This window comes from Vipera ursinii, assembly GCF_947247035.1.
Source record: "Vipera ursinii genome assembly, chromosome: 2".
Classification (NCBI taxonomy): domain Eukaryota; kingdom Metazoa; phylum Chordata; class Lepidosauria; order Squamata; family Viperidae; genus Vipera; species Vipera ursinii.
In genome coordinates, this window is record NC_139513.1 from 269,436,748 (window position 1) to 269,490,431 (window position 53,684).

The window sequence follows — 53,684 nt, forward strand, 5'->3', positions numbered from 1 at the left end:
AATCTACCTCTTTTACACCCTAATTACTTTCTGTACCTCCTTAAGCTGCTAAGCATTTTCCCCCCTGCGGTGAGGGAAGAGGGATTTTCGCCCTCTCTCCAGAAAGAGCTGCGACTAAATACCCAGGGGTGTTTTAAACATTGAAAAAGTAACTGAATCCCAACTGAAACTTTATTTCTCAAAGCATGTGGATTGAAAGATTTTTTATTTCCTATTTTTCATTGTCTTCTTCTGTTGGAAATCTGGATTCTTTCCTATGAAAAAAAGAAAAAGAAAAACTGAAAAGATTAAAACAACTTTGGGACTCAAATGGAAACTTTAAAAGGAGCCTGGCTGACTGCCCATGGAAATAGATAAGATACATAACCTTGAGAACTTTGAAACAACAGCTGTGAAAGGCTTTGTGTTCCCTACCTAGGGAAAAAAAATCTCTCTTGGATTTTCTAAGTGTAAAGCGTTTAGCTTAAAATACCAATATGGAAGAAGCCCAGGAACAAAATTTATTTATAGATGAAGATCAACAAACTCTTGTTATGTTGAAAACACTAATCCAAATTTTTACCACAACCAATGAAATACTAAGAGGCTATGTGAAGGAACAAGAAGACAGCCCAGATATGAAAGGCCAAACTTTGACCACAACTAAAGAATCATCTATACAAAATACAATAGAAAAAATGAAAGATTTAAGTATGATGACAGAAGAATCTACTACTAAACAAATATTGATATTTGAAAATTCAGAAAAGACATTGACAACTTGGGAAAAGGAAAAGATTTCTTATACAACTCAGAAGGAACTAGAGGACCTAGAAAAAGAACAGTTGGATGAGAAGACAAACAGTTCAGAACAACTACGTCGATATGGCAGAATAAAGAGATGACCCACTAGACATACAAGTCCTCTCAAAAAAATGGTGATCGGATAGTTTTGCCAATATCAATTAATATACATGATATTACAAGGAGATTGGTTCGATGACCCAAAAACAAGGACATGGAAGATGATTTGGCAAAGTAAAAAGCCAGAATAAGACTCAAGAAAAATGGAGTTTTGACCATCTTATTGAAATCTGAAACAGAATATACTTAAACAGATAAGATGTGTATGTTGAACATGAGACATTGTTATGAACTGAGATAAAGAAAAAAATGGTCATTAAAATTTAGCAATATAAATATTAATAACTAATTTGAATATTGATTTGTGCATAAAGGTTATGTGAATAATGTATTGTTGAAAGTAATAAATAGGTCTATATGGCATGTTAAAAACAAAAATTATCAGTTTAAGTAAGAGATAGATACAAAGAAGTAGAGAGGAAGTATTAAATATTGAAATAAAAAGAAATTTTGATTACTACTTAAAAAAAACAACTGAAAATTAGCAAAAAGGAAGGATAGCATATTGTGTCCGGTTTATGCCAGTAATCTGAATACCTAAGGCATCAAACCAATCAAGTCCAATAATACTCCTTCTTTGGCCCCCTACTACTATTACATCCAGATGCCCCCAAAACCCTTTAAATTTTACCAATAACGTGGCTTCACCCTTAACTTTAACGTGAGCATTTTGAAAATCCATTAAAATGATATCTGAGGGTCTTAGTTTAGCCCAATTGTTACTGCACCTACACACGAAGTCAAATGTGTCTTGCGAAATGATTGAGACTGCAGAGCCGGAGTCCAATTCCATCTTACATGGAACTCCTTGTAGCTCTACCAAGACCTTAAGTTTGGGTTTGAGGGGGCATCGATCCCTGGTGTGGCATACACTTATATGGCTTCTGAAGAATCCCACACTAACTGGACCCTGGGCCCCACTACCTCTCCTAGTCAGTTCTTCCAACTGGTGTTTGGGTGGCCGGTCTCTCTGGTGGGCTCTGCAAACCACCGCGATGTGGCCTGTTCTTCTGCAAGCTCTACACGTGGCCGAACAAAATCTGCAATTGGCGCGAAGATGGTTGCCTCTGCACCCCTTACATCTTGGTAAGAGAACTGCCTTGTAACCGTCCTCTCGCTGGTGGTTGTTGCGGTGTTGTGTATTGGATTGCCTTTAAAGTCTGTTGATTTTGGGTTCTTCTTCCTCTGACAATTCTCTGGCGCATTTGGCGACCTCAAGATGGACCGATTCTTCGACTTTTGAAGGTTTGGTAGGCTGAACTGTCTGCACTGTGCCCCCGGCGGCTTCGTTGGCCATCACCTCATCCTGTGCCTTGGAAAACGTTAAGTTGGGTCTAGCAAACAGTCTCTGCTGAAGCGTTCTGTCCTGAAGGCCACAGATGAGCCGGTCTCTTAGTCGCTCTTCTAAGTTTGAGAACTTGCAAAGGCATGCGGCCTGTCTTAGGCCCACAATGAACTCCGAAGCTGTCTCCCCAGGTAGCTGCACTCTTTGGTCGAATTTGAATCTCCAACCCATCTCAGACATCTTGGGCTGGAAGTGCCTGGTTAGCTTCTTCTTAAGATCTGCATATGAGACTGCTTCGATGGTCATCGGTGTGAAAAGATTCTCTGCCAAGTCGAAGGTTGCTGGGCTGCACACGCAAAGCAATGTTGCAGCCTTCAGACCTTCCTCCGCGATCTGATTTGCTCTCAGATAGTTCTCTTCTTGCAAAAGGTAAGATGGCCATTCTTCCAGATGCTTCACGTCAAATTCTCTTAGTTTGCCGACCTTCGGCATTCTTCCTTCAAATTCCTGCGATCTTCGGATCCTGCTTCTAGGCTCAGGGAATGAGTCCGCTGAGCGTGAGGCCGCTAGTGTGGCTTGCTAGCCGGCCTAGAGGGGGGAGAAATGCCTCTTCCCTCCGGCATGTGCTGCTGACCCCTCATTGACTTCAGCTCTTAATCGGCGAAGCAGGATCCCATCCTCGTCACCACTGTTAAGTCATGGGCTCTTGGGTGCAGGAATGACAACACGAGGCTGAGTACAGTATAACACATACTTTATTCTTGCTGGAACTATACTGAAACTTGGCTGCAACCAGCCACAATATATAGTCTAGCCCCTAGGCAGCAGCCAATAGGTTTGAACCCAATCTCGCTGCCTGGGGCTAGCCAATTGCAGCACAGGAGACAGCTAGTCTGGGTTACTGGAGAGCCGTTAGCTGCTCCAGCAACGCACGTGGTGTATCACCACAAGCCCAGTACATAACAGTTAAGATGGACTTAATCTTGTATTATCTTCATTTTAGCCTTAACCTTAACCACTACAGGTAGTTCTTATTTATCAACCACAGTTGAGACTAGCAACTGTTACTATGACCTATCATAAATCACCTTTTTCTGCATGTGTGTAACTTTGAACTGTTGCAGAAAAGGCAGTTGGTAAGCAAGGACTACCTGTTAAATATGGCATTTTAAAAAACAAAAACAAAAGCACTTTCTTAAACAAAGTCTGTGAGCACATAGAACCAAAAGGTGGGGTATTTAGTTTCAGCTTTGCATGTTTGTAAATGCAAGAGCTGTGTAAATGCAGGAGTTGTATTTTAACATTGTTGGTCATAGTTATGCACTTACTTTTGCCATTATAGATCTTATCCATCTGCAACAAAAAGCAGGAAGTTCCACTATGTATATCCCTTTCCCCCCCCTCAAAAATAATCAAATCACTGAATGCCCTCTAACACCTGTGCATCAGCCTTCTCTGTAGTGATATTGGAACTCTGGAATCCTTTTAACCACACCCCTAAACTCAGGAAGCACCGATTATCATTTGGTGTAGACACCAACTGAAAACTCACCTATACAACAGGCTTTCCTTATAAGAATATTGGTCAAATGTTTTCTCCACCCCATTTTAATAAATGTTTTATTGACCACAACTGGGACCAGCAAGCAAGGCAATTAACTGAGTTGTGCCTTATGATCGCTTTCACCACTACTGTTAATTTGAATCATCGCAGATGTTAAGTGAATCCAGTTCCCTTGATTGACTTTGCTTGTTGGTGACTGAGAGGCCACAAATGGCAATCACATGACCACAGGATGCTGTAATTATCATAAATACATGCCAGTTACCAAGCACCTGAATTTTAATTACATGACCAGTGGGGGAAGAGGGAATGTTGCAATGGTTATAAATATGAGGACCGGATGTCAGTCATTTTTTTTAATCCTGCTGTAACTTCAAACACTTGTAAGCAAATGGTTGTAGATTAAGGACTACCTGTATTGTTTTATATATTTTCAACATATTGCTTATCATGCATTTTATTGCTTTCCCAAATAAGCCTTATGTATATAAATAACATTTCAGTGTAAGAAATGATATCTAAAAATATTTAATACAGTACTAACACTAAATATGCTATATGAGTACCTAACCAGTTGTGATTCATTCAATAAAACATAGCATGATGTATAAACATAGTATGTAAATTCAAACCGATGGGAATGGAGTTTGGAGAATACTTTTAAAAAGCCATAGGAAGACTAAACATTGCCAGGGAAAAATGAACCTGGATACTTTGTTGCAGTCTCAATCATCTCTCTTGAGATTTTAAAAAAGTTAGATTGCAGCAGAATCCTTATAACATTTTCTAAGAGAAGATAAAATAGATTGAGGAGGTGGGGAAAAAGAAACAACAGCATTAGTTAATGCTGTCTGTCCAAATAAAAGGTAAAGGTAAAGATTCCCCCGCACATGCGTGCTAGTCGTTTCCAACTCTAGGGGCCGGTGCTCATCTCCGTTGCAAAGCCAAAGAGCCAGCGCTTGTCCGAGGACATCTCCATGGTCATGTGGCCGGCATGACTAGACACCAAAGGTGCATGGAACGCTGTTACCTTCCCACCGCAGTGGTCCCTATTTTTCTACTTGCATTTTTACGTGCTTTCGAACTGCTAGGTTGGCAGAAGCTGGGATGAGTAACAGGCACTCACTCTGTTACGCGGCACTCGGGATTCGACCCGCCAAACTGCCGACCTTCTGATCGACAAGCTCAGCGTCCTAACCCACTGAGCCACCATGTCCCTTCATCTGTCCAAATACCCTGTATTTATTTTTTCCTACCCAAAAATTGGAACTCCTGTTGCGAGGGGGAATAGAAGAGTGGCATAAGCACAGGAAGAGCCGAGGAATGCTCCAGCAGTGCATAGAGCAGATCCCACGTAATCCCACAGATTTTAATCCCCATAAAGGATTTGCTTGTACAGACTGAAAAATATTACTGAGATAAATATAGATTATAAATCATTACATCACCCACTGTTAGCTGCCATGCAAGTTCCCTGCTAGTACTTGATCCCTGTCCACAGCAGCAGTGGATATGCCTTAGTGTGATGAGTCTGGTTGGAGTCTGTGAAGCCTTAAATTTAGTACAGCGCTTTATTCTCCTCCTCAAGGAATCCAAAGGTTATTTGAGTACTTTCTTAGTATATAAGCACTCAACTAAGAAAAGTGAACAAAAGATAAAGATAGAGAAGAGAGTAGTTGATAACCAGATAGGATAAAACCTGAGAGAAAGTATATGCAGAAATAATAAGACAATCTTTGGTAGCCTGGCGATAACCATTCTGTAATTAAATATTAAGAAGGACTTATGTTGATGGACCCCTAAAACAATTTCTATCCTATAGTGTTGTCTGTCTACATAATATTATCATTACATAAAATGTTATTTGTACTCAATCTATTGGTCTTCAAATAAACATGAACAGGATACAACTTCACACCACCATACATTTTGAATACTAGGCTGCCAGGCAAATAATTGATAAGAATATCTCAAGATAAGTGCATCATTCTCAGTAATATCTGAAAGACTGTAAAACATTTTTTGAGCTACTAATCAAATGAATTGCATTTTCCTATAACTAGTTATGATAAATTTTGATGTCCAGGATCAGAAGTAGCTTGGTCTTGAAAGAAAATTGATAGAGAGGTAATTGCTCTTTTGTCTTGACTGTCAGCCTCCCAGAGATATTTAGTTATTATTATGGAAACCAGATATACATATGCAAAACTACAGCCTAATTCACAATACTGGAGTAAATAAATTTGCTGTTTGGTCTAATCCAGCAGGACTTTTGTTACGTTCCTTTTGCAAATATGGTGTGAAAGATGTTGGGATTTTTCAGTTGTAATATATATTGTAGCAAAATGATCATCTTGTCTTTAATGATATAAAGGCACCATGTCTGGACCTTCCTGATGGAGATTCCAAAAGTCTCTGCCACATCAAGAGTGGGGAGGGGAGGGGGATTACCAGAAGCAGAATACTTTGACCTAGAATCAAGGGCCTAGAGGTTGAGTACAAAGTCACATGAACTATGAACCCTAATCATCAAAGGAGACCATTCTATTTACTAATAGTTCTAATCTCATCAAGGAAGACTTAAAATATCTATGGAAAAGTAGGGAGGTAACTGATGATGATTAAATAGCCTTCTTCCCTAGTCTGCTCCTATTTTCCTATAACCTTTTCCACTGTCTTGTCTGATGATGTATTCTTGAAAACTTGATCACTTCCAATTATTTTGTGAATCATCAGTTAACCAAAAACATTTCCTTAATGTAGGTTTGCATTTTCCCATCATGATTCTTCACACAGCTGGGTTTGCTTTTCATGTGACTAAGAAAAATAATTTCTGGTTCTTGGGGTTTCATACATTACACTCAGGGAAGCTGGCCTCATTTTGTACACCTGCTATCCAATCCCGGAGAGCATCGGCATGCAATAGAAAAATGTTTTATCAGTAGTTCAGAAAAAAGCAGCAACTTGATATTTTCCGTGTGTGCGCACTGAAATGTATTTAGCTAGCAAATAGTGATAAAATCTGGTGTTCAAAAAGTTTTTGCCCAATAGCAGGTAAATTCACACGAACGATAAAAAAGAGGCGAGGTTTTTGAGCAGATTAGCCCACAGATTTATTACTGTTGGGGTTTATTTCCTCCAACCTTTGAAAAGAGAATTTTATACGCAAACATCGGCTGCTCATGAAAAACTAAACGGGGCCGGAGTTGGTTGACGCTTGGGAACTGGGAACTTTCGACTGGGAAACAAAACCTCCACTCAGAAAGCAAACCGCTTATTGCAGGGGTCTTCAAACTTGGCCCTTTTATGACTTGTGGACTTCAACTCCCAGAATTCCTCAGCCAGCTTTGCTGGCTGAGGAATTCTGGGAGTTGAAGTCCACAAGTCATAAAAGGGCCAAGTTTGAAGACCCCTGGTTTATTGTATGCGTTTTTCCAAGAAAAAAACCTTTCTACCCACTGCCGACCACATTCTTTGTAGAAGAACGCGCAACTTCCTGTTAAAAGACCCCCCTCTCTCCCTCCACAGAAGTTACTCGGTTCTGCCAGACGTCCTACATTCCTCCTTGCAACCAGCTGCCAGGGCACTTTCACTTTCATTTCCCAGGATGCAAACCCGTGGCGCTGCAGAGAAGCAGAAGAGAAAGCCAGGAAAAGACCGTAAGTTTCTCCAAGTATGAAAGTGCAAGCAAAAAAACCTGGGAGGAGGAATTCAATGCTGTGTAGAAGGAGGCTCAAGGGTGGGTTTATACAGCCGACCGGTCGCTCCCCTCCCTCTTGGTTTCGGAACGGCTAGGGCGCCAGGGAAGAAAAGGGGACTTTAGAGATGCGCCGAGGAAGACTCTGTGCCCTGACGGACACATCACTGACGCAAGAAAGGGCGCGCCCATTTTTGATGGATCAGAAGGTGGCAAGGGAAACAAAAGAAGCGCCGTCCTAAACTTCAACCACTCAGAAGTGTTTCAAGCCATTGTTAACCGGTGCATCCCATTACCCTTTACGCGCTGCGCTGCATAAAAGATACAGGGTGCGTTTCTCTCCGATGAACGAAGGCGAGAGAGGCCTGTTCTAAACTTTACGGTTCGGAATGGCCAGGTCCAGGGCGCCGCTCATTTCTTTCCCCCCCGTCCCCGGAAGCAGGTCTCGAGCGTCCCCTTCGGTCCGGGTCCGATGGGGTCCGTCGCGGGCACGGACTGGGAAAGGAGGACGAGCAATTAGCGAGGGTTTAGAAAGCGAGATTAGTAACCTAGGCTTCCACACAGCAACTTTTAAAAGTGTATTGGGGGGGCGGGTTTAAAAGGGGGGCGCCTTTATTCTCTGTGTTTGGACTCGAGGATCTTGCACAGAATGAAACTTTTCCACTCACTTCCATATTGGCGACGAAACTGGGCTGGTAAATGGCGCCTGTAAAGAGGGTTGCAATCCAATGCGCGAAGCCCTTTATTACAGCTCACTTTTGTGGTGCCCTTGCCTATCTAAAGAGAGTCATCCTGTGGAAAGGAACATGGGATTTAACATCCAGCACTTAGATAGGTACTGTAGTCCGATGTTTCTCAACTTCTGCAACTCTTAAGATGCGTGGACTTTACTCACAGAATCCTCCAAGCAATATGCAATGAAATTATGGGAGATGAAATCCATGCATCTTAAAATTGCTGAGGATGAGAAACACTGGTATAATTCATCATTCTTGTGAGAGTAGAAATACCAGGAATTAAAACATTCAGCACTTTAAGTGAAAGTTTTAAGACTAGCTGTTCCCTGGATGTTGCATCTTTATTTCCCATAATCTAGAATATATCCTCTGCTTTTCTGTTTTATTTAAAGCGCTACTTTCTACTGGTTTCTGAATCTTTCTAATCCAAACATATCTTACGCATTGGAGTGTGAAAGAATTACTTTTATACATCAACCTACACTAATGTTGTAATATAGTACTTCAGTTAGCTGACAAATAACTTGATGTGGCAAGACGTAGGCAACTCAGGAATCATGTCACATCATTTTAAAATGTTTAACCTAGGTCAAACAAGTTATCACAAGCTCCCACTCCTTGTTGATATTCTGTATCCCATGTCAACAGTTTAGTAAATTTACTATGAATAAGTAACTCTTTTATTATGCTTATGACAATAATAATAATAATAATAATAATAATAATAATAATAATAATGATGATGATGATGATGATGATGTTGGAAGGTACCTTGGAGATCATCTAGTCCAATCCCCCTGTTCAGGCAGGAAACCCTATACCATTTCAGACAAACGGCTGTCCAGTTTCTTCTTCTTCCAGTGTTGCAGCATTCACCGCTTTTGGAGGCAGATTGTTCTAACAGTCAGGAAGTTTCTTCTTAGTTCCAGGTTGCTTCTCTCCTTGATTAGTTTCCATCCCTTGCTTCTTGTCCTGCCTTCAGGCGCTTTGGAGAATAGCTTAACTCCCTCTTCTTTGTGGCAGCCCCTGAGATATTGGAACACTGCTATCATGTCACCCTCGTCCTTCTGTTCATTAAACTAGACATACCCAATTCCAGCAGCCGTTCCTTATATGTTTTAGCCTCCAGTCCCCTAATCATCTTTGTTGCTCTTCTCTGTACTCTTTCTAGAGTCTCAACATCTTTTTTACTTTGTGGTGACCAAAACTGGATGCAGTATTCCAAGTGTGGTCTTACCAAGGCATTGTAAAGTGGTATTACTGCTTCACGTGATCTTCATTCTATCCCTCTGTTAATGCAGCCTAGCACTGTGTTGGCTTTTTTGGAAGCTGCAGTACACAGCTGGGTCATATTTAAGTGATTGTCTACTAGGTCTCCGAAATCCCTCCTACAGTTGCTACTATTGAGCAAGGTACCACCTATACTATACCTGTACATTTTACTTGCCTAAATAGAACCTTTGAATTTCATTTTGTTAGATAGCACCCAATGTTCAAGTCTGTCCAGATCCTCGTGTATTTTAAGCCTACCTTCTGGAGTGTCGGCTATTCCTGCCAGCTTGGTGTCATCTGCAAATTTGATGAGTTCCCCATCTATCACTTCGTCCAAATTGTTGATGAAGATGTTGAAGAGCACTGGGCCCAGAACAGAGCCCTGGGGCACCCCACTACACTTTCTTCCATGTAAATGCAGTTCCATTGAGGACCACACGCAGAGTACTGCCGGTCAGCCAGCTATGAATCCACCTGGTGGTGATTCTGTCTAACCCACATTTTTCTATCTTATCAAGTAGTAGGTTGTGATCCACTTTATCAAATGCCTTATTGAAGTCCAAGTAAATTGTATTCACAGCATTCCTCTGGTCCACTACTTTTTTCACTTGGTCAAAGAAAGCAATAAGATTTGTCTGCATGATCTGTTTTTGACAAACCCATGTTGGCTTTTAGTAATGACTTTGTTTGCCTCTAGGTGTTCGCTGATTTGTTATTTGATTATCTTTTCCAGAATCTTCCCAGGTATTGAGGTCAGGCTGATAGGTCTGTAGTTTCCTGGATCCATTTTTTTTAAATTTTTTGAAGATGGGAACTACATCAGCTCTTTTCCAGTCCTCTGGTAGTTCCCCAGTGCTCCAGGATCTTTGAAAAATATAGTTTAGTGGTTCTGAGATCACATCTGCAAGTTCCTTGAGAACCTTGGGGTATAATTCATCTGGCCCTGGTGATTTGAACTCGCCTAGGCTGGACAGGTGCTCACTTACCATTTTCTTGCCTATCTTAACTTGTGTTTCTAGAAATTCAGGTAAATGAGGGCGGATATGATATTGTTGCCATTACGGAAACATGGTGGGACGAAACCCACAAATGGAACACACAGCTAGAGGGATTTAAATTATTTAAAAGAAACAGACTAAACAAAAGAGGAGGTGGAGTTGCTCTATATATAAGAAATAACTTTATCTGTACAGAAATAGAGCACAACAATGACGAAAACTGTAAACTTGAATGTATTTGGGTCAATAGAAAAGGGGAAAAAATGACATTGCCATAGGTGTATACTATAGGCCGCCCAAGCAAGCAGAGGAAATAGATGAACTTTTTGCTAGTCAGTTAACTAAGGTATGTAGGAAGCGTATCACAATAGTAATGGGGGACTTTAATTACCCTGATATCAACTGGGAGACAAATTCTGCAGCAAGTGGAAGATCTAACAGATTCCTGACAAACCTAGCAGACAACTTTCTCTCCCAAAAAGTAGAGAAGGGAACTAGGGGATTAGCCATATTGGATTTAATTCTCACTAACAGAGATGAAATGATAGAAAGTGTCGAAGCCACAGGAACCTTGGGGGGAAGTGATCATGCAATATTGGAATTCAACATTATGGAAGCACAAGCAATAGAATACAGCCAAACTAGAGTCTTGGACTTTAAAAGAGCTAATTTCAATAAACTTAGAGAGACCTTGGGAAGAATTCCATGGATGAGAATCCTAACGGGGAAAACAACTCAAGAAGCTTGGGAAATTTTGAAAAGTGAGATAATAAAGGCCCAGTCTAGCACAGTACCAACAAAGAAGAAAAATAACAGCTCTCAAAAGAAACCAGCATGGCTGAATAAAGAACTCTCTGATAAACTGAAAAGATAAAAAGGAGAAGTATAAGAAGTGGAAAGAGGGGCACATAACTAAGGCAGAATATCAGCAAACAGCCCGTGCATGCAAAGATGAAGTGAGAGAAGCTAAGGCTCAAAATGAACTAAGGCTTGCGACCAAAGTAAAAAATAACAAAGTCACTTCCGGGTGGCAAGGCACCGCCGAAGACAGTCATTTCCAGGCTGTCCACTCTGCGGCTTTGTAGAACCGCCGAAAACACCGCCGATCAGCTGTTTTGGCGGTTCGGAAGCCCCCTCCTCGGGAGAAGAGGAGGGGGTGAGTACCCAGGTAGGGGTAAAGCTCTCCGGGGCCGCCAGAACTTATAGTTTTGGCGGCTGAAGGATTGAGCCCCCCCGAAGCCTGGGTTTGCTCCGGGCTGCGTGGCATTTCTGCTCCGTGCTTTTAGGAGCAGAACAAGGCGTTCACAACCATCCCTGCCAGCAGGAAAGGATTTTGGAGAACGAGAATGCAGGCAGAGTGATACAGGAGATTAAGGTGAAAGTGGACTTTTGATCTTTAGCTCAATGGACTTTGCAGACGTTGAAAGTGAAAGTGCGTAGCAAGTAATAGTGGGGGAAAATGGCGGCTAAATCTTCCAAAGTTCTTAGAAGCGCGGGGGCTTCCCCGGTGCAGCAGTCTTCGTTGCAAGCCTTATTGCCCCCTGCACCTGCACCTACGCCAGCCCTGACAGTTAAAGATTTGCAAGATGCTTTGGAAAAACACTCACAGCAAATAGCTGAGATTATAGATGAAACGCTGGATGAGAAATTAACAGAAAAACTAGCTGAAGTTATGGATGAAAAGCTGGATGAGAAGTTAACAGAAATAAGGGCGGACATCTTGCTTGCATTTCAAGGCATGGCTATATGTATCGAGCGCTTGGATGAAAGAGTGGAAGATCTCAGCCAAAATAATATCAAATTAGATGCAAAAATGTTAGAGACTGAGAATGTGGTGGATAAAATTGTCAGTGACTTGACCTTGGTGCAGTACCACGAGATGGAGTTTGCTGTTAGAATCAGAGGCTTAAAAGAGAATCCTAAAGAAGATCTGAAGGAAATAGTCTCTGAGGCTCTGGAAGGGGTGCTGGGACGGCCAGCAGATGGAATTGTGGGAGATATAGATAAAATCTTTCGTGTTAACTCGTGGATTGCAAGACAAAGGAAATTACCCAGAGATGTGGTTGTTTATTTTACAAAGAGAGCAATTAGGAATGAAGTTATCCAAGCTTCTTATAACACTAAGCTTGTAATTGCTGAGCAAGAAGTCCTGGTTTTAAAAGAGATCCCTCCAAGAATTTTGAGGAGAAGAAAGGAGTTTGCTTTTTTAGCACAAGAGCTCAGGCGACGTGATATCAAGTTTAGATGGGAGATACCAGTGGGTATGGTGGTGATGTATGAAGGCACGAGACATCATCTTATTACAGTGATGCAGGCACGTGATTTTTATAGTAATGTTTTAAAAGCAACCCCCATACCACTTTTGGAATCTACAAAGAAGAATGGTGAGGGAAAGCCTCAAGGTGCTGAAGGAACAACGCAGACAGATGAGAAAGCTACAGGAGTGGATCAAATTTCAGTATCATTGGAAGAAGCTAGAGACCAAAGGATGACGCGTGCTGCTTTGAGACGAATGAGATGAGAGCAAGAACAAGACCAGCAGAAAGTTATGGAGCCTCCAAAGCGTACCTATAGCGAAGCTGTGGGAGGGGCGCGGCCTAAGAATGTCAAGGGGATTCTGGAAGACGCGCTCCAAAAGCTTCGGGTCGCTAAGTATGGCGACTAAGTTTCTAACTTGGAATGTCAATGGCTTTCAATATTTAAAACAATTTAAGACTGATGTTATTTGCTTACAAGAAACATATTAGAGTTATGGACCAAAAGTACTTATTAAATTCAAGACTGGGCACACAATTTATTGCTTCTGCAATGAACAAGAAGAATGGAGTGGTTATTTATGTCAAGAATACTATGACAGCGGAGTTAATTGAAGCAGATAAACAAGGAAGATATGTTATAATAGATTTGTTAATAGAAGGCAAAAACGCTTTTGGTTGGATTATATGCTCCTAATCAACAACAAGCAGATTTTTATAGTTTATTACACAGCAAGATCACCCAGTTGGATTACAAATCTTTTATTTTTATGGGAGACTGGAATGGTGTCTTGGATGTACAAATGGACAAGAGTGGTTCTTTTAAAAGTACTCCAAGTCATGCTAAATTGCCTAAATCTTTTTTTGAGATGAAGGATGATTTGGAGCTGTGAGATATCTGGAGAGAAAGAAATTTACAAGGAAAGGACTATACTTTTTTTCTGATAGACATCAATCTTTTTCTAGGATTGACTTTATCTTAATTACTAATGATTTCTTTTCTAGGATTAAGAAGATAAAGATTTGTCCAAGAATTATGTCTGACCATAGTCCAGTCTGGCTAGAGATTGATAAGGATAATAGAGATAGGCGCTCCTGGCGTCTAAATGAGAACCTGTTTAGAAATCAGGAAAATGTGGAAGAATGTAAAAAACAGATGAAGGTTTTTTTTGAAACTAATATGAATAAGGGTACTTCTATGGAAATGGTTTGGGATGCTAGTAAGGCTTATATGAGAGGTGTGTTAATATATATGAATAATAAATACAGACGTAATTTGGAATTTAGGAGGAAAGAATTAGAGAATGAAATCAGGGAAAAAGAAAAGGCCCTAATTTTGAATCCATCGGATGCGAAGATTAAAGAGGTTATTAATTTATTAAGGGGACAGTTTGATAAGTTAATGGCTGATCAGGTGGCAACTAATTTACGGTTTGCTAGACATAATACTTTTTGTAATGCCAATAAACCAGGTAGATGGTTAGCTTATATGTTAAGGAAGAAGCAAAGGGCTTCTAATATAGATAAAATAGAACATAGAGGTAAGGTTGTGTATCAACAGAACCTTATTAAGGAAACCTTTGTTGATTTTTATTCTAAATTATATGCTAGAGATAAGATTAATGCAGCAGATATTGATGTATATTTGAGGAACGCTAGTATTCCGGTTCTTACACAAGAACAAAAGGAAGAGATGAATCAATTGATAACTGAGGAAGAAATTCTTTTAGCAATTAAACAGTTGAAAGTGGGTAAAGCACCAGGCACGGATTGACTGCTGTGTATTATAAAAATTTACAGTCTGAGATGATAAAGCCATTAAGGGAATAATTGTTTCAGACAATTCAAAGGGGAGGAGGGGTGCCTCCGTCTTGGAAAACTGCTTTCATTTCTTTGATTCCGAAGGAAGATCAGGATGTCACTCAAGCAAGAAATTATAGACCAATATCACTTTTGAATACGGACTACAAGATATTTGCTAAGGTTTTAGCTAACAGATTAATGAGGGTACTGCAACAGGTAATTCATGGTGACCAAACTGGGTTTATAAGTGGTAGACAAATGAAAAATAACGTGAGGCATATAGTTGACTTGTTGGAATTTTTGGAAAGAAACAACCAAATCCCTGCAGCGCTGATTTTTTTGGATGCTGAAAAAGCCTTTGATCAACTGGATTGGCAATTCTTGATGAAAGTATTAGATAAAATGAATTTTGGGGATAAATTTTTACAACCAATTAGAGCATTATATCAAAAGCAAACAGCCCGTATAATAGTAAATAACAGTCTGACCGAAGTATGTAATATTGAAAAGGGCACAAGGCAGGGATGTCCATTATCACCTTTATTATTTGTTTTAACATTGGAGATATTATTGATTAAAATACGGAATTCGGGAAAAATCAAGGGAATTCAAATAAGAGATCAGGATTATAGATTGAGGGCGTTTGCAGACGATCTGGTTGTTACGGTGACCCAGCCAGAAAATTCTGTTGTAGAATTGATGGAGATAATAATGCAATATGGGAAAGTTTCAGGATTCAAGGTTAATATACAAAAAACTAAAATGCTGTCTAAGAATATGACAGTACCACAAAAGGCTGTTTTAGAAGGGCTAACTGGATTTGAAATTGTCAAAAGGGTTAAATATTTGGGGGATTTGTCACCCTCAAATGCAAAGTTATATAAAAATAATTATGAAAAGCTATGGGGAAAAGTTCAAAAAGAATTGGATAGCTGGAAAAAATTACAACTGTCTTTACTGGGAAGAATTGCAGCAGTGAAAATGAATGTCTTGCCAAAATTTCTATTTTTATTTCAAATGATACCTATTCTTAAAAAGGATTCAAACTTGGAGGAATGGCAAAAGGGTATTAATAAATTTGTTTGGGCAGGGAAAAGGCCATGAGTTAAATTTAAGATTATGCAGGACACGCGTGAAAGAGGTGGTCTCAAAATGCCCAACTTTAAATTATACTATGAAGCTGCTGCTTTGTCAGCGATAAGTGGATGGATTAATTTAACACAAGGAAGATTATTAAATCTTGAAGGTCATGATTTGTTATTTGGTTGGCATGCATATGCATATTGTATGATAAGAAGGTAGATAATGTGTTTAAGGTGCATATTTTAAGACATGCTCTGTTGCGAGTTTGGAAAAAGTATAGATATAAGTTAAACTATAAGATACCTTTATGGGCAATACCAAAACACGCAATAGAAAACATAAATGTTGGGTTTAAACATGATGTGACTACATATAAGGAAATTTTAGGTTTGGAGAGGAATGTATGGCGTTTGAAGCCGTATAACTTTTTACAAGGAGAAAAGATTGTTCAAACCTGGTTTCAGTATGGGCAACTACAGGCCAGGTGGAAAGAAGATCAGAAGATTGGTTTTTCAATGACTGATGAAAATTTGGTAAAGGAAATTAGAAATCAGGGTCAAGCACATATCAAACGGATATATCTTGCATTGATAGAAATTGATTCAGAAACAGAACTTGTTAAAGATTGCATGATAAAGTGGGCTCAGAATATTCAAGAAGTTATTACAATGGATACTTGGGAAAAGATCTGGGTGAGAAATGTAAAATTTACGCAAGCCCAAAATTTAAGAGAGAATTTTTATAAAATGTTTTATAGGTGGCATTTAGATCCCAAAAAGTTAGCAAGTATGTATCCGAACTACCAGCCTAAATGTTGGAGGTGTGGTGGTGAGGATGCAATGTATTTTCATATATGGTGGACCTGTAAAAAGGTTAAAGCATTTTGGATTAAAATCTGGTGGAATATGCAGAAGATATTTAAGAAAAGGATAAAGTTCTGTCCACAAATGTTTTTACTGGGCATTATTACTGATACTACTGTTGTGGACACTAAGCTGATGTTGAACTTAATTACGGCAGCAAGACTTTTAGTAGGGCAATACTGGAAGAAGGAAGAACTGCCGACTATAGAAGAATGGACTTTAAAAGTTTCTAACCTGGCGGAAATGGCAAAGATCTCGGCGTATTTGAAAGACCATTCGCAACAACGATATATTGTGGAGTGGAAAAAATGGATTGATTACATCCAGAATAAATATGGGACTAAAAAGTTTCATTTAGCATTTGAATAAGTATTGATGTGATATTTATATTGCTTGTAGTCATTTTATAAGAGCTAAAGTGCGATAGACCTAATAGTTCATTGTTGTTAGCTTACGGTAGTTTATGATTGTTTTTACTTTTATACCTTGTATTTAGCTCTGGGAAGTCGGGAGGGAAGGGGAGGGGGGGAGGGTTGGGTTGGGTTGGGAAGGGGGTGGGTGGGTGGGGAGGGGTTGGTTTTGTTAAAGATAAAATGTATTGAAAAACTTTTCAATAAAAAAAATTACCAAAAAAGCTGCTTTCAACATAAACAAACAAGAAAAAAGTTAAGGAAATGATTGGTCCATTAGTGGGGGAAAGTGGCAAGAAGGTGACAAGCAAAAGGGAGGGAGAAAGCAGAACTATTTAACTCATTTTTTGCATCTGTCTTTACACAAAGGACCCAGATTGTTGGGGGCAATAAGCTGACTTTGTAAAAATGCCGCTTGGGGGCCCCCCGAAAGCCCTAAGAAGCAGGTATATACATAGAATGAAGGCTATTGCTAAGCACATTGTGCTTTAGATTGTAAGATGCCCTGAGTCTTCGGAGAAGGGCGGGATATAAATGGGATTAAAAAAAAGGGAAAAAACAGTCCAACCTACCCAAACCAGTGCCATAAAAAACAGAATAGAAACGCAAGTTAAGATAAGCAAGAAAATGGTAAGTGAGCACCTGTCCAGCCTAGACGAGTTCAAATCACCAGGACCAGACGGATTACACCCCAAGATTCTCAAGGAACTGGCAGACGTGATCTCAGAACCACTGAACTATATTTTTCAAAGATCCTAGAGCACTGGAAAACTACCAGAGGATTGGAAGAGAGCTGATGTAGTTCCCATCTTCAAAAAGGGGAAAAAATAGATCCAGGAAACTACAGACCTATCAGCCTGACCTCAATACCTGGGAAGATTCTGGAAAAGATAATCAAACAACAAATCAGCGAACACCTTGATGCGAACAAAGTAATCACTAAAAGCCAACATGGGTTTGTCAAAAACAGATCATGCCAGACAAATCTTATTGCATTCTTTGACCAAGTGACAAAACTAGTGGACCAGAGGAATGCTGTAGATATAATTTACTTGGACTTCAGTAAGGCATTTGATAAAGTAGATCACAACCTACTACTTGATAAGATAGAAAATGTGGGTTAGATAGTATCACCACCAGATGGATTCATAGCTGGCTGACAGGCCGTACTCAGCATGTGGTCCTCAATGGAACTGCATCTACATGGAAGGAAGTGTGTAGTGGGGTGCCCCAGGGCTCTGTTCTGGGCCCAGTTCTCTTCAACATCTTCATCAACGATTTGGATGAGGGGATAGATGGGGAACTCATCAAATTTGCAGACGACACCAAACTGGCAGGAATAGCCAATACTCCAGAAGATAGGCTTAAGATACAGGAGGATCTGGACAGATTCGAACACTGGGCGCTATCTAACAAAATGAAATTCAATTGTGAAAAAAGTAAGGTTCTACATTTAGGCAGGAAAAATCAAATGCACAGGTATAGGATAGGTGGTACCTTGCTCAATAGTAGCAACTGTGAGAGGGATCTCGGAGTCCTAGTGGACAATCACTTAAATATGAGCCAGCAGTGTGCTGCAGCTGCCAAAAAAGCCAACACAGTGCTAGGCTGCATTAACAGAGGGATAGAAACAAGATCGTGTGAAGTACTAATACCACTTTACAATGCCTTGGTAAGGCCACACTTGGAATACTGCATCCAGTTTTGGTCACCACAATGTAAAAAAGATGTTGAGACTCTAGAAAGAGTACAGAGAAGAGCAACAAAGATGATTGGGGGACTGGAGGCTAAAACATATAGGGAATGGTTGCTGGAATTGGGTATTGGAATTAGAATTGGGTACTGCTAAGCTTGTAAGCCACCCTGAGTCTTCGGAGAAGGGCGGGATATAAATGGAATAAAAATAAAAATAAAAAATGTGTAGTTTAATGAAGAGAAGGGGTGATATGATAGCAGTGTTCCAATATCTCGGGCTGCCACAAAGAAGAGGGAGTCAAGCTGTTCTCCAAAGCACCTTAAAGCAGGACAAGAAGCAACAGATGGAAACTAGTGAAGGAGAAAAGCAACCTAGAAGTAAGGAGAAACTTCCTGACAGTTAGAACAATTAACCAGTGGAACAACCTGCCTCCAGAAGTGGTGAATGCTCCAACACTGGAAGTTTTTAAGAAGAGACTGGCCAGCCACTTGTCTGAAATGGTATAGGGTTTCCTGCCTGAGCAGGGGGTTGGACTAGATGACCTCCAAGGTCCCTTCCAACTTATTATTATTATTATTTTTTGTGGTACTGTTTTTGATAGGTCGGACTATTTTTTCCCTTTGTGTAAAGACAGATGTAAAAAAATGAGGTAAATAGTTCTGCTTTCACCCTGTTGCTTGCCACCTTCTCACCACTTTCCCCCACTAATTGACCAATCATTTCCTTAACTTTTTTCTTTTTGTACATGTTGAAAGCAGCTTTTTTTTGTTATTTTTGACTTTGGTCGCAAGCCTTAATTCATTTTGATCCTTAGCTTTCCTCACTTCATCTTTGCAGGCTCAGGCTATTCGCTGATATTCGGACTTAGTTATGTGCCTCTCTTTCCATTTTCTATACTTGTCCTTTTTATCTTTCAATTTATGAGAGTGTTCTTTATTCAGCCATGCTGGTTTTTTTTTAGAGCTGTTATTTTTCTTCTTTGTTGGTATTGTGCTAGACTGGGCTTTTATTATCTCACTTTTCAAAATTTTCCAAACTTCTTGAGTTGTTTTCCCCTTGAGGATTCTCATCCATGGAATCCTTTCCAAGCTCTAATTTTATTGAAATTAGCTCTCTTAAAGTCCAAGGCTCGCTTGTGCTTCCATAATGTTGAATTCCAATATTGCATGATCAATTTCCCCCAAGGTTCTTGTGGCTTCAACACTTCCTATCATTTTCTCTCTGTTAGTGAGGATTATATCCAATATGGCTAATCCCCTAGTTCCCTTGCTCATACTCTGTGCATTGGTGTATAGACATTTGAGTCCTTTATGACTGACCCTGTGTTTACTTTCTACACAAACTGTGTGGTGCCTGAGTTCCCCTAATTTATTACCACCTGTTTGGTTAGTGCACTTTGTGTGGCACTCAGTATAAGAAGCTTAATTTTGCTTGACAGCAAGGTTGATATTCTTGTCCACACACACATCTGTTACATGCACTGATAATCCTATAATTTTTACATTGTCGGGGACAGGGATGTTCTGTATCAATTAACTCACTGTCCCCATTGTTTATTTTAAATATTCCACCAGAAAATCTGTGAATTTATTGCCAAGTAACTCAGTTCCTTTCTTTGATGTATGCAAATTATCTCTTTTGTACATTTTTTCATTGGACCAGCTACAGACATCGTGACTAATATAACCAAAGCCTTCCCCTTTACACCACTCCTTTAGCCACATATTGAATTCTGCTATATGCTGGCCTTTTCAATTTTTCTTCTTATACACTGGTAAAACCTCTGAAAAAGCAAGCCTACAACCTATCCTGCTAAGTTCCTGCCCCAAACTCTGGAAATCATTCTGCACAGAGAGTACATCTTTTTGGGACAGATCGTTAGTGCCAAGATGTACAATAGCCTCCACATCACAATCCTTGCTATCATTCTTGACTATTTTAAATATACGCTTCTTCTCCCTACTGGTAGTAGCACCTGGAAGACACCTGACCACTTTCGAACCCTCTGTGTACTTTCCTAAATGTACATCCCTTATAATTGAATCACCAACCAGAAGGTGGCTTCTCTTTTTGGATGCCTTTCTCTTCTTGCGTGACTGATGTGTAATACCTGATTTGCACTTTTCCCTGTCAAAAACAAGTTCTTCATCTCGGACCATAATCCCCTGCTTATTTTAGTTATCATCCCAAGTACCTTGACCTGTCTCCTTAATGTTCCTATTAAGGTCAGCAAGGGCTGTATCTGTTATGCAGGGACACAGCAAAAGCTTTGTGTTTATGGTTCACAGCTCTCACCCTGCTAGATCCCACGGTTGTCCACACTGCCCTTCTGCAGGATCTTTGTGGTAGAGGGGGATGATAGCGTGGAGGCTTAATAGAGTAGAAGGGCTGAATTGGACACGTAATTTCTGCCAGAAGAGCACAGATTACAGACCCTAGATAAATAATCTGTCCTTATAGACTAGTGATTTGTTTACAGATAGGACAGTTTCCAAGTTTGAAAAGAGTACTGCAAAAGACAACTGCAAAACAAGTATTGCACTATATTAAACCAGACATTCTGAGATGAAAGGAATCTCAGACGCACTTGTCCTGAATGTACCGCCGGTTTTTGATTTTTATATGATTCATGCGCCGTTAGGCGTGCGGGCCGCTACTTTCCTCCTTCACCCTGTTTCTTCTTAACTCACAGATTGTAGCTCTTACCAGCAACCTTGGGCAGTTTAAATGCAATGGAGGTCCAATCAGCAGCGGCTCAGCTACTTTCCTCCTCCACCCTCCTCCTTCTTAACTCACATACATACTTGTATGTATTCTAATTAAAAAAGTGTTATTGTCATGTTTTAAAAGGGCCTTTTAGTTCCATCAATCCCATCGTAATCCAAAATTAAACCCAATATGGATAGAGAGGTTAATAATGACTGTAAGGTTACTGGTTCTACTGGAGAGTTTGAAATAATATTTACTGTATAGTATCCATCATAGAAGCCACAGATATTTGGAAGTGGAGATCTGTTACTAATGAGAGCTCTTAAAAGTAAAAAAATTTTTTTTAGCTATATTAAATTGCATTAATTCCTGAATTCAGAAGAGGGTTTAAACAGTACAGTCTCCTCTGAGTTAATAGTAATACTGGTAACCTGATTAATATATACTGCTCAAAAAAATAAAGGGAACACAAGATAAGACATCCTACTATTAAATACAGTACATTGTGTTGTTTAAGTGTTCCCTTTATTTTTCTTGAGCAGTATATTTATGTTGTTTTCTGAAATTATGGAAGCAGTGTATTAGTCTGGGATTTCTTTTGACTTCTTAGTCTAGAGTAGAAGTGGGAATTCTGATCTAAGTACTAATAAATCCCAATTTGCCTAAATATTTCAGATCAATCAAGGCAGCTAAATGTTGCTCCCTTATTGGATAGGAAAGAGAGAGATAATCTTTAATGAGAAGGATTGAGTTGGAAGACACAAACTCAATATTACTCTGTTTTTCGTCCTTTTGTATTGGTCAGTATTCTGAATAATTGGCATTTCTACAAATGTTTATTACATGAGCCAGGAGCTCATTGCTCAAGAAATAGGAAGTTAACTCCCTTCTTAAATCTCAAAATGATTGCCACCTACATCAAATGAAGGTGTTTACAGTCCATTAAAGTGGAATGCAAAGGAATTAGACAACTGCTGTACTCTGAGGTTTGAAATTCAGAATGTGTAATGGACAGAGAACAAAGTTGGCAAGGATCAGAAGCTTTTCCTTACAGCTGTATCTTATGGATCCCAGGCTGATCATTTCTGCCTCCATCGCTATGGAGAAAATGAATTATAACCTTTCTCAGATTTAAATACATTTATTATTGAAATTTATATATATATATATATATATATATATATATATATATATATATATATATATATATATATATATAAGAAAAAACAGCCACTGTCACCAGCCTGAGGATGACGGATGAGACTTCATCGAAACATTGCCGATACCTCCAATTTTACATGGGAAAAAACCCGAATGACCAAAGATCTACATACAAACACCCATGAAAACCTCTCTCTCTCACACACACACAAACACATACTGTATTTGTTTATACTAATATATATGTATATACACATTTAAATATAATGACTATTATTTACTCAGAAGTAAAGTACATCTTACCAAGGTGGATGAAAATGTTTTGAGGTGGCCTGTTAGCAGGCTTGGTCTGCCATCCATCTATTAACCTGATGGACAATTGCAATTTACCAACTCATCCTTCTTTCCCTTTTATTGATTGAAAGTAATTATTCCATTATGATTTTATTATTCTTAAGTAGCTACACCTTCCCTGGAAAGCATCCAAGTATCTCCTTGGCAAAGAGGCCAAATCTGGCTGTCTCTCTTCTCTTGGCTACTCATTGAGTATCAAATGATACTCATTTCTGTTATTTGCAGGTTTATTGGCTAAATACTCTTTTTAGCCTTTTAGCAGGGAAACTTTAAAATGCATAAACAATTTCAGCTAGCAATTTCTATTGTGAAAAACATAGTAAGAAATGGAAGTTAAATGGAATTGTCAAAGTCAAGACAAAATCTGAAACACTAAGGGGGGAAAATCTCTCCTACAACTGCCTAAAAACTGGTCAGTTTGGCAAAGCAACTCACAAATCACCGCTAAGCTTAGCTGATTAGTTTTCTGCAAATCTACAGCACAGCAATGTTTCTACAATAATGATTTGCACTGAATGGTTCTCAGAAGGAAACCTTTCCTTTCTTTCCATTTTATCACACAACTCATTGTCTAGAGTATGCAATAGAAAACTGAAATGTTTGGAACAAAGTGCTTGATTGTGACTGATAAGTTAACAGAGATAGGCCACAATCACATACATTTGGAGAAAAAAGGTGAAACATTTTTTTTGGGGGGGGGGGGAAGTAAAGCATTTGAAGAAAAGAAAATCTTGCCAACCAACAAGCATCAGAGTGGCTCTGTTATTCTTTGGGGTTGTATGGCAGCACAGGGAATATTATGCAAGTGGTAGGAAGAATGGATTCAATTAAATGTCAGCATATCCTAGAAGCTAATTTCTATATTCAATGAATAAACTAGAGCTGAAAAGATGCAGATATTTCAACAACACTCCACATCTCTACAAATCAACCATGAATTACAGGAAAGAAAAACAATGGGTTTTGGTACATTATAGTCTTCACAATTTCCAGACTAGAATATTAGAAAAAATATGTGGAGAGATCTCAAAAGTCTTCTCATGAGATAGGCAATCTATGTGATTAATAAATAAATAAAAATGTAGTAAGGGAAGAGGCTTAATATATTTGAGTTAGAAGAATTATACCAGAACGAGACGGGAAGAAAATCTAAATATGGGAATAGAAAGACTTGATCACCAGGAGCTGGAAACACTCGGAAGATGTTATTTCTGTCAAGGGAAGAGTTAAAAAGTGAAAGATTATCTAAACATATTCAGTTTTCTAATTCTGAATCTGTGAAGAACTGCTTCATAAAGAGTAAACAAGTATTCACATTTATAGAAATATGCTAAGTATAAATAAGTTTACACCATGTAATGTGTCTGCTTCCATTCACTTACAGATTCATTAAAAGACATATATTTGAAAAAAGTGCCTAAAATTTTGTATGCAACTATCTGTATACACATGATCCGCATTATTTTGGTCCAGTGACATTTCTGGATAAACTGAAGTCAAGATTGTCATGCTTCATAAAGTTATTTTTGGAATTTGAAGAGTGCATTGGATTCTGGTGAATTCTGAGCTGAATGGCTATATTGTATCATTCTGTACTCCAACCAAACCAGGATCTCAGTGAAGCACTCAAGATTGAATAAAGATTTTAAAGAGGCTTCCAAATTATCTGATGACTTTGAATAGTGCATAGGGAACAGTACTACCTTGCCTTCTAATTAGCTAGTGCTTTAATTGTCACCTTACAGGGTGACAATTAATAAATAACAAAATAAATTGTTAATAAATTGTTAATAAATAACAAAATAAATTGTTCAAAATTGTTTACGTACACAATTGTATTGTATTCTGTTTAATAAGTTAAATAAGTTTATTTTAGAGATCCAAAATCTATAATTTCCCACCATTCTTCCATAGGTGCTTCTAGACTGGGGGTTCCAGGAGTACCTGTGAAAATACATTATGCAGCTATTCTGTCTTTTCTTCCTCAATTTTTGTGGAAAGAATAAAACCCAAAAAGATGTACTCTCTGTGCAGAGTGATTTCCAGATCTTGGGGCAGGAACTTAGCAGGATAGGATGTAGGCTTACTTTTTCAGAGGTTTTACCAGTGTATAAGGAGCAAAATGGAAAAGGCCAGCGTATAACAGAATTCAATATGTGGGTAAAGGAGTGGTGTAAAGGGGAAGGCTTTGGTTATATTAGTCACGATGTCTGTAGCTGGTCCAATGAAAAAATGTACAAAAGAGATGGTTTGCATCCATCAAAGAAAGGGACGGAGTTGCTTGGCTATAAATTCACAGACTTTCTGGAGGAATATTTAAACTAAACAGTGGGGACAGTGAGTTAATTGATACAGAACATCCCTGTCCCCGGTAATCTAAAAACTATAGGGCTATGAGTACATGTAACATAGATGTGTGTGTGGACAAGAATATCAACCTTGCTGTTAAGCAAAATCAAGCTTCTAATAGCGAGTGCCACACAAAGTACACTAACCAAATAGGTGGTAAGTCAATAGGGGAACTCAGGCACCACACAGGTCATGTAGAAAGTAAACACAGGGTCAGTCATAAAGGACTCAAATGTCTATACACCACAGGTCTGCAACTCACGGCTCCGGAGCCGCATGCGGCTCTTTCAGCCGTCTCCTGCGGCTCCCAGTCCTCTGCCATGTGCAGTTCAAAAAAAAAAGTGGGACTAAAAAAGTTCAACCAATCAATTCAAATATGCAAGGTAAGTGCATATCCCGCCTTGGCTCCACTCTTCAGTCAAACCCTGTTCTGCGCATGCGTGCATGTACGCGCATGTGCACACATTTTTTGCGGCTCCCAGTTTTTCCTTTTGTGAGGGAACCAGTTCTGAGTGGCTCTTTCACTGTTTCAGGTTGCTGACCCCTGCTATACACCAATGCACAGAGTATGAGCAATAAACAGGGTGAACTAGAAATTCAGGTTAATAAGGGCAGATATGATATTGTCGCCATTACGGAAACTTGGTGGGATGAAACCCACAAATGGAATACACAGCTAGAGGGATTTAAATTATTCAAAAGAAACAGACCAAATAAAAGAGGTGGAGTTGCTCTCTATATAAGAAATAACTACATCTCTACATAAATAGAGCACAACAATGATGAAAATTGTAAACATGAATGCATTTGAGTCAATATAAAAGGGAGAGAAAATGACATTGCCATAGGGGGATACTATAGGACACCCAACCAAACAGAGGAAATAGATTAACTTTTTGCTAGTCAGTTAACTAAGGCTTGTAGGAAGCACATCACAATAGCAATGGGGGACTTTACCCTGACATTAACTGGGAGACAAACTGCACCAGGTGGAAGATCAAACAGATTCCTGACAAACCTAGTAGACAACTTTGTCACCCAAAAAGTAGAGAAGGGAACTAGGGGATTAGCCATTTTGGATCTAATTCTCACTAACAGAGATAAAATGATAGAAGGTATGAAGCCATTGGAACCTTTGGAGGAAGTGATCATGCAATAATGGAATTTAACATTATGGAAACACAAGCAATAGAACACAGTCAAACTAGAGTCTTGGACTTTAAGAGAGCTAATTTCAATAAACTTAGAGAGAGCTTGCAAAGGATTCCATGGATAAGAATCCTCAAGGGGAAAACAACTCAAGAAGTTTGGGAAATTTTGAAAAGTGAGATAATAAAAGCCCAGTCTAGCACAATACCAACAAAGAGGAAAAATAATAGCTCTCAAAAGAAACCAGCATGGCTGAATAAAGAACTCTCATAAACTGGAAAGATAAAAAGGACAAGTATAAAAAGTGGAAAGAGGGGCACATAACTAAGGCAGAATATCAGCAAATAGCCCGAGCCTGCAAAGACGAAGTGAGGAAAGCTAAGGCTCAAAATGAACTAAGGCTTGTGACCAAAGCCAAAAATAACAAAGAGCTTCTTTCAACATGTAAAAAAAAAGTGAAGGAAATGATTGGTCCATTAGTGGGTGAAAGTGGCAAGAAGATGACAAGCAACAGGGTGAAAGCAGAACTATTTAACTCATTTTTTACATCTGTCTTACACAAAGGGAAAAACAGTCCAACCTATCAAAAACAGTACCACAAAAAATAGATTAGAAACACAAGATAGGTAAGAAAATGGTAAGTGAGCACCTGTCCAGCCTAGACAAGTTCAGATCACCAGGACCAGACGGATTACACCCCAAGGTTCTCAAGGAACTGGCAGACGTGATCTCAGAACCACTGAACTATATTTTTCAAAGATCCTGGAGCACTCGGGAACTACCAGAGGACTGGAAAAGAGCTGATGTAGTTCCCATCTTCAAAAAAGCAAAAAAATGGATCCAGGAAATTACAGACCTATCAGACTGACCTCTATACCTGGGAAGATTCTGGGAAAGATAATCAAATAACATCTAGAGGCAAACAAAGTCATTACTAAAAGCCAACATGGGTTTGTCAAAAACACATCATGCCAGACAAATCTTATTGCATTCTTTAACCAAGTGACAAAATTAGTGGACCAGAGGAATGCTGTGGATATAATTTTACTTGGACTTCAGTAAGGCATTTGATAAAGTGGATCACAACCTCCTACTTGATAAGATAGAAAAATGTGGGTTAGACAGAATCACCACCAGATGGATTCGTAGCTGGCTGACTGGCCGTACTCAGCGTGTGGTCCTCAATGGAACCGCATCTACATGGAGGGAAGTTTGTAGTGGGGTTCCCTAGGGCTCTGTTCTGGGCCCAGTGCTCTTCATCAATGATTTGGACAAGGGGATAAATGGGGAACTCATCAAATTTGCAGACGACACCAAACTGCAAGGAGTAGCCAACACTCCAGAGCACAGGCTTAAGATACATGAGGATCTGGACAGACTTGAACACTGGGTGCTATCTAACAAAAGAAATCCAGTGGTGAAAAAAGTAAGGTTCTACATTTAGGCAAGAAAAACCAAATGTACAGATATAGTATAGGTGGTACCTTGCTCAATAGTAGTAACTGTGAGAGGGATCTTGGAGTCCTAGTGGACAATCACTTAAATATGAGCCAGCAGTGTGCTGCAGCTGCCAAAAAAGCCAACAGTGCTAGGCTGCATTAACAGAGGGATACAATCAAGATCACGTGAAGTATTAATATCACTTTACAATGCTTGGTAAGGCCACACTTGGAATACTGTATCCAGTTTTGGTCACCACGATGTAAAAAAGATGTTGAGACTCTGGAAAGAGTACAGAGAAGAGCAACAAAGATGATTAGAGGTCTGGAGGCTAAAAAATATAAGGAACGGCTGCTGGAATTGGGTATGTCTAGTTTAATGAAGAGAAGGACTAGGGGTGACATGATAGCAGTGTTCCAATATCTCAGGGGTTGCCACAAAGAAGAGGGAGTCAAGCTATTCTCCAAAGTGTCCGAAGGCAGGACAAGAAGCAAGGGATGGAAACTAATCAAGGAGAGAAGCAACCTGGAACTAAGGAGAAACTTCCTGACAGAACAATTAACCAATGGAACAAGCTGCCTCCAGAATCTGTGAATGCTCCAACACTGGAAGTTTTTAAGAAGAGACTGGACAGCCATTTGTCTGAAATGGTATAGGGTTTTCTGCCTGAGCAGGGGGTTGGACTAGATGACCTCGAAGGTCCCTTCCAACTTTATGTTACTATTACTATACTCTATGGTGGAAATAAAAATGTAGGGGAATAAACAGAATACTCAGTGAGCAGGACTACAAGGATATGTGATGTCCCTTTGGTTGCTTAACACAGTAATGGTTAAATGTATAAGGAATATTTGTGGTGATGTTAGAAGTGTATTGGTTGAGAACAGGTATACACATATGCTTTTGTGAACAGATAGTGCTGAATTGTTGACTGAGAACTTGAAAGACTTGCAGTAAAAATTAGAGGAAATGTATTATACAACAAGGAATAGGATCTGAAAGTGACTGCCAAAAATATAGATAGCTGTTTCTGACAGGGAAAATAGCATTATTACAAGTTATATATAAATGGTGAAACAACTAGAAGAAATAGATGAATTCATGTATCTTGGGAAAATATTGACAAAAAATAGGAAATGGAAGAAGTGTTGAATGTGTAAATTCTGGAAGAATGATAGTAGTTAATATGCAGCCTGTTGGAAGGAATATTTGTTGAAAGAAGCAAAAATAACTTCATATAAGTGTATGCTTCAATTGTTAAATGGAAATGAGATGGCTATGTTAAGAGAATCATAACAATCCGTTGATTTCAGTGGAATAGGATACTTAAATCTAAGTAGGCAAACAAAAAGAGAAGGGTCAAAAATGACTAAGTGCTCTGAGTTGAATGTGGATTAGTACAGAAGGACGTGAATGACCAGTATGAAAGAAGTACACTGAAGTGGTATGGTACTACAGAGAATGAATGAGGACTGAAGTGTAGAACAAATACATGAAGGAACAGTAAATGAGTTAAGAATAGTGAGAAAGTGATCCTTTGATGGATTTGATGAAATCTTCAAAAGAGAGAGAAAAAGAGCTTTGAGAAAGTCAGGATGATGTGGAAATTAAGGCCTTTTGGGGTGACTGTGGGCCAGGCATTCTCTCTTAGCCCTAGAAGGAGGCAATGGCAAATCACTTCTTGCGAAGAAAACTGAAAGGATTAGTCTCAGGATTTATGCCTGGAGTCAATACTGACTCAAAGGCACAAAAAACCAGGAGATTTGAAGTGTAAAAAACAAAACACAGTGTATGAAGCAATATATGGATGAGGTAAAAGCAATGATAACTTGCAAGTATTGAAATGTATGGAGAAATACAATGAATGATGTTTGTGTAAAGTAGTATTAGCTACATTTTCATTCCTTTTCACTCTTCCTACACTCTATATATGTTGCTTACCCTGAAATGAAGTAGTGTGATGGGTATGTATGTATGAATATATATTTCATGAGAAAATGAAGTATGTTGAATATGGAAATAAGTCAGCTGTCTTATGCATATTTATTTGAAAATAATTTATGCATCTTGCTATAACATAACTATATCATTTGGCAGCAAGTATTGCTCAATGCAGCAGAATTTCAGATGTTTCTGGACAACACTTTCATTATGTATTTAAACAATTTTTACCAGCAATCCCTATCTCAATTCTTATTTGCTCAAAGTTGTTTGGAAACATATACTGTACATACAAATCAATTTATGTAATATTTCTCACTATTTCTATTGGCACCTGCTGAAGAGCCAATTAACCCAATCTATCAGAATATATTGTGTGCATTCATTCTATTCTTAATTATTTTTTGTGGAAAGAAAATATGGGTGGGGAAAATACAAAGTGGGTTCTAAGTGGAAAATGATGACCCCCTACTTTTCTGGTAAACGCCCATCAGTGAAGCAATTACACAATATAGCTGGAAATTAACTTTTAAAAACTTGTTAGATTGGTGAGCCCAGGGATACCTGTGGCCAAACCCTCTCTTTCTCTAAGTCTGTAGCCAGAAACTAATGGCTGAGCGTCTTGCATCATCCTCGGCCATGGTGTGATTTGTTTACTAGTACTCTTGGATGGATGAACGCGTTACCGGTAGGCTCGCGAGATGCTTGGAAAACATTGGAGTAGAAGAACCAGTTTCCCCGGGGATGTTCGGCTCAACTAGAGGCAGGCATCTGTCGGGGACCTGTAATGGGGAGCCCCGCAGTGGCCAGGAGACTAGAGGCGACGGCCTAAATGGCTCCTTCCAACTGCAGCTTTCTCAGCTGCGAAGTCGTGTCCGACTCATCGCGACCCTATGGACAACGTTCCTCCAGGCCTTCCTCTCCTCTACCATCTTCTGGAGTCCATTTAAGCTCGCGCCTACTGCTTCAGTGACTCCATCCAGCCACTCTGTCGTCCCCTTCTTCTCTTGCCCTCAATCTTTCCCAGCATGAGGCTCTTCTCCAGTGAGTCCTTCCTTCTCATTAGGTGGCCAAAGTATTTTGAGTTTTAGCTTCAGGAACTGCAGCTACTGGGTGCTATTATCTAGCAAATCGCGGTTAGGCGTTTCAGCGCGGTGCACGAACTACCGTGCCGGCCCGACCAGGTGGACTAGTCCCTTGGGGATTCCCCCCCCCCCCGTTGCGCTGTCTCCCCGGCTGCCGCGGTCCTTTTATCCCGGGGCGTAGGAAAAGTCCCATCAAACTTCGCGAATGAGGCGAGCGAGGGGTTCGCCCCCGTGGCCGGGCTGCGAGTGGGGAGTGCCTGTCTACCTGCCCCTTCCCTTCTTGCCGGCGTTCCTTCGGAGCTGCAGCTAGGCAGTCTCCGAAAGGATGGACGGAGGAGCGGCGTCCCTTTCTCCGCCTCAGCCCGCCGCCCGGCAAGGCAGGGAGGCGGCTTTCTTCCCCGCTCCTTGCCCACCCCGGCGGTAGTCCCAGTCCCGGCCGGGCTGCCATTGGCTTAGCGGCCCCATCCGGGCATTTGGCGCATCGCTGCTGCTCAGCCCGAGCGCTCCCAATATGGCGGAGGTGAGCGAGGAAAGCGGGTAGGGGCGCTGGGGTCCGGCCGGTTCCTGGGCGAGTTCCGCGGTGGGGCGGCCCCTTCAGGCCGCTCCGACACCCCCATAACTCCCTCCCGGTGGTCGGAGCCCCAGCAAGGGGCGGCTGGGGGCTGCTCAAGCTACTTGCAGCGGAGAAGCGCAGCCTGCGCGACTAGGCCGCGGCTGCCTCCGTCCGTCCGTCGGTCCGTCCGCCTCTAGCTGTCTGCTGAGCGCTCTGCCGGTCTCCACCCACAGTCCCGGGTGCGGAGAGGTCTCCTTTCTCCGGTTCTGCGGGGGTCGGAATCCGGGATGGAGATGGGTTGGCTGGGGTGAGATGAGGAGGGAGACGAAAGAGGCGGCGGAGCGGTGAGATTCTCCGACGGGCAGCCCGCATCTTTTGGTCGCTCCTCCTTAAGCTGCCCCTGTCACCTCTCGGGCGGGCCCGGCCGGGATGGAACTGGTGTCAAGGCCCGGGTCTCGCGTCGGGGACGAGGCGGAGGAGTTGAAAAAGAGGAAGGTTGGAGGGAGAGAGGCAACTCGGGCTGCTGAATGCGGAGGAAAAGGGAGCCTAGACGAGGGTCCAGAGGACCGGTGGGGCTGGGGGGTGGGGGAAAGCGATGAAGGGATGCTAAATAGCCGAAGAAGGGGAAAGAAAGAAGTTGGAGGGAGAAAAGGGGGGAAAATGGGAAAGTGTGTGCGAGAGAGAGAGAGATTGAGTAATTAGGAGGGGTTACCTTAACATTTTCCTTTTGTAAGACCACTTTTTTCCAAGTCTCTCTGGCCAGCCTATTTGTAACCTGTTTTTTCCTCCCTCTCCCATTGCTTGTTCCAGGCTTCCTTTGGGAGTTCCAGCCCAGGTTTGTCCTGTTCAGTTCCTTCTGTGATTCCAGCAGTGGGAAGCTTTTGGGTACGGCTGAGGGCCAGGGTACAGGCACATCTATCAAAGATATTTTCTGTGTTTTCTTGATTATGTTAAAATGATTACTTGCTCCTTCATTGTCTGTAGTTGATGCTCAGTTGTTTTATCCTAAAATCACCTGTTTGGTTCTTACTGAAAGTATGAAGCTCTTTGCGGAGGCATTCTGCCCTATCAGTTTCAAATTATTCTGTTTGATTTTCCAAACATTTATTGGAATGTTTGAATATGCAAGAAGCTTCAATTTAAAATAACGGATAAAATTGTCTGCTGCTTCAGTGATCTGCAGACCTCCTGCTCCTTTATTAAGCATGATATAAAGCATACTTACTTGGAAGTAAGCCATTTTCATTACTTTGTATTTTGCAACATGAGTTAAAATCACAGTCTTGATTACCATATTTGCAGAAGTAAGTTGGACTTACTATAAAGTTGTTAATGTGGGCCTTAGAGCCTGTAACAATGCACTATTTTATTTGTACAAAGAAAAATAATACAATAAAAGTAGGAAATGAGGTCAGATTAGAAGCTTTCAGTTCGCTTAGTGAAAATTTGCCATTTTTGTGTGTGTGTCCTTCAACCTTATATACCTCCCCAATCCTCTTCTAGAATTTCTGTCAACTCTTTGGACTAAAGTTGCAGGGTGGATGCTCAGCTAATAGATGCTGTTCCTTCAAAGGAAAATAAAAGCAAATGTAAACATATTTGAAGTAACTTTCATTGACAATAATGGGACCCCAAAATCCCTGGCTAGAATAAGCTGTGTTTGTACCTATACATATTGACTTCAGGAAAGTCGCATTGTGAAGCATTGATGTTAATGCTTCTTTAGTTTTAAAAAATAATCTTAATTTCTTTTTTACAGGATGTTAATGAACTAAATAGAAATGTAATTTTATGAATGGAAATAGAAGCAAAGTTACTTTTGTCAGTGAAGTTCAAGTGTAATTTATTTGTCTTATAATAAAATCAAAATAAAAAATACAGATATTTTATAAATAACTGCCTTGGTGGAGCAGTGGGCTAATGCCTCCTTAAGTAATGCCAGCTGCCTGCAATAAGTGCAGGTTCGAGTCCTACCAGGCTCAAGGTTGACTCAGCCTTCCATCCTTCTGAGGTAGGTAAACTGAGGACCCAGATTGTTGGGGGCAATAAGCTGACTTTGTAATAATGCCACTTGGCGGGGGGGGGGGGGAAGCCCTAATAAGCAGGCATATACATAGAATGAAGGCTATTGCTAAGCGCATTGATCTGTGCTTCTTAAATTGTAAGCCACCCTGAGTCTTCGGAGAAGGGCGGGATATAAATGGGATTAAAAGAAACATAAATGTATGAACAGTCTTATAACATGTCTTTGATCAACTTGTTAGACAGTACATTATATTTTAAAATGTTAACTAATTTGACTTAATATTTCTGGGTATAATTTTGGAATTAGCCCCTTTGAATTCAGGATACATTCTGATTAGACGAGTACTATGCTATCGAGGTATTCATCATTAAATATACCCATTTAATAATACATGTATATGTAAATATAAAACAGTTTCAAAGGCACTTCAAATACATTTTTCAGAAGAATTGTTAAAACATCTATCTAATGAAATTATAGTGCAGTGGTACACTAGAAGTCTGATGTCTGTCACAAGTTTGGATGGGTAGGATTCCCTCCACTTGCTTAGCATACTATGTGTGTTTACTTGGAAATAAGTTCACCACAGTTCAGTAGGACTTACTTTATTGGAAATGAGTTGAAAATTCCAGTTTTTTTTAACTTGGATCACCATGTTTTTCAGAAGTAAATCCACCTGATTGGACTGATAAGGTCCCCAAGATGGCTCACGACAGTAAGCACAGCCCTTGGTATGCCTACAAAAACAATGTGATAGATCTGTTGCTGTGTTCCAAATGTTGGCCATTTGTCTAAAATCAGTCTTGGATTTTCTGAATCCAAAACTTTTTTATTTCCCCAAATAGCTCGGTAGATCAGTCTCATCAGCTACATGTGCCTGAGGGTTGCCTTGTTATCATCCATCTAGCAGACTGAGGAAGTGGCACATGATACCCCAGTTTACTCGCATCCCTTTAAAATTCATCTGTACAGCTGTAATACTTTATGCACATTTTTAGGAGTAAGTTCCATTAAATCATTATGGCTTACTCTGATAAAGGTGGGCACAGGTTTGTATTAACTTTAAAATGATGATGCAAATGTATTGTTACTTAAGATTTTTCACTTTACAGTAGTACAGCACAAATTTAAGATCAATATTCATTCTAAGAATCATTTAGTTAAAAAAATAACATGAGCAAAATCAGCTGAAGTTAACCATTATTGATCACATCAATTTTATGTTTTCCATCAAGAATAAAGGCACTTAATGCTTAAATTTGGCTAGAATGTTATACATTTTAAGGTCTTGAAATTAGATTATTAAATGTCACATATTTGTCGTAATCATTTCTATCATGATTGAACACACTTTTATTAGTTTAAATAAACAAGGCTCTGTTAAGTGCCATACATAATCATTTTCAAAGAAAAAAAATACTAAAAAAATAAAATAAGCTGTTTTGTATTTTATGTACATTATTGAAAATTACAGCTTGTTTAGACATGGTTAGTTTTGACAGTTTCAGGAAATTGGATTTACTTCATACAACTTTTATGTACAAGTGCAAATACTTTTGTTTAATAGGAAATGTACAATTTGAAGGCATTCTGTTAACTTACAGCTTATTAAAAAGAAAAATCATAAAGTTTCACCTGAGTTGAGTTTGACATACATGGTATACTCTTGGCAACAGGATAGAATTGGGTTGCTATTGGCTTCTTACCTGATATTTTTCAACCTTCCTATGTACCTTACAGCCTTGAGCTTTCTTGGTGGTCTCCCATCCAAGTATAAACCATAAACCATGCTTATTATTGCCATAATCAGCTAGGTGTTTCCACCTGCCCAGATTTATGATTTTAAAAAATGGCCATTCATTGTCAAATATCTTTTTCTAAATCTGCAAAACAGCACTGTATAACCACCTTCCCAAAGGGATATCCTGAAACCATTGGGGCAATATCTTCCAGAATTCCTAGCATTTCAAGGTCTAAGTAATAGTGTTTTGCACTGAACTGGTTCTATAAACACAGTGGAAACCATTTCTAACATTTTTAGATAGCTTTAGTCCTTCCAAAAGTTGTTCAGATAAGTTGGTAATTTTTTAACATTCTGAAATAGCGCTATTTTCCTGATACAGATTCTATGAGCTTCTACATACAAACTATTGTGCTTGCATCGGTTTCAGCACATTCAGTAATTCATGAAGTCAAAATCGAGTAGCTAGGAAAATTATAGCTGCATTGCATAGCTACAGTGGAGTTAGGACTGATGTAGCTAATACTAGTACAGTATGTGGAAATATGATTGGTTCAATTTTAGTGCTTTTGACAAAAGCTATAATTAAATTATTCTATTATGTCAGTTGAACGTGTTTGCTCCAGGGAAGTCCCTTCACTACTCCTATAGAATTGTTTTAAAATAAGAAGCATTAATCTAATATTCTCTTCAATTTACTCTGCAGAATGTACAGCTGTACTTAAAATCTATGCCATGGTTGATACATGCATGTTTGAGGCATTTAATTCTTGAATTTTGGTAATATAACATTTAAGATATTAGTACCATTTGCTAAAGAAATTCACATTGTCTTTTTTTTTTAGTTGGCTCTCTGTCTTCTGAGGATCATGACTTTGACCCTACAGCTGAAATGTTGGTACATGATTATGATGATGAAAGAACTCTGGAAGAGGAAGAAATGATGGATGAAGGAAAAAAATTCAGTTCTGAGATTGAAGACTTAGAAAAGGTAAGACTTCTTTTCCTAGAAAGAATGCATGTATTCTAGAGGTTTGTTCTTAAACATCATTTGAGAATGCTGCATTCTGCAACTTTTGAGGCAACTATTTACACCACTGCATTACCACTACTATTTACACACTACAGGCCAATAAATAATTTCTGGGAACAGCTATTTAAAAAATAACTGGAAAACCTATTTACATTACCAATATAAATGAAGGAAAGCAATGTTAGTGCAACTTCTTTTTAGCTCCAAAGATAAATGTAATTATTATATAATTTGCATGTAATAAAACATAGGTTCTTTTGTGGCACTGTGTGGGGTTCTTGTTTGTTAAGAAAATACTTTTATTTATATTTCAATTTTATTTATGCATGCTAGATTGTAAACTAATAGTTCAAATTGTTAAGGGGATTATCTGTTTCAATACATAATGAGGTATTAATACATATTTTTACCAATAGCATAATTTCTGTTTAATTATTTAAGTTACTTTGTTCCTCAACACATGTGCAAAAGCATATGATCTTCTACAAATGTCAATTTATTTTCTCTTTATTAAAAAAACAATTCAGGAAGGAAGCATGCCATTAGAAGATTTACTAGCATTCTATGGTTATGAACCTACAATTCCTGTTATAGCAAGTTCCAGTGCAGATAGTTCCCCAAGCGAACTTGCAGATGAACTTCCAGATATGACTTTGGATAAAGTAAGTACTTTTAGCTGTTATCCTAAAACACAGGTGATTCCTAGGTTCTATTATTATCATGACTTCATTCCATTGAGAGATTACATTCTTTTATTACCCGACTATGAACCTGAAATTAATTATTCTTTACATTTCAGCAGGTTGTAGTTCTAGGCATATTTAATTTGGAAGCCATTTCTATGAAAGCAGTGGGATGGATATGTGAGCAACACTAGCTTTCAGTAGAATAGTAGAATTCAGAATGAAGAGTGGACATATCTGTAGTATTGTACAGTTTTAAAAAATAGATTATCAGTGCACAGTAAGATATTACAGCTTTAATGTAAATTTACACTAGGATACAATGTGACTACATCAAGTGCTATTTTGTATAAGGTTTTTTTTTCTTTTTGTAAACCATCAAATTTTTTAAAAAGCAGGTTTTTAAATATTGTCTGGGAAACTGGTGTTCCAATTGTCTGTTAGCTAACAAAAATGTACATATGTATATAAATGCATTCAAACTCTTGTCTTTTGTCTATCCATCTATCCACATACCTATCCTACCTACTTACCATCTACCTTGACACATACGTATTCAGAGAAAGAGAGGAGTAAAATTTGCAGGGAAATTAAAGTATTCTATATGTTGGAAGCAGGTATTTCATAGAAATTAATGCAGAAGGTTTTGAATGATTTCTTAAAAATATCTTTTTAAAATATTACTAGAACAGGATGAAATTCACAAGAAAGTTAGATAGGTATAAAGAGATAAAGAATAACAAATTTATTATAGATTAAAGAAAAGGATTTCAAACTAAGCTTTACTTTCTAACTTTATAAAAAATACCCATATTTATTTTGTTTTGAAGCAGAAGGTAACAACATTGCCAGTGAAAAGGATTCTAGAGTGAGGTAGTTATATGACATTTTACTCAAAACTGGATTTTGCCCAAAGGAAAAGAGTAATGACAAAAATTGACAATGTTGGCTCAGAGCTGATTGTTATGTAAGATGTAGGAAAAAATTCACTGATATTTTTATTTTCATAAAAAATATAGTCCTTAAACCAGCCAGATAGATAAGAATAACCATAAAAATTTGCAGTTTCTAAAAAGAGACAGGAAAAAAATAAGTAGTTGAACTAAGATTCTCTTTCAAGTTTTTTCTTCACAGATTGAGAAAACCAATGTAATCTGATTGTAGTGATTCCATGATTAGAGAACAGATATATTAGTCACTGAATCCAGTCCATCTGTCCCTGTCCATTTAGTGCACTAATGTACATTAGCGCACTACTGTAATCAAACAGCATTACAAATATTTTTCCCTCTTTTTCATGCAGAGACAGAGTTTGTTTGAGGATTTTGAATGAAGGATAAGGCATATTAGGCTCTTCTGCCCTGCCTTGGTTAATTTCAATATAACACCTTGAGGTGAAAAATCACACTGAATTGCTCCCTCCTGCCAGCTCTGGATTCTTGTTGAATCAGAACTCGGCTTTATTAGTTAATTCTTCAAGACATAAATGATACTAGTGATTGATTCTTTTGATTGTAGGAGGAAATAGCCAAAGACCTTTTGTCAGGAGATGATGAAGAAACACAGTCTTCTGCTGATGATTTGACACCATCGGTTACTTCACATGAAACAACAGATTTTTTTCCTCGACCTTTAAGATGTAAGGAAATATAATCAGTATCCCAAATTAGCTATATTAAAATTGTGAGACTGTTAGTCATCTATCTTGGTTTGAAGAACTAATTCTGCTGGACTTGGTGCATTTTCAAAATGTTATTTTATTCCATTTTGTTGTACTAAGTTGTTGTAAAAATAAAGAATGTCATTGATAGGGTACTAACATGGTGCCAGAGTAAAGCTATGCAAAAGGAGAGAACTTTTCCTTCAGAGAATTATGATCCTATCTATAGTTTTGTGACTAGAAAACAGTGCTGTTTATAAATGAATATCAACTGAACTTTTCTTTGGTTTCATCTGAACTTTTTCCTCCAAATTCAGCCTCTTATGATCTCAATATTCTGGTTCAAGACACCCAGAGCATCTTTTACATGGTCTGGATTAACAGTGTATAATTTGAGTATTGATGTATTAATGATACCTCACCCTAAAGCAAAAGAGTTATTTCATATGGATCTTAAAAAACATAGGGGGTGAGAATTGAGCTCTGATATTCCACCCTCAGTAACTAGAGGCTCAGTTGCTTTGTCTCATAACTATTGACTAGAATTGCCCAATCAGAAATGAAATTACTGTAGAATTTATTTTATTTATTTGATTTGATTTGTATACCGCCCTTCTCCCGAAGGACTCAGGGCGGTGAACAGGGACATAAATATCAAAATACCCAAAATACAGAAATTAAAAACAAATTAAACCCTAGTGCCCAAATACAGAAAATAAATTACATTAAAACAATAATTAAAACAAAACCCATCAGACCAGGCCGGCTTGTATAAACAAATAGGTTTTTAGGTCGCGTCGGAAGGAGCGAAGGTCGGGAGCCATCCGGAGCTCAACCGGTAAACGGTTCCACAGGTCAGTCGCACCCACAGAGAACGCCCTCCCCCTAGGGGTCACCAGACGGCATTCTCCAAACGGCGGCACCCTGAGGAGGCCCTCCCTGTGGGAGCGCACTGGGCGGAGGGAAGTTGATGCTGGTCGCAGGTGCTCCCTACGGTACTCTGGAGCCATGCCATGTAGGCCTTTGTAGGTCATAACCAGTACCTTGAATCTCACCCGGAAGGCAACCGGAAGCCAATGCAGCTCACGGAGCAGAGGTGTAATATGGGAGTATCGGGAGACCCCCAACACAACTCGCGCGGCTGCATTCTACACCAGTTGGAGCCTCCGAGTGGTCCTCAAGGGCAGCCCCATGTAGAGAACGTTGCAGTAGTCTAACCGAGAGGTCACGAGCGCATGAGTGACTACGCAAGGCATCACGGTCCAGATAGGGCCGTAACTGGCGCACCAGGCGCAACTGGGCGAAGGCTCCCCTAGTCACAGTTAATATATGATCTTCTAAAGAAAGCTGTGAATCTAGGAGAACTCCCAAGTTGCGAGCTCTATCTACGGGAGGTAATAACTCACCTCCCATAGTGAGAGATGGAATGATCTGAGTTTCCTGAGATGCTGGCACGTACAGCCACTCTGTCTTGTCCGAATTGTGCCTTCAAATCTCAGATATCATGCTTGGCAATATTGAATGCAGCCAGTAGGTCTGCATTTCCCTTACCAATCTCAATGAAATCCAACTAACAAAGCAATCAATGCTATTTCCATCCTCTGACTGAGTTTGAATCCTGTTTAAAAGAAGTAGATAGTTAGCTTTATTTAGGATTTTCTCTGAGTCCATTTCATGTTCTCAACAACCTTCCTTAAGAAAGATTGGACATAGTTAGACACAATTTGTCTAATATGGCCAACATATTCCTTAAGAGCAGGCAGCATCACGGCTTCTCTCTGGGTACATTGATCACTTTCTAGTCCAGCCATACTTATCTTGCTTAGTCACAGAGAGGAATTAGAAACAACATGGGTGCAGTCTGCAGATGGTACAGCCAATCCATTTCCTTGGATTCTACAATCCCAGATCACATTGTCTCACGTAACCCCATTCATCTCATGTGGTTCTGCCTATCGAGACTTGGGCAAAAATAAGCAATTGTACCTGCAAAGAAACAAATCTTAGAAATGTGATGAACTCTTTAAGTAAATGTAATTTTGAAATGTAAGTTTGCCATAAAAGCTATTATTTAGCCAGAACGTCAGGGCCAGGATATTACATGAATTCATTCTGATAGGATAGGTGGAGTGCATGTTGGTATGCCCCAAATAATTTGGGATTGGAATGCTGTGATTTTGTTTTTACTTCCTGGAGTTAACATTTTGCAAGTTGGGTGACTATATAACTTGATTGATAGATATGTAACCAGAATGAATGTTTGTGATTTGTTATTTTTAGGTATTGATATGCTAAAGACAAAACATATACAGTATAAGGTTAGGGTGGGCAGGGTTTGCAGTTTCAAAATGTTTCCATTTCCAAAAGGCTTCTCACTACCTTAAAAGTGTTTTGATGCTTTTCAAGCTATTTTGGAAGTGTGTAAAGATATAAACAGATGTTTTGAGCTCAAACAGGGCCTCTTCTATGCTCCCATCATCCACAGTCATCTGATTGGTGTGATGCAAATACAAAATATAGCTCTTAGCTGTGGACGTGGACGTTGAACATGGGAACATGTTCAGAAGTTGGATGTGATTTGAGGGAGACTTTGTTATATTTCAATATTACGTTAAAGTTATTAAATAATTGCCTGTTAACATTCCTTTTCTATTGTAAAAAGCAAACACTACCTGTGATGGTGATAAAGAGTCTGATGGTGAAGACGTGGAAGTAGATACTGGTAATTCATCTGAAGATTTGCGAAAGGTAATTCTTAAAATGCTCTGTAGTAATATACAATTTTTTGTATTTGTTCTATATACTTAACGTATGTAAAGACTTAAATCAAGATGTATCAAATGTCTTAGAATTACATTTATTGTTGGCCTCAAATCTCCAAACGGATTTGCTTTTGAAAGTATTTTACTTCCCCATTTCAACTGTAATCTAAAAGGTAGGAGATCTGTATTTAGTGTATTGTTTCTAAAGGTGAATTTTGTTATGATCCTAGTATGAGCCTGAAAATATTTGTGGTTTGGATGTTGAGAAATGTATGGTTATAATGCTACATGTCCTAATTTTTTTCAGGAAATAATGATTGGTTCACAATACCAAGCCGAAATACCACCTTTCTTATGCAAAAATTGCAATGATGAAAAAGGTAATTAATATTTTTTAATTAAATGGTTAGATTTGAAAATAATTGTTTAAAATATATTAGCAATTAAAGTAAAAAAAAAAATTAAACATCAACAGACTTGTTCTGTGCACTTGGATATTACATATTTGATTTCAGGATCACGAGGCATAGCCATATTTGGTTGACTTATCTTGAACTTAATTTATGAATTGGGTTTGAGTGTTTAAATGAAGTACGCTACAGAGTACTATACATATTCAAAAATTGCTAAGAAGTACAATGACACCACATTTTAACAGGCCTGTTGAGGAGAGGGGTACCTGTTACTTCCAAATATCTATTAAATGTGAAAGGATGTTATTGTGTTTGTCATCCAGGGTGGATAATAATCGATTCTTTTTTTAAAAAATGGATTTTTTTATTTAAATTGGATTTTTATTATCAAATTTATTTTAATAAAATGCTTTTGGAATAAAAATATCTAGATATAGTTTTCTATTTATGATACGTTAATAATTTAGTTTATTCAGCATGAAATGGAGCTTAGTTATGTAGCATGTAGCATATTTACATTTTTGGTAAACTCATTCAACGAATCCAAACTTGGGAGTTGCTGCTAAATGGGAGAGGGTGTGTGAATGGCTGGAAAGGCAAGGCACTGGGGCAGTGAGGCCTTCAGGGAGGTTGCATGGATGGGGGATGGGGACAAAGAAATATCCTTCCAACATTACCACCCCCAATCCTGTGAGAACTAATCATTCAATCACCACCACCACCACCCCTATCCTGCCAGAACTGATGAAACTTCTTGGATGAGAAGCGAAACTTCTTGATCTTCCTCAAGGAAAAAAACAGTCCAGTTGCCTTTTGAAAGAACACCTTGAGTTATTTGTAAAAATAATAAAAATAATAAAGGCAGGGTACAAATAAATAAAAAATAAAATTCCAAAAATGATTATTTTTTATTATGTTTATTTTATTTTATACTTGATCAAGATATAGAAAAATACCTTCAATTATTTTAGTATTCAGTTTGATGCATGCTAGAATTTCCAAAAGATACAAGCAGGGTTTCTTACTTGACTACGTTCTTTTTTCAGAATAGGAAAATAATTACATAGAATTTTTCTTCCTACATAATCAACTTTTTGTATTTGCATTGCTCTCTTATTTTAGATAATCCTGGGGCAGATTTTCTACTGGCAAATAAGTATTTTGTAATTATTCATTATAATAATGTAATATTAAGTTGCCAGTAGAAAGTTTGCAAGATAAAATAAAGATGCAGGTTACAACAAAATGAGTTGCTTAAACATTTGCATAGAAACATATATGGTTTTTTAAAAATATTATTTTAAAAATGTTATTGAACATTTTATGTTACTATTAAACGTAAAAATGCTACAGTTGATATTTTTGAAAAACACATCTTAATAATTTGTGGTATTATACATACACTATATAGCAGGAGTGTAACAATATAGCTCCACAGAAACACTGTGGAAAATGAATATGTGTATCCTTAAGAACACTGAAAAGATATGACAACAGATATCCCCAGAGAAAAGTCACAACTAGATCTTTATCATACCAGAGTGTAGGTCATAAAATGTTATTTTTAAAACAGATTCTTATAAATTGTATATTTCTTTGCATGCATTACTCTCCAGATTACTGGGGATTGCTGGATTACTAGGCAGTTGGTCTCATCCATGTTTTGATATTTCTTAATAGCATATGAAAATGAGGACCAGCTACTTTGGCAACCTGATATTATTTCGGAAAACAAAGTTAAAGAGTACCTTTTTGAAACTTCTGTAAGAACTGGAAATGAAAAAATAATTGGCAGAATTCCTGATGGAGTGCATACCCGGGACAATGAACAAGTATGTTTTAATTTTATTTCTGTACAGTTTGCCAGTGTAACTCATTTTTTATACTTAGGTTTGCAAAACAAATAAGTTTTTTTTCCTATTTTCTACTTTTTAAGCTAGTTAGTATTTCATAACTATATCACATCCTATTCTATGGCTTTAAAACATTTTCCATATACAGTGTATATAAAGGGTCAAAGCTACTTCTTTAATAGAAGGATTTAGTTCATTTTTGCTACCCAGATGATTGTTGGGGGCAACATGTTGACTTTGTAAACTGCTTAGGGAGTGCTGTAAAGCGCTATGAAGCGATATATAAGTGCTATTGCTGTTGCTGCTGTTTTTTCGAAAAAATGGAGATTCAAGGAGATTCAGACCAGAGGAGGGATGAAGGGGAGGCAATGTTCATTGGTTTACCTTTTCCCTATGGGGCATCTCTCAGTGTTCTAAATAATATTTTGTCCTTTGCTGCCCCCACTTCACTCCATTTACATGGAGGTACCTCCTCTTAGTAGTCTGGCAGTCTCTTCTGGAGACTCAAAGCACCCTCCAAAACAGCACAGAAAGTAGCGTTCACTTGCTTCTTCCACAGTGTTTTACCAGCAGGATCTTTGCTAGATCACAGCATTTAGTTGGGAGAGGTTTTGATCCAGCCTATTATCTGTTAACGCTGTACAATGTTTTATTAGAAATGGATACATAACCTTGTAATAGAAGCATTTGACTGACATGAGATTGCAGCTGCTGGGTTGTGTATGTTCCTTTTGACTGGTTAAACAAGAAATATTGCAATCTCTACTAGGCACTCTATGAACTTTTCAAGTGTAACCACAATTTAAAGGAAGCTATTGAGAAATACTGTTCAAATGGAAAGACATCACAGGGTAAGTTCTCTATCAAGAGCGTTTATATGTTAAATAATGTTAAATCATAAAGTGCAGACATGGACTGTGGTGACTGTGTTGTTCCATACAGTTCCTCATATTTTTGTAATACCGTGTTTCCCCAAAAATAAGACCCGGACTTTTTTTTTGCCTCCAAAAGAGGCACCAGGTCTTATTTTGGGGGGATGTCTTACCCACTTACCTAAGGGCTGCCGCAGCCAGGCCTCCCACACCCTGACACCTGTTGCAGCGCTACCTGAGTTCTGCGGCTGCATGCCACATGGCGCACCACGCTGCTGCCGCAACTCACAGCAGGAGGCTGCGTGGCTCATTGTGCCAATCACGCCACCACTCATGGCACCATCCTGCAACGAGCAGTGGCACGATCGGTGTGACGATCCACAGGGCTTCCTGCTACGAGTAACAGCAACAGCACAATGTGCCACGTGGCGTGCGGCCGCAAGCAGCTGCAGAAGAACTCAGGTAGCATTACAACAGATGTCGGGGCATGGGAGGCCTGGCTGCAGCGGTCCTAAGATAAGCAGGAGTGGGGCGGCTCCACCCTGCCCACCCTAGCTTGATTTTTACACATGCGCCTTACTCCAAAACTAGGGCTTATTTTGGGGATAGGGTTTATATTAGACGCCCATGGAAATTTCAAGCTAGAGCTTATTTTCAGGATAGGTCTTAAATTGCGGCAAAGCAATCAGAGTGATGCAACAGTAACAGCTGGGGTATTCCATATATTCAGATAACTAAAGAAGACAGTCTCTTGGAAGATTCTGTTGCATAAGATTGAAGTTCTGATCTGTATAACTTGAGTCAGTTACACTTTTATAGTCAAACATTCATCAATCTTTATCACTGTTGCAATACTAGTCAGGTAACAAGAAGGAATGCTTGAAACAATGAAATTGTGTGAAATATAGAGTTACGTGTGCATGACCTCATTATTAGCCGTAAGTGTTCTTCCCTGCCTATTGGACTCCTGCTGCAATTGATGGAATACCATTTCCACTTACCGTATTTTTCGGACCATAAGACGCACCTGACCATAAGACGCACCCAGTTTTTAGAGCAGGCAAACAAGAAAAAAATTCTTTCTCCTTCTCTCTCTCTCCCTCTCTTTCTCTCTCTCTTTCCCTCCCTCTCCCATTGTCCCTTCCTTCCTTCCTTCCTTCCTTCCTTCCTTCCTTCCTTCCTTCCTTCCTTCCTTCCTTCCTTTCCTTCCTTCCTTCCCTCCCTCTTTGTCCTTCCCTTTCTGCATTAGAGCAGTACCCGCGGAGGCAGCCCTGCAGCCCGGCTTTCTCTTGCAGAAAGCAAGCTGAAACGGAGCGAGGGAGATTGCCAGAAATGTGAATCGGCCAATCTCGCGCTCCTGCAAACTCCCTCGCTCGGTTTCAGCTTCCCTTGCTACAAGAGAAAGCAGGATGAAACGAGGGAGATTGCAGCAGCGCGAGATCAGCCGATTCGCATTCCTGGCAATCTCCCTCACTCCGTTTCAGCCTGCTTTCTCTTGTAGCAAGAGAAGCTGAAACCGAGCGAGGGAGAGTGCAGGAGCGTGAGATCGGCATTTCTCAGCACGTGCCGATTCGTGCTCCTTGCAATCTCCCTTGCTTTCCACTTGCGGAGGTTGGGGCTGGCCATACAGATCACATTCGGACCATAAGACGCACCCTCGTTTCCCCCCACACACTTTTGGGGGAAAAAGTGCGTCTTATGATGCGAAAAATACGATATGCCTTACTATTATTGGCTAAGTTCACACTTCAGCCTAAGATATAAACTACAGCTTACAAATCATAGTACCTTCCAACCACAACGTAAGCAAAAATCAAGTAAACCATGTTATGGTTTAGTTTGCGGTATGAACCAGGCAAGTTTGTTGAAAAGGTTTTCGTTATTTTACAAATGTTGAGACCAAATGTTTGCTGATTTATTAAAATATCTAATGCTTATTAGTTTCCCTCTTCTTCTTTCTCTTAAGATATGACAGCTTGGACAGAAGAAGAATGTAGAAACTTTGAACATGCACTTCTGATATATGGGAAAGATTTTCATCTTATACAAAAAAATAAGGTGAGCAAGTATAGAAATAATTTATAAATGATAAAGTTGTTAACATTTGAGTAGTTGGATAAAATATGTAAAACAACATAAACAGCATATTTTTGTCAACAGCATATTTTTGTATTCTTCTGGACTGTCTCCAAGAGTTGGGAATTAAGAGTACTATTCTTCGGTCATTTCATTCCTAGCTACATGAGCAGTTCCAGTTGCAGGTCATGGTGGGGCAGAGTTTGAATCCCTGGAGTACTAATGTAGAATTCCTTGGAATTGGATGCTCTCCCCATGTTATCTACATAAAGATAATTCTCTCCCTCTCTTAAAAACACTTTTCTTAATAAAACTTCATAGTTTAAAATATGGTTCATTAATGTCTCTATTCTTTTCTTCTTTATATGACATAATATATTGACCTTTTGAGCATCCAAAAAAGGTCAGTGTATAACATCATGTAAAGAAGAAAATGAAGTAATGCATTGTATTAGAACATGTAAAATTGTATTAGAACATGCTGTAACAAATTTAAAATACTTGCACAATTTTAAGTTACAGGTAGTCCTCAATTTATGACCACAATTGAGACCAAAATCTCAGTTCTTGAGCAAGCAGTCATTAGGTGACACATCATTTGATTGCTCTGCACAACAACTGCAACCCTGGCTCTCCCAGTTGCAGTTGTTAAGTGACTTTGTGGGACTTAAGTTGGTAGAGTCTAAGGTAAGGAGCATGGGGGTGCATTGGAGAAGGCCCATGCATACTGCACATGAAATCTGGAGTGTGCTGCACTGTTACAAGTCCTTTTGTTCCAACACTGTTGTTGAATTTTGAACGGCTGCTGAACAAATGGTCATAAGTGGAGGACCACCTGTATTAAATTCATTCTCTGCTTCTGCTAACAGCTGATACAGTATTTGGAGAGGTATCATACTGTTAAGCTGGAATCAAACCAGTAATTCATAGTCTTTCAAGTATTGACAATTTGCCAAGCATTTTATCATTTGTACTTCTTTCCTATAAGAATTTACCACAAGTATTAAGACTAATGCTTTCTGTCTCTAGGTGAGAACCAGGACAGTTGCTGAATGTGTAGCATTTTATTACATGTGGAAGAAATCTGAACGATATGATTACTTTGCTCAACAAACAAGATTTGGAAAAAAGAGGTACAACCACCATCCTGGAGTCACGTAAGTTGAAAGACCTTGGAAGACCATTTGTGCTGAATGTCTCATAGAATTTCCCACAATTAATAGTAGTTCATCATTATACTTTCGAAATGGAATTTGTTAAATAACCTCTCTATGATCATTTTCTTTCAGGGACTATATGGATCGTTTGGTAGATGAAGCAGAAGCTTTAGGTGGTGCAGTTTCTTCAGCTATAATGTCAAATAATAGACTAGAGCCCATTCCTGATCAACAGCAACTAAGCATCCTGAATTCAATCACTGCCAATGATTTGACAGGTAAATTAAAAGGTAAATTAGAAGAGCTTAGTACAACTATAGGTCAGGGGAAATGGTTACATCTTGTATAACATCTTTTTCTGTCTTCTAGCACTGACCAATAGTGTAGCTACAGTCTGCCATTCTACAGATGTGAACTCAGAAGACGCCTTCCCACCTCTGGACAGTTTGCCTCGAACAGCAGTTAATCATGTGCCTGTCGTAACAGAAGATTTGCTTAACTTGCCTAGTAACGGTGAAAGTGATTGTTTTAATTTATTTGAGACTGGATTTTATCATTCTGAATTAAACACTATGAACATGTGCGGTGAAGAATCTGAAAGGCCTGCCAAGAGATTGAAAATGGGAATTGCAGTCCCAGAATCCTTCATGAATGAAGTTTCAGTAAACAACTTGGCTGTTGATTTTGAGAATCATACACATCATATTACCAGTGCCAAAATGGCAGTCTCGGTAGCTGACTTCAGCAGTCTATCTGCAAATGAGACAAATGGCTTTATCAGTGCCCATGCGTTACACCAGCACACTGCCCTCCATTCAGAATGAATTCAAGCAGCAAATTAAATACAGTGAACACTGTTGGCAGTTTGTGGTAAACCTGATGAATTGATCAGGTTTGCTTAGTCTTTCACTGGAAGTTTGAACTCTATGACATCAGTGATGTCTTTATGTACAGAACTATATCTTGATTTATCAAGAATAATTTCACTTTTTTCCAATCCATAAATGTGGAAACTTCATATAATATCTAGCAGAGTTTGGGACTAAGAGAACTATGTGGTGCAGCTTTAAGCTCTGCTTCCTTTCTTTTTAAACCTGTAGAGAGACTGCTGTCTCAAAACCAGCACAGAAGTTCTGAACTTAATAGAGTGGGTTTTTGTTTTAGGTTGCTTCTGTCCTAATGGATGCAGTGGAATAATGTTTGTTTACAGGTACCAGTTCTGATCCTTGCTTAATGTAGCATTTAAAAAAAAATCAAAAGCAGGGAAACATTTCTTTAATTTAAACTGCACAACTACACAAGGATATTATTAAATGGAAGCTTCTGTCATCTGATATTAAACCAGAGCACTTCAGTTTACAAAACAACAGATTCATCTTGGTGGATATTATTAGCACAAAAGACAGTAAGAACAAAGTCTAAGGACAACCTTAGATGCTCTTATAAAATTACAGGCCACGGCTACCTTATACAAAAATAGTTAATACTGTCCAAAGGTTTTGTGTACTTTAACGTATTGGCTGAAAAAATGTGTGTTATTGGAGCTGGGGTGGGGGATATCTATATTTCTAAGGAATAGAATTTGAAAGCATCAAGTATTATCTAACACTGTTTAAAGCCACTAAGAATGATAAAATTTGCTCACTCCACTAATGAATTACATCTTGGGGTTTGTCTTTACATCATAACATGGCAGTTCAAAATAGCATGAAAAATTCTAGATTAATAGATGGTGATGATGCAATGGATCTCTGAATCATTTTCAGCCATTAGTGTAGTTTTATTCCTGGATTTATTCAGATTTAAGTTTATTAATATTCCAGAGAGAAATCTTTGACAAGATTGTTCTGTGTTGAAGGATTTGTGAAAGTTCACTAAAACCTTGGTTATCAATTATAAAACTTGCCAATTTTACACTGACACATACCGTATATTTAATTTTGTTAAAAGTGATTTTAAGGTATTTTTTCAGTATTGATAGTAAATTGCTTCATGGTTGTGTATCAAAAAAGACACAGTTAATAATTCAAAAGGAGTGTATTTTACATTTCTACAGCCTGTATTAGCATCTTGAGTTTGAACAACAGCAGAGTGCTAGGAGTCACTATGAAATTAACAGAAGTTTTGAGTTTCTTACGTAGCACATTTTTAACCATTCTAGGAATTTAATTACCACATATATATGTTAATGGTGATCTGTTGTAAAGTATACATCTGAAACTTGTCAGTCTAATACAGTACACGGTCAATAATGGGTAGCCTTGGCCCAGGGTCATACTTTCAGTCAAATTATCAGCTTCCTGTTGCTGTAATTTGTGCTGAATACTGTATCTTGTGGGGGGGTTTTCCTGTTTGAATCAACATATCTTATTTAATTTTGTAAAATACTGGCCATACTTTTCCTTTTGTTATACATTCACGTTTATGGGTTTTTCCAGTGGCTGGTGTGTATAAAAATCATCACATAAAATGAATGCTGATACCAGTTGCACTTAAAAGAACACACCCATTCTCATCAGCTGATGCAGTACTATGTTCAGTTTATCTATGCATTGCTGGGGTCTTAATGAAGACCGAGACAGTCTAGTTTCTCGTCTAAAGTTTTGATTGTCAGCAAGTTAAATGGACACTTTAGTTATTTAATAAAGACTTTTGACCAAAATTCTAAAAATGGTATGAGAGAACAATGAATTCTGGCTAGTTTTAATAGATTTTTAATTGCTGATCTAATTTAGCCTATTGGCTAGCTAGCTGGTAATGTTTACTTTTAATTCCTTGTTAAAATGAGGCAATAATTTGCAAGATTATGTAAATATGTACATTCTGCATATCTTTTTAGATATCTATTTCAATATTTTCTGACTACTTCTGTGTATAGTAACATTTTGTGCATGCTTGATATGACATTCATAAATTTGTACCACTATGACTTTATTCATGTAAAATAGCTATTTATTGAATTTTTCTTTTAAAAGCTGGACTGTTTCTCTCTATTTTAAACATTTTACTGGAGAAATTGTTACTGTTTATTAAAAGAATTGCGTTTGAATCAGAAGAAAACTGGCTAAATTGCAGCCATGTGAAAACTACATTGGGTTGATTCATTATAGGTAAAGCACAATTCTTCTAACAAACCGTGATGACTTCTTTATTCATTGCTAAGTATATTCTCTGTTCTCCCCTACTCTCAATCCATTTGTATAAACCAAAAATCCATGGTGGATATCTGCAGTTTGTAGAGGTATCGCTTACAGGAACTCCAAAAGCACATTTGATTCACTTGGATGTGCAGCTGGTGCTGCAATAGAGTAATACTTCAACTTTTGTTAGCCATTTCATCCTCTCACTGATAGCTTTTTAAGTCTTTATTTTTCTTAAGTCTTTATTTTTCTTCTTTATATACAGACCAATCTTACAGACTGCATTATATTCTCTGAAGTATTGAACTCTGTACTGTTAGATTTTTGTGCAGCTTTTCTTTGTAAACCAATAATCAGATCCATGTTAAGTTCACATCCAGTAGTGCATTAGTGATACTATTTAATTGAAACAAACTGAATGTAAATTAGTGGATAGCTTAACCACTAGAAGACTGCCCAGTGTTACAAGCACAGTGTCTATAAATGGGAAAGTAAATGTGCAAATAATTATTATGTCCATGGAGGTGGAGTATTATAGTTATTGCTTCAGGGCTGTTGAGGATTGCAGTCCACCTCTTAAGAAATCAGTCATGTCCATTACTAGGTTCAAATTGCTTCACCCTGTGCATAAATTAGTGACAATCGCAACCAGTTTTAATATCTGATGCTTAAGCGGAAGTTGCTATTGTCACATTGGTTTTAATATTTGTACATAAACACTGATTTTTTTTTAACATTATTTTGTATTTGTTGTACTTTAATACCTGGTGTACAGTTCCAGAAATAAATGTCTGGAAACCTTTTTTCTCCTATGAAAGTCTTCCTCCTTCTGCAATATTATTTGTTCCTTTAGTATGCTTGGACAGACGGAAGATTTTTAAAATGAGTTAGCAAATATTCCATTTGCAACTGACAAGAAATGGAAACGGAATGACAAAATCTATATTATTACTATTGAAAAAAATATGGAAAAAAGAATGTGCCACCTGCAAAAAGGATCAATATGACCTGTTGTCGAGAGGAAACTAAAAACAGTATTTCAACAGATCTCCATATAGAAAGGAACATCCCTTATTGATCAAGATAGTTCTATTTAATTTAATTTTTAATTTTATTAAATTTATATACCGCCTTTTCCCGAAGGACTCAGGGTGGTTTACAGGGTATTTAAAATCAAACAATACAAAATACAAAAGTTAAAAAACAATTAAAAAAGATTAAATTATCCCTTAACTAAAAACCTCAGTTAAAAATTCTCAGCCTGGGCTGGAGAGCTCAAAGAGCCAGGTCTTCAGGTCCCGGCGGAATGAACGAAGGTCAGGGGCGGTCCTAAGCTCCACAGGCAGCTGGTTCCAGAGGGCAGGCGCACCCACTGAGAAGGCCCTCCCCCTGGGTGTTATCTGCCGGCAATCTTACCGGTGGCACCCTGAGAAGACCCTCCCTGTGTGAGTGCACTGGACGAAGGGAGTTTGATGTTGGCAGGAGGTGTTCCCTCAAATATCCGGGACCCAAGCCATTTAGGGCTTTATAGGTCATCACCAGCACCTTGAATCTCACCCAAAGGGCAACCGGAAGCCAATGCAGCTCGCGGAGTAGAGGTGTTACATGGGAATATCGGGAGGCCCCCATCACAACTCGCGCGGCCGCATTCTGCACTAGTTGAAGCCTCCGGGTGGTCCTCAAGGGCAGCCCCATGTAGAGAGCGTTGCAGTAGTCTAAACAGGAGGTCAAGAGCGCATGAGTGACTGTGCGTAGGGCATCTCGGTCCAGGTAGGGTCGCAACTGGCGCACCAGGCGAACCTGGGCAAAAGAGCCCCCTGGTCACGGCACCTATATGGTCTTCAAAATTGAGCCGTGAATCCAGGAGGACGCCCAAGTTGCGAGCCCTATCAACGGGGGGTAACACCTCACCCCCCATCGTTAAAGGTGGAATGAACTGGTTAGTCTGAGATGCCGATATGCACAGCCACTCAGTCTTGGCAGGATTTTTTTTACTGAAAAGTTTTACAATACATTTTTTTAAAAAGACAAAAAAAAACCCAACCCCTTTGGCAGGATTGAGATGAAGCCTGTTTCTCCCCATCCAGACCTGGACCGCCTCCTGGCAACGGGACATCACGGCAAGGGCATCGCTGGGTTGGTTCAGGGTGGAAAGAAAGAGTTATGTATCATCAGCGTACTGATGATACCCCACCCCGAAACCACGAATGACCTCACCCAGTGGCTTCATATAGATGTTGAACAGGAGGGGAGAGAGAACTGACCCCTGAGGAACTCCACAAACGAGAGGCCTCGGGGCGGATCTCTGCCCTCCTGTCAACACTGACTGCGAACGACCCAGGAGATAGGAGAACCACCGTAAAACGGTGCCTCCCAGCCCCCTGATGCGTCGCAGTAGGATACCATGGTCGATGGTATCGAAAGCCGCTGAGAGATCTAATAGGACTAGGACAGAGGAGCAACCCCTGTCCCGAGCCCACCAGAGATCATTCACCAGCGCGACCAATGCCGTCTCCGTGCTGTGCCCGGGCCTGAAACCCGATTGGTACAGGTCCAGATAATCAGTTTCCTCCAGGAACAGAGGAAGCTGATGCGCCACCACGCTCTCGACAACCTTCGCCAGAAAGCGAAGTTTGGAGACTGGATGAGGCTTTTTGAGGAGGGGTCTCACGACCGCCTCCTTCAAGGCGGCGGGGAAGACACCCTCCTTCAAAGAAGCAGTTATTACTGCCTGGAACCAGCCTCATGTCCCCTCCCGGGCCGCATAAACCAGCCAGGACGGGCACAAATCCAACAAACAGGTGGTGGAGCTCAGCCTCCCCATCATCCTGTCCACATCATCAGGGGAAACAGGATCGAACTCAGTCCAGATAACATGCTCAAGACCGTCCGATTCCTCCACGTCAGACTCCGCCCAGTCAGAGTCCAAACCGGCCTGGATCTGAGCGATTTTGTCCGTCA

The 53,684-nt window shown here is 39.1% G+C and overlaps 1 protein-coding gene across 4 annotated transcripts; it reads left to right on the forward strand.

The window, feature by feature from the left end:
- The first annotated feature begins 7,296 nt into the window (after nt 1-7,296).
- Nucleotides 7,297-51,529, forward strand: MIER3 (MIER family member 3). Of its 4 annotated transcripts, XM_083356291.1 has the most exons (14): nt 31,260-31,274; nt 32,118-32,192; nt 33,998-34,064; nt 35,920-36,065; nt 36,635-36,769; nt 38,309-38,429; nt 41,113-41,198; nt 41,520-41,592; nt 43,306-43,457; nt 44,248-44,329; nt 46,317-46,408; nt 47,456-47,583; nt 47,716-47,873; nt 47,953-51,529. In XM_083356291.1, the coding sequence occupies exons 4-14, from the start codon at nt 35,967-35,969 to the stop codon at nt 48,405-48,407; spliced, it is 1,581 nt and encodes a 526-aa protein (XP_083212417.1). In that variant the 5' UTR covers nt 31,260-31,274; nt 32,118-32,192; nt 33,998-34,064; nt 35,920-35,966; the 3' UTR covers nt 48,408-51,529. The 4 variants fall into 4 exon arrangements, with proteins under 4 accessions (XP_083212415.1, XP_083212416.1, XP_083212417.1 ...); XM_083356289.1 differs by lacking the exons at nt 31,260-31,274; nt 32,118-32,192; nt 33,998-34,064 and adding an exon at nt 7,297-7,411; XM_083356290.1 differs by lacking the exons at nt 31,260-31,274; nt 32,118-32,192; nt 33,998-34,064 and adding an exon at nt 7,297-7,411 and having other exon boundaries at nt 47,716-47,861.
- The last annotated feature ends 2,155 nt before the right edge of the window (nt 51,530-53,684 follow it).

Excerpts from the sequence above, each read along its gene's own strand:
- MIER3 (XM_083356289.1), top strand. The coding sequence starts at position 7,360 with ATGCAAACCCGTGGCGCTGCAGAGAAGCAGAAGAGAAAGCCAGGAAAA. Across the intron at positions 36,770-38,308 it reads CAGATATGACTTTGGATAAA|GAGGAAATAGCCAAAGACCT; the intron begins GTAAGTACTTTT and ends TTTTGATTGTAG. Across the intron at positions 46,409-47,455 it reads ATCTTATACAAAAAAATAAG|GTGAGAACCAGGACAGTTGC; the intron begins GTGAGCAAGTAT and ends TTCTGTCTCTAG.